We start from the raw sequence: 72,089 nt of genomic DNA, 5'->3' as shown, positions 1-72,089 counted from the left end.
GAGATTTTGGAGGTTCTAGAGCAAATTTACCGGACTATTAGTATTGTTTAATATTTAAATTTGTCTAATAATTATGTCTTCATGTATCTTTTTGAAAAGTTTTTTATTAAGTTTATTTTGTAATAATTATGTTGTCTAATTCTAGTTTTAAAATATCATAATCTTATTTTAAAATTTTTATTTAGTCTTATGTGTAAAATTTGAATTCTTAAAAACAAATTTAAAATATTTATGATATATAAAAGGTTTAAGGATCGAAACGATAAGTGAAAAATACTTAAGAATCATAAATGTGATGTGTTATTAATTATAAAAACATAATTACAAATAAAAATAAAGATGAAACTTCGAATATGAAGTTTTGAAGTTTTTTTAGAGCAAAAAACTATATATTTAAAATTACAGAATTTCTTTTTGAGATGTTTTAAGAGAGGATTTGTTGTTTTAAACACCACTTGTGCTATGTCACATAACTAACTAGTAAGTATTTATGAAAGATATAAATGGTGGTATTTAGAAACAGTAAACAAAATTAAAATGGGATGGTGACAACGACTGTTATCTGGAATTTAAAGAAAACAGAAGATTTCGAATCAAATGGCTCAAATTCATTAGAACATGAAAGTCATGAACTGACGAAGAGATTGGGGAGTGTAATATGTCTCCCTCTCTCTCTTTCTCGAGACAAATCTTTGCTCCTATAGATTCGTACGTGCCTGAAAGAGTCTAATTGAAGCCATGCATGTCTTTTGCTTTCACATTTTGTCATTCCCCGTGCCAACTTCTCACAAAATCTTACTACTATCCAAGTTTTTTTTTTTTCTTCCCAAATTGATATATACTGATTAAAGAGACATATATCTTAACAAGTTCAAAGATGACAAACCATTAAGATCACCAAAAAAAGAATTATCAGCCTCTAACAACTACCAAGAGCACTGAAGTCACTATATACCTCTAAACTCCAAAAGAACCACACAAAATATACTTGGCCAGAGATGTTTATTTCATTAACAAAGAACTTGTCCAGCCACCTAGCTAGGGTGACCTGAAGCAACATAAGATTGTGTTAACCCAAAGTTAACCACACTCTGTGCAATGAAAGAAGCACATCTTACTATCCAAGTATATACATATATTTCATTTTACACATTTTTATACTAAAAGTTCATAACGGATCAAAATGAATTTTAACTAATTGATAGTTGTACGATGGCATGTTAGCTACGACTCTGTAAACTTTAATCCTTATTTTAAAGTTGGGATGTTAAAATACTATTCATTTCTTTTGAAGATCTACTATAGTTTCAAAAATTCTTTTATATATTAAAATATAAAATATGTTCATATAATTAAGCAACTTTGACTTTAAATTTTGTATAACCAGTTAATTGTATATATATTACAGTTTTTATATAAGGGTAACTAATTAATTTTTTTAAACATATACAGTATATTAAGAAATACTTAAAAGATATTTATAAAAGTTTGTGTGTTTTAGTTATATTATATTTTGAAAAGAAGAAATATGTGTGATGATAAAAGTTAAATTCTTAATCTCGAGAGAAAAAATCTGTTTTACCGATTAAAAACGATAAAAATACTTGTAATAAACATTATATTAGCATATATTTATCATCAGTTTTTAGAACTTTTTAAATAATATCTGAAATTTAAGGCTTATATTTGTTATCATTGTTAATATGGAAAAAGTATAGATAGATCATAAAGTTTGTCACTTAATCGACTTTTATTAGCTTTTAAAAATATTTTTTTCAAATATAAAAATTTGAAATTTAATAATTTATGTACTTTTTAAGTATTTCAAAATCAATAGTATTATATATTTAATGTTATATCATTGTTTTCTATTCAGAATGTTGTGGCGATTTTTACCTAGGGTTTCGATGGCTCATGATTGGTGGGATCTGTGGAATCAAACGGAATCGGGGGGGTCGGGATCTGTTCGGGGTTGATCAGGAAGATGGTTTCGGGAGCGTTCAATTGGAAAAGGAAGTTTTAAAAAGGGATGTATCAAAGAATCTCCCAAGGAGATTTGGGTATCAAGGTGTTGTTGGAACGATTTGGCGATGGTTTGTGAGAAGATCTGTGATTCAGATTCTCATTCTTTGTTTAAATCGAATCTCTATCTCTCAAATGGGGTATAAAGGACACCAGGCTTACTGGAGTGGTTTGGGGAGGGTTAGATACTGGTTGGAGGTGGTTTTAATTCCTGGGGAGAAACTGTTTGTATGTTTGGTATCATCAAACCACGTACAAAGGAAGGTGCTGGTGCAGAGTCAATTATTAATATGGAGCTTCTTAACGCTGCTCTTATGTAGTATTCACATTACTCTTGTTTCAACTGGACTTCGTTTTACTGCAAATTTTGGGAGATGTTCGTTGAGGACACAATTCATAGATCAACAAATATGGAGAATACGGTTAATGGGTCTCTGTTTTTGGTTCTTATTTTGTTCGAGTGTTTCTTGGGTACTGATTTTTTTATCATTTAATTGGGCAAGCTAAGACTGGCAAGTTTATGTTAAGATTCCTTTGGAATGAAGCAGGAATGAATGTTCTCTCTTTAGTAAAGATATATATTTACCTTCCTGGGCCTATAGGATTAAAGTTATGACTGATATTTGGATCCTATTGGTTCAGGGATCTTGTGACTTACGGTAGCCAAAAAGCCCGGAAGTGTTATGGCGTTTTATTGAGAATTGGAATGGACATGGTTTTGCATCACAATCACGTCTCTATTTATCTCTGGTCACTGTGCCATGATCTGCAGCTGTTTTTAACAATTCAGACTGTTAAATGGATGTGGTCTTGGATTGGTTCGTCTGGGTTACTTACATGGAAGCAAGCTCCCTGTTTGGTCTCATCAAACCAGTCACAGAGAGTAGATTCAGACATGGCAAAGGTTTTAAGGAGTATTCTTAGGTTGGATCAGATTGATGCAAGGATGGTAACAAGGCCTGTTGATGAGCTTTACGCGGACCTGGCGAGTATTCATTCAACAGATATAGGATCTACGAATTCAATGCTAATGATTCATCTTGACAATGGGAATAATCCAGGAAACGGAGGGTATTTGTACATGTTGTTTGGATTGGGATGGACAGGGAGCTCACGCCTTTTGTCTATAGACTTGATAGCAAATGACCATTTTGGTGAAGAATTTTGCTTGCTTATTTTTATATTGGTTGGGTATTGGAGTCATACAGAAACTGTTCCTAATAACTGTGGTTGGAATAGTGATTGGTGGCAAACAGGGGAGAGTTATGGTGCACAATGGAATTCAGTGGAGCCAAATTTAGGACACAAAGATGGGTCTGACCTATTGAATCATCAGATGACTTTAAGTAGTAAAAGGTTTTCAATTTTTTTTTGTTTTGGCGTCATTTTGATGTGGAAGGTTGGAAAATTGTGGAATCATATGGGAATTAGAGTTGCAGACTTGGAAAGCAAACTTTATTTAAATGAGTTGCATGTAAAACTCATAAAACGAGCGTGTATGTCATTATCTTCATGCAATCTTTAATGTTGCTCTTATAAAGATTTGTGGGATATGAGTATTTTCAATGGTGTACTCGGGCTTATGGTTTCCTTTAGTTCAGTGGTTATAATATTGTTTTCGTGCAACGCCTTCCAAGATAGTTGGTCAAGTAATTCATATGATGAAGTTTTTCATTGTGCTCGTTATGCTTGTGGTTTTTGGATTTTTCAGGATGATGGTTTCAAATGGCGTAAGATTGTGTTTCAGATGGTTAATTCAAGGAATTTTTTGGGTCTCTTTAAATCCGAATTCTTATGCTAGAAGGAGCAATTTCCCCGCTTTAATATAAAAATATTAAGTTGGAATTGTAAAGGAATCGGGAGTCATTGGAACATAAGTTATCTTCAGGAGATATGGCATCAACATAGACCGGACTTCCTATTCTTATCAGAGACGAAACATGATTTTGATTTTGTACAAAAATATCAATCTCACTTTGGTTATGATAGTATGGTCATTGTGGATCCTTCTGGGAGGAGTGGGGGGGGGGGGGGGGGGGGGGGGTGGCGCTTTTTTATAATAATGAATATCAAGTTAAAATTCTATATTCTAGTAATAGAATGATAGATATTGAAGCGGTGGCCAATGGAAAACAAGTTTTTCTCACCTTTGTCTATGGAGAACCGGTTCAAAAATTAAGAGATCAGGTTTGGGAGAGATTGACCAGGTATGGTTTGTCGAGATCGGAACCTTGGTTTATTATAGGAGACTTAAATGAGATTACATGGAATCATCAAAATGATGGGGGTGCTGTGAGATGTGCGACATCTTTCATATCTTTCAACAATATGATACGAAATAGTGGATTATTAGAATTTCCTGCCCGTGGAAATACTATGTCATGGCAAGGACGAAGAGGTAAAGGAAAAGGAGTGGTGACGGTAAGATGTAGACTGGATCGAGCTCTGGCAAATGAGGAGTGGCATATGCTATTCCCATGTTCTTATACGGAATATTTGAGGTTGGTGGGATCAGACCATCGACCCGTAGTGGCCTTTCTGGATGATAAAATACAAAGAAGAAAAAGGGGACAATTTAGGTTCGATAAACGGTGGATTGGTCAAGAGGGTCTTAGGGATTCAATTATGTCAGGATGGACAGGAAACCAGGGAGGACAAGCTGAGGATTTTGTTACAAAAATTAGTAATTGCAGGCATGAGATATCTTCATGGCGGAAAGATAATCCACCTTATGGGAAGGACAAAATTAAAGATCTTCAACATGTGTTAGAAGAAGTACAAACGGATAATAAAAGATCACAAGAAGATATTCTTGAGGTTTATAGGAAACTTCAGGGGGCTTATAAGGATGAGGAGGAATATTGGCATCAGAAAAGTAGGAATATGTGGTATTCATCAGGAGATCTTAATACTAAGTTCTATCATGCACTAACGAAGCAACGCCGGGTTCGTATTAAAATAGTGGGACTTCATGATGACGTGGGCAACTGGATTACAGACGAGACTGGGGTTGAAAAAGTGGCGGTCGATTATTTGATGGACTGTTTAGGACTACTACTCTGACGGAGTTTGATGGTTTTCTGGAGGAGGTTGTACCTTCCATTTTACCTCAAATGAATCAATTGCTACTGAGAATAGCAACTGAGGAAGAGGTTCGACAAGCTCTATTTATGATGCATCCTGAGAAAGCACCAGGTCCGGATGGTATGACAGCTCTTTTCTTCCAGCACTCCTGGCATATTATTAAGAATGATGTGGTCGAAATGGTGAATAATTTTCTGGTCTCAGGTGATCTGGATCCACGGTTAAATATAACCAACATTTGTATGATTCCGAAGACGGAAAGACCCACTAGGATGATGGATTTAAGGCCGATAAGTCTGTGTAATGTTGGCTACAAGATTATTTCAAAAGTCTTGTGTCAAAGACTGAAAATTTACCTCCCACGACTAATATCGGAAACACAATCGGCTTTTGTGGCAGGAAGGTTAATTTCGGATAATATTCTTATTGTGTAGGAAATGTTCCATGGCCTGAGAGATAACAAATCTTGTCAAAATAAGTTTATGGCGATTAAAACAGATATGAGTAAAGCATATGACCGGATAAAATGAAATTTTACTCAGGCTCTTCTCCACAAAATGGGTTTTGACCCTCGTTGGATCAGACTGATGCGGGAGTGTATATCTTCGGTTCAATATAGAGTACTTCTTAATGGTCAGCCAAGAGGCTTGATAATTCCTCAGCGTGGGTTACGTCAAGGGGATCCTTTATCTCCTTATCTATTTATTATGTGTACTGATGCCTTAATAGTGAATATAAAGAAGGCAGAGAGGCTGAAAAAATTAACGGGTATGAAGGTAGCAAGAGCTTGTCCGGCAATATCTCATCTGTTGTTTGCGGATGATAGTCTCTTCTTTTGCCGGGCAAAGAAAGAAGAGTGTCAAACCATTCTCAGGATTCTAAAAGAATATGAAATTGTCTCAGGACAACAAATTAATTTTCAGAAATCCTCAATTCAATTTAGCCACAAAATTGAAGAATCTAGTCGTCAAGAATTGAGGGATGCTTTGGGAATTCAGAACTTAGGAGGAATGAGATCTTATTTGGGGTTGTCGGAAAGTCTTGGAGGATCTAAGGTACAAGTGTTTGGTTTTGTGCAAGAGAGGCTAAATAACAGAGTTAATAGATGGAATTTTAGATTTTTTTTTACTAAAGGGGGAAAAGAGGTGATTATAAAATTGGTGGTTACAGCTTTACCAAACCATGTGATGTCTGTTTATCGGTTACCAAAAGCTATGGTTAAGAAGCTGACGAGCGCAGTAGCTCAGTTTTGGTGGAGTCCAGGTGGAAGTACAAGAGACATGCATTGGAAATCATGGGACAAATTATGTGTTCCTAAAGATAATGGCGGATTAGGGTTTAAAGACCTTACTGACTTTAATACGACAATGCTTGGAAAACAATTGTGGCGGCTGATCGAGAAGCCGAATACTCTTTTTTCTTGAGTTTTCAAAGGACGGTACTTCAGGAATGCTTCACCCATGGAACTGATCCGATCATACTCCCCGTCATATGGCTGGAGGAGTATTATCTCTGCTAGATCTCTGGTTTGTAAAGGACTAATTAAAAGGGTGGGAACATGGTCAACTATTTCTGTGTGGAATGACCCCTGGATCCCATCCACCCGCCCGAGACCAGCAAACAAAAACCCTCTTCACTGTTACCCGGATCTTACAGTGGATTCTCTCATTAATTGGGAATTCCGAACATGGAATTCATCGGTAATTAGGACTTTGGTGGACCCTGATGATGTCAAAATTATTGAAAGTATTTCTTTAAATAGGAATCAGATGGTAGATAGGAATGGTTGGCAGTTCACTAACAACGGGAAATATACTGTACAATCTGTGTATCAAGTGGAACGAGTCTATTCAGACAAAGAAAAACCACCGAAATTTTATGGACCAACAATGGATATACTTAAAGCCTATTGCTGGAAAATAAGGTGTCGTCCAAAGATAAAGCATTTCTTGTGGCAATTACTTTCAGGTAGGAATCAATTAACCATGTTTTCTTTGAATGTCCCCCAGCACGACAAGTGTGGGCGCTATCAAAGATACCATTGAATCCGAATCTCTTTCCTATAAGCTCTTTTTTTTGCTAATATGGACCATCTCTTTTGGAGAGTTAACCCTAAGATGGAGGATCATCAGTTTGCATGGATAATATGGTATATCTGGAAAAGTCGGAATAACAAAGTGTTTAGCAACATTGATACTGATCCTAGGGACACTCTCAAATTAGCGGAGCTGGAATCTACACTATGGGCTGAAGCGCATGTATTAAGGAATCAGAGTTTGATACAAGAAGCACAAACCAGACCCACTCGGGCAAATGTAGGAAGATGGTGTTTTACAGACGGTTCATAGAAGGATAAGGACCTATTTTCAGGGCAAGACTGGTGTAGTACTCTCCCGGGTTTTGATAGTTTGCTAGGGGCAAGGAATGTACGGGCATGTCTCTCCCCTCTCCATTCGGAGATGGAAACATTAATATGGGCAATGGAATGTATGAAGAATTTAAGACAGTTTCAGGTTACGTTTGCTACGGATTGTTCTCAATTGGTGAAGATGGTTTCGGAATCTGAAGAATGGCCAGCATTTGAAAGCTACCTGGAAGACATTAAGCTTCTCAGAAAAAGTTTCCTCAACTCAGATATCATTCATGTTCCTCGGACGGCGAACCTCAAAGCGGATAGCTTAGCACGCAGTGCTTGAAACCAACCGTCTTTTGTCGTACACATGGATTGTAAAGTTACCACTTTGGTTTACAGAGTCAACATGAATCTGTAAATGTTTGTTGTCAAACAAAAAATCATTGTTTTCTATTCAGTTATTTATTTAAGTTTTTAACTGGCTAGACAATTAGATTAATATTTAAATAAGTTTACAGAATCATTACATAATTATCAAAAACATTGATTTATGTTGTATTTATGAACATTGAATTTATAATAATACTGTTATAACTTATAACAATGTGTTATATAAATGTCTTCTAAGTATATATTTGTCAATATCATAATGTTATGACCCAGATATACATGAACAAGTATTAATACAAACAGCTAAACACATGCCTTGGTCTTATCACTTGCATATATCAATAATACTCCCTTTGAAAATAAAAAGACGGGTCCATATTTGAACTCCCCATGTCGTCTTGACTCTTGATCACCTTCTATACTAAGCAAAGTAAGATCGACATCACGACGCAAAACAACTAAGACCATAAGACCACTAGAGTTTTCTAGCTTTTCTGACGGTTTACTAAATGTGATTAAGATTTTGTTTCTTTGCTCGAACTTCCTGAAAACAAAAATTGGTTGTTAAAAAATCGAAGAGCCAAGCGACTGAACTTCAAATTGCCGTGTTATACTCCCTCCGGATACGAATGTAAGATGTTCTATATTTTTATCTCGTATACAAATGTATGATGTTTTGAAATATAATTAATGCATTTATTTTTAAAATTTAAACACTACAAGAAAACATATTTTTTACTATGGCAGTATTCGTTGTAAATTCGTCGTAAACGGGGTGTTACGACGAATTAACGTCGAAAGACGTTTCGTTGTTAAACGTCCGTCGTAACGGAGGTTTCGTCGTAAACGACTCTTTACGTTTACGACGAAATATATTCCTCGTAAAGCGCAGGGAAAGGATTCGTCGTAAACGACACGTAAGCTTTCGTCGTAAAGCCCACGTAATTATTTCGATGTAAAGCACACGTAAATACTTTCGTTGTAAATCACTCGTAAAAATTTCGATGTAAAACCCTCGTAAACATTCGATGTAAACTCCATGTAATGTTTACGAGGAGTTTACATCGTTTCTTATTATATTATTATTAATTAGTATATAATAAATTTTAATTTATATTTAATATTCAGAATTTAAAATAATTTCAATTTTAAAACGAAATATGAAATTGAAAAACATATTTTAAAAAGTCATACAATTATATTTAAATTCATAATACAAACAAAAAAATAAAATAAAACTACATATTCTCGAAGTAGTTGGTGGGGTTGCTCGACTGCTGACGGGTTGGATCAGACTCTTGGGGATCTCGTGGTGGCATTCCAAGAGCGGCTCGTCTCTCACTCAACATTCTCTGCATAACCGGGTTTCCCACGGCCATCACGTCTAGCAAATCCTCAAGAGAGTCTAAACGAACCTGCTGACTATCCATTTGAGCCTTCATCTGAGCAGTCTCTTCATCCCGTCTCGAAGTGTATGACGAAGTTGCCCTTGCAACTTCGTTAAAAGAACCTATACCGACTATCCGTCCCTTCTTTTTAGGAGCCACCTATAAAATCAAAACATATATTAATATAGTTAATTATGTTAAAATATTTAAAATAATGTAAACAAAAATTTTAAGTTGTACCTCTTCGAAGATTCTGTCGACCTCTTCGGTGGACAATGTGACTGGTAATCCATCGGGAGACTCCTGGGTTAGTTGCGTCTCCCGTTCTTCAATCTGACCAGCCACTGTTTGGAAGAGTTTCTCAGATGCAAGATCCACAAAAACTCCGTCGGATGTGGCGTGAGTCATCTTGAATAGGTCAGACAGAGAAGGTAAGACTCCCGTCTTCTCGAACTACAAAAAAAAAATTAAATTAAATATTATAAATTATATTAATTGAATATTTTAAAATATATATTTAAAACAAAACTTACAGCTTCTAGACGGACTCCTGCATGAGGTTTTTGTCCGGTTTTGTGTCGCATGGGCAAATGACCATCTTTATCCTTCGTCCTTCGAGAAGCCGAGCACGAATTGGCCTTTTTGATCGAAGAGGGGTACTCCCAATGGGCGATGTGGCCATCCCACACATCCGTCGTGAGCTCAGTGGGCTTTCCCTCATACCCGTAGATCTCCCACTTGTCCTTCCAATCAGAGACTGTGTTGCAGAGGCGTATCTTTGCCTTTGCAACGAATTCCGCCTTCACCCTCTCGGTGATTCCCAAAGACCAATGCCACTTTTGCTGAAACATAAAAATTTTGAAAAAATTACAATTAATAATAAATATTAAAAATATATATATATTTAAAAGAGAAAATTTAATTAAATTTAAAAATCTTACCGCAAAACATTTAAACCACGTGATCTTAACGTGATTTGGTGTCTTGCTCCAGTTCGGGTATGCCCCGTCGTAGTAACCCTTAATCGTCGCCGAAACGCTCCGGCTAACACGGTTGTTAGCCCCAAACCTGAAAAAAAAAAATTTAACCGTTAGAAAATAAAAATTAATTAAATTTTAATGTAATAAAAATTAATAACTTACCAATAAGTTCCTCGGGGTCTATCGGGGTCTAGAACATCCAAACCCTCCCGTCCAGGCTGGGCAAGCAAATCATCCACCGTATATCTCGCGAAGGGAGCATATGAAGGCACACGCAAATCCGGATAAACTGCACCTTCTGGGACAGGCTGAGGTGCAGCCGCTGGAGTAGGAGGTGGAGGCATCTGCGGTGGAAGAGGAGGACTCGAAAAAACTCTCTGAGAAGTCTGAGAGTCTGGAACTGCATCAGAAGACGATGGACCGGAAGAAGATGTACCGGAACCATCGCCAAACAACTGGGCATAAGTAGGTGCTGCTGGTTTCCTTCTAGGAGCCATCTAAAAAAAATTTAAATAAATTTAATCAATTATGACGACATAATTAAAAAATTATTTTGTTACCTAACTAATCACCTAAACTATAGTATTTCGTCATCTAACTAATCACCTAAACTAATTATCTAACTAATCACCAAAAACTAATAACCTAACTAATTAATAACCTAAACTAACTTAAAAAATAAAAATAAAAAGGAGGAAAGAGAGTGTACCTTAGAGGGAGAGGAGAGGAGTTTGAGAGGAATGAACGAGGAAGCCTCGTCTCGGCGTCTCAATATATAGAAAAGGATTCGTCGTAAACGCGACGTAATATTATGACGAAGTTACCAGGCCCGCGTTTTTTCATGTACGACGAAGTTACCAGGCCCGCGTTTTTCGATTTACGACGAAATTACGTCGAAACGTCGGTTTACGACGAATTTACTAGGCCCGCGTTTACGACGAAGTTACCAGGCCCGCGTTTTTCCATTTACGACGAAATTACGTGGAATAGATAACCATTTACGATGATTTTACAACGCTTAACCCTAAACACCGAGAATGAAATCCCTAAACCCCAAAGTCACATATCATCTAACATCATATCTCTTCTCTACTACTTCGTGCTCTTTCTCCAACTTAAACTCTAAAACCCTAAAACTCCAAATAATTTTTTTAAAACTAAAGAAATACATATTATATAAAACAACATTTGTTACACATACATTAAGATGGTAAAAAAACAATATTTCTTTAAACATACGTTACAATAGAGAAATACAACATTTGTTACATATATTACATCACTCTAAATCGTTTTCGTTCTCATCAATATTACATCACTCTAAATCGTTTTCGTTCTCATCACTATCATTACAATCATCATCGTTCGCTTCTCTCGAACTCGTCTTCACGTGCTTCATCTGTCGCATCTTCGGGAATATCTTCATATTGAAAGTTTTGCGGGTCGATCAAAAGGATTTCATCAGTTGGTTGTTTTGGTACCTCAACTTCATTGATAGCGTCTTCTTCTTGCAAGGGCGGTTCTTCTCCAGCGACAATGCGTCCACGAGGTGTAATTTTGATAGCAGCTAACCAGTTTATCCCGAAAGTTCGAAGCCGAGGATAAGGAAGGAAGCTAACTTGCTCGGCTTGTGAAGCTAAAATGAAAGGCTCAAATTTGTTGTATCTTCTCCCAAAATTGACATCCACAACACCAAATTTGTTATACCGAATCCCTCGGTTCACAACAGGATCGAACCATTCACATTTGAAGAGGACGCATTTTAGCTTCAATAACCCCGGAAATTCCACTTCAATAATCTCCTGCAAGATCCCGTAAAAGTCTGTTTCACCTTTCACACATATTCCGTAGTTACTCGTTGCCCGATGTCTCCCATACTCGTATGTGTGAAAGGTAAATCCTCGTGTGAAATACATAGGTGATGTGGTGACCTTTGCAACTGGACCTTGAACCAATTCGTGAAACCATACGGGATAATAAGGATCGTCATAATCAACCTGCAAAAAGCAGTTATTCTTAATTAATATTGAAGTATCAAAACACTTACTTAATTAATCAATGTATGAGATATATTACGTACCTGTGATTTTAACCACTTGACAAAGTGCTTATCTTTACGTGTGTCCACATCAGTTGCAGATATTCCTGGTATTGCTTCTTCAACTTGAGATACAAACATGCTGCAAATTAAACAAATAATCAAGTCATACATAATTAACTTCAATTCATATAATTAACATTCACAAAAATATTTACCTTTCAAAGTAACGGGTCACTGCATCCTCGCAGTTGAGCAGAATATAAGTGTGGGCACTATGTTTATCCTCTTCACATGACCACCATACTTCTTTCGTTTTACCACCAAACCGTGCAATTTCGCAGAAAATGTCAGGAACACCATCAATTGGATATGATGTCGGTACTCCACCATCATCATATCTTCTAGGAACTCTTTTTCTCGTACGAACAGTTGGAGCAAAGTAGTATGATGTGAAGTTAGATGTTTCGGCTGTCAAACTCCCCGCAACTATTGAACCTTCCACCTTTGCAAGATTTCTTGCTTTCCCCTTCAAATGTTTCATCTGTCGCTCATACGGATACATCCATCCGTTGTGAACAGGTCCACGAAGCAATGCTTCATACGGTAGGTGGACAACTAGATGCTCCATGACGTCAAAAAATGAAGGAGGAAATATCTTCTCCAGGTTGCACAATATGATCGGAATGTTATGATGAAGTTGTTCGATGACTTCTTCCTTGAACGTACGTGTGCTAAGATCTCTGAAAAAAGCGCCGATGGCTGTATATTGCAAAAGTAATCAAATTAATAACATTTCATAACATATGTATATATATTATAAAATTATAATTACCTGCAAGTGCTTCATGGACATTTGCTGGAAGGAGCTCGGCAAAAGCAAATGGAAGTAGTCGTTGCATAAACACATGACAATCATGATTCTTCATTCCGGAGAACTTTTGACCTCGTTCAACACATCTTGACAGATTTGAAACATAACCATCAGGAAACTTAACTTCTGATGCAACCCAGTCAAACAAGGTTGTTTTGGCTTCTGATGACAATCGGAAGATGGGAACATAAACGTTTCCATTGCTCTTGATATGTAACTCACTTCTTGAGCAAATATCAGGTAAATCCATCATTGACTTTTTGTTATTTTTTGTCTTCCCAGGGACGTTAAGTAATGTATTCATGATGTTCTCAAAAAAGTTCTTCTCAATATGCATGACATCCAGATTGTGGCGTAAGAGAAGATCCTTCCAATAGGGTAGCTCCCAAAATATACTCTTCTTATGCCAATTGTGAGACACACCATACCCATCAGACATATTTCCAGGAACATGCCAATTTCCTCCAACTTTAACTGTTTCCTGAGCTCCGTAATAATCAATGTCTGCTTCGATCTGCTGGCCGGTGAGATATGGAGGAGGACCGTCTCTGACAATTTTTTTGTGCCGAAACAATGTCTTATTTCTTCTGTACGGATGGGCAAGTGGAAGAAAGCGACGATGACAATCAAACCAACAACTCTTCCTACCATTCTTCAGTTGAAAAGCATCCGTCGATCCAAGACAATATGGACAAGATAATCTTCCATGTGTTGTCCAGCCAGACAACATCCCATAAGCAGGGAAATCACTTATCGTCCACAGCAGAACTGCTCGCATCGTAAAATTGTTTTTCAAGGAACAATCGTACGTCCTCACCCCTTCTGACCACAATTGCTTTAGCTCTTCTATCAACGGTTGAAGAAAAACATCAAGAGACCGTTTTGGATGCTTCGGCCCAGGGATTAATATGGTCAAAAATAGAAATTCTTGTTCCATGCACATATCCGGCGGTAAATTGTACGGCGTAAGAATGACTGGCCACAAAGAATATTGTCTACCAGACATTCCAAATGGACTAAATCCATCGGTGCATAACCCAAGATAGACATTCCGAATATTTGTAGCAAAATCTGCGTGTACCTTGTTGAAATGTTTCCACGCTCTTGCGTCTGATGGATGTGCAACCTCACCATCTCTCTGGACATGTTCCGCATGCCACCTCATCGACGCAGCAGTCCTCTCAGATTGATATAATCTTTTCAATCTGTCTGTAATTGGTAGGTACCACATCCTTTGGTACGGTACCCTATTCCTCCCACGGCCTTGCGGTTTGAATCGTGGTTTTTTGCAGAATCGACACTCTTCTAACTTGTCATCTTCTTTCCAGTAGATCATGCAGTTGTCGATGCAAACATCAATCATCTCCGAAGGCAACCCAAGACTATAAACCAATTTCTGAATCTCATAATAAGATTCAGCAGACACGTTGTCTTCTGGCAAATACTCTTTAAACAACTCCGCCCATGCATCCATGCAATTCTCAGGTAAATTATGATCCGTTTTAATATTCATCATCCTAGCTGCTAGAGACAATTTAGAGAGACCTTCTCTACAACCAGTGTAGATTGGTTGATTTGCAGCATCTAGCATTTCATAAAACCTTTTTGCATCCAAATTAGGTTCTTCTACATTTCCAGTTCCATCAGCTATTGTTGTAGTTGTTTCTAAAAATGCATCACTAATCATATCTTGAACCCTATCATGATCTACCATCTGCTCATGATCTTGATGATAATTATATTCATTATGCAAATGATTTGGTTCTTCACTATGATGACCATCCTCAAAATTATTATTACTACTACTAGCTTCATTTCCCCCATAACCCTCTCCATGTTGATACCAAATGTAGTACTGTGGTGTAAATCCTCTGTTTACTAAATGCTTCCATACAGTTTCACTACGTGCAAATTTTGAATTCTTGCATTTCCGAAAGGGGCAGAACATCTTACCGCTTTCCTGTGTGATCGGTGTACAGCCCGCCTGGTGCATGAATGTCTCTAGCCCGCTCAGAAATGCGTTCGTCACCCTCCCGTCGGAATCTTTGTGCAAATACATCCAACTCCGTAACTCGTAAATACTACCGCCACCGGCCATTTTTTTCTTAGATTTTTTTTTGAAATCTTTTTTTTTCTGATTTTTTCGGATTTTTTTTTTCCGTTTGTGTGTTGTGAGGAAGAGAGTTGTGGGAAATGACATATATATAGAGAAATTTTCGAGTTGGGTAGTTGAAATATAACAACGATTTTACAAGGAATATTTTACATGGATTTTACATGGTTTTAACATAATATTTACAACGACTTTACGAGGAAATTAGGTAAGTTAAAGCACATTGAATACACGTTTTCACCTAAATATAACGGTAACATGTTTCGTTGTAATGTCGATGTAATGATTACGACGTATTTCTCATTCCACGTACATTCGTCGTAAACTTACATGGATTTTATGATGAACACTATTCGTCGTAAATTTACATGGCGTTTAAGACGAAAGTTGGATTCCTCGTAACTGAGTTGTAAACACCATGTAAATTAACGAAGAAATATTTTCGTCGTAAATTTTCGTTGTTATGGGCACGTTTTCTTGTAGTGAAACATAAATTGAAAATTAAAATTACGAGTGTTGAAATTTTATTGATATAACAAAAAAATAACAATTAAAATAGTATATTTATTGTTTCTTAATATGTGTGTATAACCTTAAACATCTTATATTTAAATTCAGAGAGAGTATTTACCAAAAAAAAAGAGTTGTCGTGTTATAAATATAAATAATACTTGATTTAAATTATGATATAAAACAAGATATGTCAATTTCCGAAGGAAACTAGATGCATATAGCTAGGGATGTTGTATTGGGTTGCCCAACCCAACCCAACTCTATTTAGTTTAAGCTCAACCCAAAGTGAGCCCTAACCCTTTTAGAACCCATCATATTATTTGTATTAGGGTTGAACCCTTCCTAACCCTTTTTGAGCCCTTTAATTTTTTTTTTTTATGTAAACACATTTTACTGTAATCTCTTACAAAATTATATATTTTATATACTAATACATATCAAATAAACTAGTTTCTGATTATAGTAATTATCATATAAAAGTTAGATCAAATAAAGTTAAATCAAAGCTTTGAGCCATATAAATAGTAAGAAATTTCATATTATTGATTGTCATTTGTCACAAAACATGTTTTAAAGTTTGAAACAAACCAAAACACTAAACAAGTTTCAAGTCATTATTTATTTTAGTGATTCCTAAATAAACAAGGTCTTTCACGTATTCTTTGCTCGTTGAAGACTGCAGCAACCAGCTTTACTCTCTAGTCTCTACATTCTTGACTTTATTGATCTGTATTGGCCAAAGAAGAATCTATATCAAACAAAGCATATGACAAGTTACAAACCCAAACTAGATTCCACCATAGCTGAATTGAATTGATCAACAAAACTAGAACCAGGCAAACAAGAGACATCTCTCTGGTAACAGATGCAAAGTCTTGTATATGCTTAACCGGACCGAGACTATGGAACTAATACAGACACGTCTGGAACTAATACTCTCCGGATCCATCAAAATACAGCATTAAGAAGCTAAGAATCTATACATTTTCTCAGGTGAGAAGAAGCAAGCACACACATTTTCAAGCAGGTATAAAGACACTAGATCACAAAACCAGAAGCAAGCACACACTAGATCACTCAAGAACAGGACACATTAACAAATAGCAAACATAACATAATCAACAATGGGTTTTGCTGGAAAGCTTTACCTTCATGTGCTAGAGTTTCTAACTTCTGAACTACTTTTTGCAGATTCATCATCTTCACCATTGAAGTAATCTTCAATATCTCCTGCAGTTAATGAATATAAGTTAGATAAAGAACATAAAAAAATCTGTAAGTTAATAATGAAATTTTTACCTTCAAACTCTTCAAATCCTCTTAACCAATTTCGAGTGGCAATTAGTGCTTGCACATTTTTGGGAAGAATTCGATTTCTGAAAGGACTCAAGACTCTTCCTCCAACACTGAAAGCTGACTCAGCTGCAACAGTGGTGATGGGTATGCTCAGTAAATCAGATGCCATTGAAGCAAGATCGCCATATCGATGCTTTAGAATATTTAGCATACTATCATTAGCTTTAGCATTATCCAGTGTGATAGTAAATACTTTCTTCTCCAGTCCCCACCCCTTTAAGCAATCATAAACTGCCTTAGCTATCTCTTCACCACTATGAGGAGGTTTCAGATTACAAAATGCTAGAATTTTATTATTCAACCTCCAATTCTCATCAATGAAATGCGCAGTAATACATATATATCCCATCACAACACTTCGGGCTGTCCACAAATTTGCTGTAAAACACACTCGACCCTTGTGTTTCACCAAAACCTCTATCAACTTAGCTTTTTCTATCTCATATCTCTTGTAGACATCTGCTGCTGCAGTTTGTCTACAGATATGCTGAACATCAGGGTTAAGAAATCTATCTCTTTCCCTTACTTTTTCGTATTCAACGTACTTAAAAGGTAAGTCATGATATATAATTATCTCAGACATCTTCTCTCTATCCGCTTTGTGATCATATTTAGGAGCATCAGGCCTAGGCTTAGCAGGGCATTTGGTTGAATGGCGGTTTAGTGTAGATGTTCCATGGTTTTTCTCTACTACGAACTTAAAACCACAATGATTACATCTAGCTCTTACTTTTCCATCATCCTCTAGTCCTAGATGAGTAAAATCTACCCAACACTTAGCCCTACGTCTTTTACGTACCGGTTTAAATGGCTGAGTGACACTTAGTGTTTGCTCATGAGATTCTTCTTCACCTTTCGACTGCACCTCTATGTACTCGTTTTCAGCATCCATAGCAGCAAGTGTTTCAAGTGATGGGAGATCCATAGTATCAGTAGCTGAAACTCAGTACAAAAACAAGACAAGATTAGTTCACAAGCTGAAAGTATTACTGAAGACAAAGACAAGAACCAAGAAACCGCATAACAAAAACCTTGGCTATCTGGGAATAATAAAAAAATTCTTTCCCACAATCACAAGTCAGATTCTAGAGTCAAGCTGAAACAGAGAAAAGGCTTAAACACTATGAAACATTCTCACACGATATATATACCAGTGACTCAAACACTATAAGAAGCAATCTAAGATAAATCTATGAATTTCAAACACAAGCAAGTAATTCTTCAAAAACCCAGAACATAACTTTCCTCTTGTTCGAAATCTAAACCAAACCCAGATTGATTGTAAGGGCTAACCTGGGTTTGCTCTAGTTCGAGAGATAGAGGCGGAGAGGCTGGCGGAGAGAGAGGCGGAAAGAGACAGGCGGAGAGAGAGAGAGAGAAGCGGAGATAGAGACAAGCGAGAGAGAGAGACTGGCAGAGAGAGACGTCTAAGTTTGAGGAAGAAGAGATCGTCGACGATTTCGAGGAAGAAGAGATCGTCGTATCTGCTGAATTGGAGAAGAAGATATCACAAAACAACGTCGTTTCAACATAAAACATGGATTTATTTTTTATTAATGTAATAGGGCCTAACCCGATTTAAACCCATACTTATTTCAGCCCGACCCTAAATTGGCCCGAAATGCTTTAGAACAATTAATTAGGGTTAGGGTTTTTAGTTTTTATCTATGGGCTGGGCCAACCCTTAATACCTCAGCCCTACACAACATCCCTACATATAGCCTACTCATGACCTACAAAGAACACAACACAACCCAACCAGCTATCTTTTGCCGCCCTATTATATTTACGTTCGTATTTATCCTTACTGTTTCTTTCATTTCCAAGACTCAATAGGGCTATCCCTAATTAAAACACTTTCGAAAAAAACATCCGTAATCCCCAGAAAGAGTAAAGAAAAAGGGCTAATAATAAAATCACATAATCCAACAAGTATATCCACCTTATATCAAATTTCACGTGGGGAAAAGAGTTAAGTTATAGTTATGTCAATTTGACAATGGCAAGTACTGAGCTATCTCTTTCTATTAGCCCGTACTCACAGTAAAATACAGTAATTGGCAATATTTTCAATCTTTAAGCTAATGATTGATTTTACATAAAAAACTGAATAGATCCAAATTGTTTTTTTTTTCTCTGTTTGTCTTCTCGTTAAAAGTAAGCCTCTTTTTTAGCATTCGAGCCGCTCAACGCCATGTTTTCAGAGTCTCCAGCACACACACTCACTCTATCTCTCTTCATTTAATTTGACTATGTTCCACTCCCTCACAGCCTCACTAAATTCCTATATAAATATGAGAGCCTCCCCCATGACTTTCATGCATCAAGTACATGCAGAAACTCCCCTTAAAACCCCTAATTTTGTCTCAAATAAATAGTCAAAATATAAATGGAAAACGAAGGGAGCGCAGGAACGGGAAGCAGTCCTCGTTGGAACCCAACGAAAGAACAGATAACGTTGCTTGAGAATCTTTACAAGCAGGGGATACGAACACCGAGCGCCGATCAGATACAGCAGATCACCGGTAGGCTTCGAGCACACGGCCATATCGAGGGTAAAAACGTCTTTTACTGGTTCCAAAACCATAAGGCTAGACAACGCCAAAAGCAGAAACAGGATCGCATCTCTTCCTTTAATAGTCTCCTCCACAAAACCTCCCGTTTCTTCCACCCTATTCCTTGCTCAAACGGCACGTAGTTTCTTGTCCCTACTCTTATTTGCATACCCGCATCATTTTATTTTATTTATTTATTTAATTTACATCATTTTATTTTTATTCATATCTTTTTTTATCACACCACAATTTTTAAAAAAAAGTTAGAACCTAAACCTATATAATTGGGTTCTTGAATATTACGTGTATTTGTTTTTTTTGTCTAAAGGCTTATTATATTTATTTAATGTGTTCAGCACAAAATCACACCTTCATTTTCAAAATATATAATGTTTTAGAGAATGTTTGTATTTTAAAATTATTTTAGCTATAATAAATACTGTCTAATCAATTTCTTAGTGATATTTTTTTTCATAAAATTGGTGACTTTTTAACGTTATATTTTCAATGATACTTTTTAAAAAAGTATATAGTATATCTTAAGTCTTGTTAATTTAACCAAACTATTATACATTTTGAAATATAGAAGTGTTTCTTCCATTTTTGGTACTTTTTCGTTTTTAAAGTTACTAATTGTAATATTTTTTGTTGTTGTTATGAAGTGGGCTGCGTTAATCCGTACTATTTACATCAAGTAAGAGATCATCATGATCAACATGGAAGTGTATACAGACAAGATCTTCACAGTAGCAAAGTAATGCTTCCAAGTGGTGGCTACGAGAAACGCACTACCACAGATCATAAGAAACATGTTTCAGACATAACAACAACAACAGCTAGAATGTCAATGTCTTCGAGTTCACTCAGATTTGACCGATTTGCCCTTGATAATCACGGTTATTTTAGCGAGGGCATCAACGTCAATACCAATGGACTGAAGACGCTTCCGCTTTTTCCACTTCAGCCTCTGGATGCGGCTAATGACTCTGGTGTTGGAAATTCCAGTTTTTCGCTTCGTCATGATTCTCCGGTGACTTATTGTGGCGATGATGGCGGACGAGGGCAGCCGTTTATTGACTTCTTCTCTAGTGGTTCTAGTAGGTTCGATAATAGTGGAAACGGGTTGTAAGATGGTAGGAGATGGATTGCATCCCTCCACAAGGCCCATCAAATAACAGGCCATAGCCCGACAATTTCGGTTGAGTTTAGTCGGCTTAGCGGCTAAAGACGTTGGCTCGACCCTAGAGTACTTTAAGCCAATCGGCTAAGATGATCAGTCGTACTCGGCTTAGACGAAATAATACCAAGGCCCGCATACTCGGCCTTTAGTGACAGGGCCCATAGGATAAGTGCGATTAGGGCATCACGAACAGAGGCGCTATAAGAGTGGAGGAAGAGGCAACGAGCAGAGGACTTTTGGACAACCTACACACTAAGCGGCTAGATCTAGGGTTTCTAAACGATCATTCTGATCTTGTTGCTTAGACCTCACATCTTGTCTCCTTATTTCCCATCAATCTTGTAACCCTTTGTCGGATTCTAATAAAAACGTCTTTAGTCACCCATCCTGAAGTTCATCATTCCGATCAACTGAATCTCGTACAAACAATTGGCGCCCACCGTGGGGCGACTAAAGTAACGTTCTAGATCTACATGGCTCAAGACGACGCCGCCTTCGGCGCTCCGGGCGAGGAACCGACCCCTACTCCTGCAGCCGCGCCACCCATTACCTCAGATTTCATGAGCTCCGTCATGGCTCGACTCGCTCGCCAAGACGAAGTCCAAAAGACAACCAACGACCAAATCGCTGCGTTGGTCGCGGCGCTCACAGCTCCTGACGGACAGACGAGCCGTTCCCAGCAGATACGACGCCGCCTCTTCAACACAAACCCTACGGCCACCGGAGCCGACCATGTCTCCGACGACTCGGAGCCCAACGAAGCCCTTCTCGCAGATGCTCTCCCAGCAGGTCCAGATCTCACTACAATACGCGAGCTCGCTGAGCTCAAACTCAGCCTTCAACAAATGGGCGAAAAGATCCACCAAGTAACCAGCGCAGCTCCCCAAATAGAGAGTGTACTCGCCGCAACCTCACGTACTCCTTTTACTCGCGCGCTGACTAGCGTGCAACTCGGGAAGATAGAGAAGCTGCGCCTACCCGAGTATAAGCCCGGCGGAGACCCAGTGGAGCATATGACAGCTTTTAACATCGCGATGGCGCGAGCTCGACTCCCTAACGACGAAAGGGACGCAGGTTACTGCCAGATGTTCGTTGAGACTCTTCACGAGCAAGCCCTGACTTGGTTCTCCCAGTTGGAGGAGAACTCGATCGGATGTTTCCGCGACTTATCAGCAGCTTTTCTCAAGACTTACATTATGTTCACCAAGCGCAGCGCCACTGCCTCTAGCTTGTGGAACCTCAACCAAACTAAAGACCAGAGTCTTCGCGACTACATGGAGAAGTTCAAAGCCGTAGTCTCCAGGATTGACATTCCAGACGGTATTGCCATTGACGCCTTGCGAAACACTTTGTGGGTTCGTTCTAAATTCCGGGAGGATTTATACCAAAATCCAACTACGTCGCTTCAGGACGCTATCGCGCGATCCGACAACTTCATCCGAATGGAAGAAGATACCAACGCCATTCTCAGCAAGATGAACGCACCCAAAGCGCCAGCGGCTAAAAACGCCAACACGCGACAAGAGCCGCGCCAGCACGCTCCAAACGACAAAAACGGCCGCAAAGACGGATACATGTATGTCGTCAACGAGAATAACGAACCGATCTCTACTCTCGTGGTTCGCGGAGAGGGGTGGAACAAGTGGGTAAGAGAACTCGAAACATCCGACAAACAAGTCGACACTGTTTGCACCACCCAACCTACGGCGGGAGCCGGATCAGCAGCGGGGCCTTCCAGGACCATCGATCTCACCAAGCACTGCAAATATCACGACGTCAAGGGACACGATACAACGGAATGCAAATCTCTCTACGCACATTATCTCTCTTCTCTCGCGAGCGGCGGGTTTAAGTTCGAGCCCTTGAAAACTAAACCAAAGAACGGTAAAAGCTGGAGCAAGAATAAGGAAAGAAGAGCCCAACGCAAAGCCACAGGAAAAGGACAGCAAAACGATGCTTCGCGACGAGATGACGAGGAACAAGCCCCGAAGGATAACGGCGAGGGAGATTCCTCAGCCGACGAAGAGCACCCGGCTAACCGCAGACGCATCGAGGTGATACTCTCTCAGCAATCCTTGTCGTCCGATGAAGAGAACGACGATGCTCTTGTATTCGGAGATCTGAGAGACGTCCTTAAACGGAAGTTCGAATCAGAAAACGAAAGCACTTCCAAGCACAGAGATCTCCGAACAATGCTGGATGCACGGAAGTCTCGACGCATCTCGGCAAGCGACGCTAACGACAACGAAAGACCAGTTAGCGATCTCCGAGATAAACTCAATTCCGGCGCATGCGATCTTCGCGTAAAGCTCAACCGTTCAAAACCAACAGACTTACGACGACAGTTGGAGCGAGTTAAAGGTCAGTCTCAATCTTCACCACCCGAGACCAGCATATCCAAAGACCTCCGCGCCCTACTGGACTCTAAGCGAGTACAAGCGGGGCAGTCTTTGAACGTTATCATGGGAGGCTCCCCCCCTAACGGGGACTCAGTCCGTTCCGTGAAAGATTATCGTCGACAAGTCGCGACGTCCCAGAAATGGCCGACTAAACCGACAAGTCATCCTCCGATAACCTTCTCACCAGATGACGCTGTGGGTGTCCACACGCCCCATAATGATCCACTCCTCGTCGTCCTTGGAATTGGAGAGTACGATGTCACCAAAATCCTTATCGACACCGGAAGTTCCGTCGATCTCATCTTCCGAGAAACCCTGCAGAAGATGGGAGTCGACCTCGATGACATAAAAGCGTCCTCCAGAACGTTAACCGGATTCAACGGGTCTTCAGAAACTATCTTGGGAACGATCCGCCTCCCGGTGCGTGCATGCGGCGTTACTCGAACAGTCAAGTTTGCCGTCGTAAGCACGAAAGCTCCGTATCACGCTATACTCGGTACCCCTTGGTTACACTCAATGCAAGCCATTCCTTCCACTTACCACCAGTGCGTCAAGTTCCCTGGCACGGACGGGAAGATTAAAACGTTGCGCGGGGACCAGAGAGCCGCCAGAGATCTCCTAGTCGCCACAGTCAAACTTCAGCGGTCGTCATTATCCGTAAACTCAGTATCTACTCCAACCTCAAAAGTCTGCTCTCAAGAAAGCGAAGTCCTAGAGTTACCTATTGACGACGTCGACCAGAGTCGAATTGTGAGGGTTGGCGCGTACCTTTCTGAGGAAATGCAGCAGTCAATTCTGGATTTTCTCAGAAAGAACATTTCCACGTTCGCATGGTCTATGGCAGACATGAAAGGCATTGATCCGACTATAACGACTCATGAACTAAATGTCGATCCAACTTTCAAGCCCATCCGCCAGAAGAGACGCAAACTCGGTCCCGATAGGTCTAAGGCTGTAAATGAAGAAGTCGACCGGTTACTCGGTGCAGGTTCGATTGCCGAAGTCCGCTACCCCGAATGGTTGGCGAACCCAGTAGTCGTCAAAAAGAAAAATGGCAAGTGGCGCGTCTGCGTCGACTTTACCGACTTAAATAAAGCCTGCCCAAAGGACAGCTACCCTCTTCCCAACATCGACCGTTTAGTCGAGTCTACGGCTGGAAACGAGATGCTAACCTTTATGGACGCTTTCTCTGGATACAACCAAATAATGATGCACCCGGACGATCGCGAGAAGACAGCCTTCATCACAGATAGGGGAACCTACTGCTATAAGGTCATGCCGTTCGGCTTAAAGAACGCTGGAGCAACCTACCAACGGCTCGTAAACAAGATGTTCGCAGATAAATTGGGTATCACCATGGAAGTATACATCGACGACATGCTGGTTAAGTCTCTCCACGCCACTGATCACCTCAGTCACCTGCAAGAATGCTTCGAAACTCTCAACAAGTACGGCATGAAGCTGAACCCGGCAAAGTGCACGTTCGGAGTCTCCTCTGGCGAGTTCCTCGGCTACATTGTCACGCAGCGAGGAATTGAGGCGAACCCGAAACAGATATCCGCGGTCCTGAACCTCCCGAGTCCAAAAAACAGTAGAGAAGTACAACGACTCACGGGGAGAATAGCCGCTCTAAACCGGTTCATTGCCAGATCCACTGACAAGTGCTTGCCTTTCTACGATCTCCTGAGAGGAAACAAGAAGTTCATTTGGGACGAGAAGTGCGAGGAGGCATTTACTCAACTCAAGCAATACCTGACAACACCTCCTGTACTCGCTAAGCCGGACGTCGGTGACGTCCTGTCTCTCTATGTCGCAGTATCACAAGCTGCCGTCAGCAGCGTCCTGATAAAGGAAGACCGCGGCGAGCAAAAGCCCATCTTCTATACGAGCCGGCGCATGACCGGGCCAGAAACGCGATACCCGACTCTGGAGAAGATGGCCTTAGCAGTCGTCGAAGCAGCGAGAAAGCTTCGACCCTATTTCCAATCGCATTCGGTAGAAGTGTTGACTGATCAGCCTCTCCGAACGATACTCCAAAACACCAACAGGTCTGGAAGACTCACAAAGTGGGCCATTGAACTTGGCGAGCTCGATATCATCTACAAGAACCGCACTGCAGCAAAGTCACAGGTTCTTGCGGACTTCTTGGTCGAACTGGCCCCAGAGTTGGAACAAGATCTCGCACTCCCAAGTTTGAACTGGACGCTGCACGTCGATGGATCGTCGACCAACAAAGGAGCAGGCGCCGGAGTCCAATTACAGTCTCCGACCGGAGAGCTAATCAGACAGTCTTTTAGCTTTGGCTTTCCCGCTTCAAACAACGAGGCAGAATACGAATCTTTGATCGCCGGACTCCGCTTAGCAAAAGCCGTAAAAGCTAAACGACTAAGCGCCTATTGCGACTCCCAGTTAGTCGCCAATCAGTTCAGTGGCGACTACGATGCCCGCAACGATCGAATGGACGCCTATCTCAAAATAGTGCAAAGCCTAGCAGCAGAGTTTGAGTCCTTCGAACTCATCAAAGTTCCCAGAGGCGAAAACATCTGCGCCGACGCCCTCGCAGCCCTTGGTAGCAAGCTTCATGACCAAGTTAAACGAACAATCCCGATACATCGTATTGAGAAACCAAGCATCGATATTCTGACCGACAAAACCCTCATCGCCCAGGTTGTCGAGCCCATTGCTCCAGACGACGACGGATTTGGCCCAGATTGGAGAACTGAGTTCATCGACTACCTCTCGAAGGGGGAACTCCCAGCAGAAAAATGGGCAGCCCGCCGGCTAAAAACCCGCAGCGCCCATTACGTCGTTCTCGACGATGAACTGCACAGATGGACGGCGAGTAAAGTCCTCCTCAAATGCATCCATGGCGATGAGACAGCAAGGGTTATGGCAGAGACGCATGAAGGCGCTGGCGGAAATCATTCGGGCGGACGCGCGCTAGCAATCAAAGTAAGGAGCTTAGGGTTCTTTTGGCCGACAATGAACGCTGATTGCGAGTCATACGCGAGAAGCTGCGACAAGTGCCAACGACACGCCCCCAGCATCCATTGCCCAACCGAGATGTTGCGCACAACCACCGCCCCTTACCCGTTCATGCGATGGGCGATGGATATCATAGGACCGCTTCCTTGTTCCCGCCAAAGACGCTTCATCCTGGTCCTCACCGACTACTTCACTAAATGGATCGAAGCTGAAGCATACGCTCAAGTCACAGACAAAGAAGTCCGCGGTTTCGTCTGGAAAAACATTATTTGCCGCCATGGTCTACCTTATGAAATTGTCACCGACAACGGATCGCAGTTCATGTCAGGTAATTTCAAGGAGTTCTGTAGCAAGTGGAACATTCGATTAAGCCCCTCCACCCCTCGCTACCCGCAAGGTAACGGACAGGCAGAATCCTCAAACAAACTCATCATCGATGGCATTAAGAAGCGTCTGGACCTGAAAAAGGGTCACTGGGCCGACGAACTCGACGGAGTCCTATGGAGCCACCGCACAACCCCGCGAGGATCGACTAAAGCGACACCTTTCTCCCTCGCCTACGGAGTCGAAGCAATGGCTCCTGCTGAAGTTAACGTTTCAAGCCTTCGACGTTCCAAGATGCCTCAATACGTCGAGCTCAACAAGGAGATGCTACTCGATGCCCTCGATGAGATAGAGGAACGACGAGACCAGGCTCTGCTGCGCATCCAGAATTACCAACACCAGATCGAAAGCTACTATAACAAAAAGGTTCGAGCCCGACCTCTGGAACTCGGCGACCTCGTCATGCGCAAAGTGTTCGAAAACACTAAGGAGTTAAACGCCGGCAAACTCGGCGCCAGGTGGGAAGGACCTTACAAAATCATTAAAGTCGTCAAACCTGGCGTATACAGACTCCAAACGTCGCGCGGCGAAGAAGTCCCACGTTCATGGAACTCAATGCACCTACGACGCTTCTACCCGTAGGAGTATGTCTTCAAAAAAAAAAAAAAAAAAAATTATCAACAATGTCGTCTTGTTTCTTCACCAACACACGGGTTTGGTTCTACGGAGCGGGAGAGACTAACGATTACGGGTCAAAGGTCGGAGCTTTCTTCAACCAACGAGAAGGCTAGCTTGTCGTCTCGATCCTCACAGACGGCGCCAGTGAAGCACCCGTCTCGATCCGCCGGTGAAGCTTCCGTCTCGATCCGCCAACACACGGGTTTGGGTTTGGTTCTACGGAGCGGGAGAAACTAACGATTACGGGTCAAAGGTCGAAGCTTTCTTCAACCAACGAGAAAGCGAGCTTGTCATCTCGATCCTCACAGACGGCGCCGGTGAAGCTCCCGTCTCGATCCGCCGGTGAAGCTTCCGTCTCGATCCGCCGGTGAAGTTGACAGAATCTCGTCCGCTTCTGCGCAAAAGTGTCGATCCAGAGCTCCTCATCCATGCCAGAACTTCAAAGGTACAAGCTTTCTATCCGAAAGGAGACCTCTCTGTGGGACTTGAATCGAACTCTTGGTGGGTTAGTAACAAGATGAAGCAACAATGGCCGTTCCTCTCTTTGCCGACTTCAACCTCGACCTTTCCGACAAAGATCACGAACTCGTCAACTTCGAAGACTTCTGGTGGTGACCGTGAGGAACAATCAATCATCTTATCACGGTTTTATCTCTTCACGAGGGCTCGGCCAGTGAAGTTCATGATCTCCTCTTGACACGACAGCAACCAGCCTAGAAGCTTCACGACCCATTCGAGGGAGAGTAGATCTTTGGAACAAGAAGCGTCGAGACCGACGGACCTCTCGTTGAGGGCCCTTGCTTCCACGCCATTTTCGTTGTCATTGTTGTCATGGGTATGATGAAGAAGCGCAGGACATGTCCATTGTCGATGTGATGCTTGAGATGGCTAGTCCCAGCCACTTTGGTGCCACTGCTGTAAGCAAAGCTCTGTTACAGCCCTTGCAAAAAGCCCTTCCGCAACCAGGCTCCGTAACGCCGATGGTGAAGGGTTCCCACACCTTTTGACTTCTTCATGCGTTGCTCATCTTGGCTTCGAGCTCGAGGAAGAAAACGCTATGTTGTTTGGGCTTGAGAAACCTGAGAGACTTTGGTCTGGAGGAAAGCATAAGGCGTGGGTATGATGACAAGCTGAAACGAGTCGTTCATGCCAAACACCATGAAAAGGGAACCTCAGTTGGTTCTCTCTCGACGTCTCGTTCTCGGCTCTGTCAACACTCCGATAAGCAGAGCGTCTTCAACTTCTACACCAAGACGCAAAGATGGCTCCGCGTCTTCAAGTCCCATCACGAGAGGTGTATCAGACATGGCTTTACCTGCATCTCTGTGTGCTTCAAGCTCTGCTCAAGCCCCAAAAAAGACAAAGAAGAGAGAAGATAACAGAGGCACCTATCCACGAGCCTGAGAAGGCTTTTCCTGTGTCGATCATAGTGAGCTTGTCTCTTAGCTCCTAGTTCACCTGACTTTCTCGAGCACACCAGCCTGCCGACGACGTAAAGATTGTTATCCCCACGGAGCTTTCTGCGAACGGGACGTCTTCACTACAAGCTTTAAGATGGAAATAATCAGCGCTGCCCACAAGTCAGGCTTTGCCGAAAAGGAGTTGTTATGATCTAACGAGGTCTTGAAACGACATCTGCGGTAACTCCTTTGCCAAGATACAAACAAAGCTCTCGGCGACCTTGGACTTTTAATTCTTCTTCACGACAAAGATAAGCCTCTCTTATTAAATCATCACATGGTTTATTCATTTTTAAATTACGTGTGTCAAGATAGACATTATAGCTCTGACTTAAATTATTAAACAATTCTAAGCTGCTCACTCTTATAACTTTTATGAGATGACTCTTGTAATTATTTTGCTGTTGGTGGACAATTATTATATCATCATATGCATTTGAGAGCACTAAGCAAAAACAATTTCGATAGCTTGCATATTAATTATGCAACAGTTGGTTGTTTCTTTTGGCTTATATTAATCATGGTCATGCTTTTTGCTGTGAACCAGAGTTGATTAGATCGTTGAGCCAAAGAGAATCAACAAGTGACTGCTACTATCATGTCCTCATGCTTCGAAGGACGGCCCTGAGCTACGAGCTTGTCGGAAGCGGTACAAGTGTCACAAGCCACAACGTTTCTCAACGTCATCATAGCCTGACGAACACACAAGCCAACAACTTGCTCGGCACACATGATCTCAACACGAGACTTCGGGTCGGCAATAGTTCGGTAAACGTGTATTTTAGGCACGAGTTTAAATTGAACTTGCTTTTTATTAGGCACAAATTTGCATTCGACTCGCTTATTGTTAGACACGAGTTTACAAAAACTCATCTTTGGCTAGGCATGAGTTTACAGAAGCTCTCCTTCCACTAGGCACGAGCTCTCAGTAAACTTGCCTCTGTCTTAGCATGAGTCAAGTAAACTCGTCTTTCGCTAAGCACTAGTTTAAAGCAAACTCGCTTCTTACTAGGCACAAGTTCGAAATAAACTCGCCTAAACCGTCATAGGCATGAATCTGTCTAGTTCATTGTCTAATAAACCCTATTCGTAAACTTCGCAGAGATCGATTTCATCTCTCTCAACGAACTTGGGGGGACTTACTGTTGGGGGTGGATTTACATCCTTCCTCAAGGCCCATTAGACAATGTACTAGGCCCATTTGGCTAGAAAACCCTAGACATATCTTTTTATAAATAAGGAGCTCCTCCTTATGAGAAAAAGGGATTCTCTTCCCCATTTTAGAGCTAGAACACATTCTACAAAGAGTTTATGGATTGTTAGATTTATTTACACTTGTAATTCTACATGTAATACAATCTTAAATCAATAAACTCTTTTGATGTTCATTTTCTATTTGATTCTTTAAGATTTCTCCTAAACCTCAAGAATCCTAAACCTCGGCCTCTTCACGAAATTGCCTATGAGCATCAGCGACTAGAAGGCGTTGAGAGAGGCTCATATTCTCCGTGTCTCTCAGGGCATCGCGATGAATTACGTCAAACTCATCCGGCGGATCGCCGTCCGCGTCCCTAGCGGGGCTTGATGGGGCAGCAGTGCTTTTCCCCTTCTCTTCACGCGACAATCGACCCTTCGAAGCCATCTTTCTACTCGGGGGGAACGACTAAACCGATAAAGTTCTAAGCGTATTCTACGGGAGACTTATCTAGAGAGAGAAAACAAAAGTAGAGAGAAGGGAGAGAAAGTAGGATACCTGAGTCTGCAGAGAAGAATGACGAAAGTGAAGAGGAGAAGCCTATTTATAGCAAAAACGAGGTGCATTCTTCGAAGCATCATCATTAGGTCTACAAAGGCCTAAATGGGCTTCGAAGGCCGCCTAAATGCCCAAAAACTTACTCGCGACGGTTCGGCTTCTCGCTCAAACCGGTTTTCAATCAGGAATTCGAGCTGAAATTAATCTCCAGTTCTGGTCTAAACCGACTCAACAGAACTAACCATCCAAAGACCGCCCGGGCTCTAAAACCGGAGAATTTTACCCCCCGAGTAAAACACAATGCATCATGAAAAGACGCAGCTCGGCGCGACTAGATCCAACAGGCGACTAAAATCATACACAGGCAAAGCGAGTTGTTTACCCCCCGAGTAAAACACAACGCATCATCAAAAGACGCAGCTCTGAGCGACTAGATGCAACAGGCGACTAAAATCATACACTGGCAAAGCGAGTTGTCGCTGGCATTACGTCCTGTTATATGAACGAACCTGACCCACAAATTCACTGAGACCGACAAGCCGCTCACAAGTGAACTGGGGGGGTGACTTATTGTAGGAGATGGATTGCATCCCTCCACAAGGCCCATCAAATAACAGGCCGTAGCCCGACAATTTCGGTTGAGTTTAGTCGGCTTAGCGGCTAAAGACGTTGGCTCGACCCTAGAGTACTTTAAGCCAATCGGCTAAGATGATCAGTCGTACTCGGCTTAGACGAAATAATACCAAGGCCCGCATACTCGGCCTTTAGTGACAGGGCCCATAGGATAAGTGCGATTAGGGCATCACGAACAGAGGCGCTATAAGAATGGAGGAGGAGGCAACGAGCAGAGGACTTTTGGACAACCTACACACTAAGCGGCTAGATCTAGGGTTTCTAAACGATCATTCTGATCTTGTTGCTTAGACCTCACATCTTGTCTCCTTATTTTCCATCAATCTTGTAACCCTTTGTCGGATTCTAATAAAAACGTCTTTAGTCACCCATCCTGAAGTTCATCATTCCGATCAACTGAATCTCGTACAAACAAAGATGCAATGAAGGGTTTTAAATGAAAATAAACGATTTCTTTTATCTTTTTGTTAACAAAAAGTACATCAGAAAATGATGTAAAATGATGGACATCTGAAACGAGATGAAAAATTAAATGATTGAATCTAAGTACTTCTAACTGAATCTAATAACTTCTGTTAACTTTTAAATTGAAAATAAAGTACTTGACAAGGTTAGATTTAGAACTTTTTATAATACTTGATCTCCAATCTATTAGTCTGTGCTCAGTACTATGCATGGAGTATCCAAAATTTTTGTTGGCCATTTGACATATATTGTAGTCTTTTTTAATTAATTTGACAATATTCTTATTGCTAATTGGCTAAGCAGTCAAAATATCACAAGATTTCGTAGTAGTTAACACATTTACTTTTTCGGTCATACGTTTACAAGATTTCAGTCATACGTTTACAAGACGTACGTTTACTCATCATGCGGGTCTCGGTCTCATTTGTGTGATAGGTTGTGTGTTAATTTTCCGAAGTTTGGAAATCTTGTTTACTGAAATCATCCCATGACATTTTCCCTACTTATCGCGAATCATTTTTCGATATGTTATCCATCTTTCCACTACTCCAACTCAAACACAATTAATTATGAAATTTTGTATGGATATATGACCGAAAAAGTAAGTGTATTTTGGTGAAATAGGTAGCAAAATCCATTATATTAAGTCTTTTAACATATACCACAAACAAAAATGTTAGAATTCACCCATCTCAAATAACACAATGTCCTTGTTGCGTCCCAAGATCGTCATCTATATTAGAGTGAGTCAACACAAGACTACACACTCGTTTGAGTTTAGCTTGATACCACTTATAACGCTCTGACCGTTTACGGTTAATGGATTTTTCCACATATCCACTCGGTCTGTGGGTCCCATTCCGTGCAACATGCGTTGTGTTAATTTTTTGAAGGCTCGAAAATCTTGTTTACTGACCCTAAAATCACCACATAACTTTTTTCCATGTTTTGGCCTTACTCAAACGATATCATGAATCACTTCTCGATAGGTGATCCATTATTCCACTATTCCAATTCAAACCCGTTTAATTCTAGTTTTTATTGAATGTGTGACCGATAGGTAAACTAGTTTAGATTTGGTTATTCAGATCAATTATATTAATTTTTCAACATATATCCAAAGCCGGGATATTACATAAGTTTTGAGTAGATCTGTAAAAAAAGTAAAAAAAAAAAACAGAAAGAATTAGTAAACGGGTTCTCAAACAAGATTCCACTAGATAAATCACTAGGAACATTTTTTTACACACTTTTTTACACACCTAGTGCATTGTCCGCTTATTCTCTAGAACCCCACCAAAAAATGGCCACTGCATTTATAATATTTTTACAGGTGGTTTTAAGAAATCTGAAGCACCTGATCGTATAGACTAGCATTGCCATTGTAATAGCCTTTAAAACACCTATTTTCCGCCTTAAGATAATGTCCTAGCGTACAGTACGTCATCGTAAAATAATTGAATCTCAGTAAAACGAGTAAGGTCTTTTCTACACAACATTAACAGAAAACGAGAAAGTGGATCCCCCAATCTCAACCTTATTTACAATTAAGCCATGCGGCCCATGCCTATACCCATTAATCAAAACCGTATAAAATTGATAAAATACAGAATTCACCTTTTTGGTCAATCCCCACAACTTTGAACAATGCTGGTATAGCTTCATTGGACCCTGTTATATTGATATCTTGTATATTTCCATTATCTTATCCATTCATCCATGTGCATTTTGATCATATAGACTAGGATTTAGCCATGTTTAGGTTGCATTTTGCATACATAAGTCTTTATCAGGTATTGGAGTACCACATGGAGTTCTCGGAGACATTTGGGTGTGTTTGGAGCTCGAAAGAGGTGTAAAGATGATCATTGGACGAGCAGAGCGTTGGGAGCGACTTCCCGGAGCGACACCAGCAAGTCGCTCTGACCTGCCTTTTCAGAGCGACCTTACCAGAGCGATGCGGAGAAGTCGCTCGCCATTTCATCCCGGTGGAAGCCGAAAACTGACCCGGAGCGACCTATCAGAGCGACCACTCCAGGTCGCTCCCGAAGCCCAGAGCGACTTGGCCAGAGTGACACCCCGAGGTCGCTCGCATTTCTATCGCATGACGACAACACAATGGAGCCAGAGCGACCTCTCGCAGCGACACAGCGAGGTCGCTCCCGAAGCATGGAGCGACTACTCGGAGCGACGAGCGGAGGTCGCTCGCATTTTCATCACTCGGGAACGCGAGAACGAGTCCGGAGCGACCTCTCGCAGCGACACAGCGAGGTCGCTCCCGAAGTGTGGAGCGACTACTCGGAGCGACGAGCGGAGGTCGCTCCGCGTCTTATTTCTGCTCGAACTTATGATTTCTCAAGGGCCTTTTGGTCATTTCATGATGCACGTTTTTATTTTCTAAACCTATGTTTTAATACTCTGTAAGCCACCAGGAGGCAGATCTATCTTTGTTCTGAAGAAAACCACCAAAAACCTTGAAAAAGGGGATCTCTTTGATTCATTGATCACATGTTCTACTGTTGATTTCTATTCTGTTATCTGTATTTTCTCTGAATGATTAATCTGAAATCCAATATGGGTTTAAGAGGAATCATGGAGATTAGTGAGTAATCACCTTTTGAATTCATGGGTTAGGGAGATTAAGGGTGATTAGGTTAGTTCTAGGATGTTTTAGTGTAGATCATTCTTGTTCCTTGCTAGTAGAGTATTCCTAATGCATCTTCTGAGTTGGCCACTCAAAAGTTGATCAATAGGCATTTCCCACCCGAAAGGTGTTTGATGAAATGCCTGAGACAACTCTCCTAGGCTTTTAGTATACTTTGCCAAAGACATTTGTTGTTAAAGGTGCTAAGATAGCTAATAGACTTGTTAGTAATGATTGCTTTCATATTATTCAACCAAAGACATTTGATGTTTGAGATATGTTAGCAAATGAGCATTTATCTAGACATAGAGCTTGCTTAGAATTGTGTCTAGGCTTAAGGTTGATAGTTTGATTGATCATTTGCCATCATTAGTTCGATACTTGATCACCCAAGGTCTAATCCCTATGCCCATGAGTTCTCTTTTCCCTTAGTCAAGAAAGTATCATTTTGTTATTGCTTTCTAGTATTAGTAGTAGTTTAAAACTCATCTAAATCATTGGTTGCACTTAGATTAAGTGAGTACTTGCATTCTCAGTGCTTTGATATCCCTCAGAACTGGTTCGACAATCACTATACTACAACATTTGTCTTAGGAGCCTTGAAAACTCCTAACATCAAATTGGCGCCGTTGCCAAATTCTGAGTAGATTTAAACATTGAGATTTAGTCACTTGCTTGAGACTAAGTCATTTTAATTTTGTTTTGTTACTGATTCTTCTTCTTCACCTACCTTTCACTTTCAGGTGTATGAACTTGAGGAGCAGGGGTCCATCAAACCTAGTTCCAATAGTAGCAGACATCAGAGCTTTTGAGAGGGAGTGTGCTAGAGCTAGAAGAGAAGAAGAACACCAGGCCCACTTGGATATTGATATGGCAGATCCACCGCAAGGGGCAGAACACCAACCGCGGGCAGCTCGACCCATTGGCACTTACGACCGCCCCAACATACATGGTCACAGATTCGGAATCCGAGCACCAGCTGTGGCAGCCAACAACTTTGAGGTCAAGTCAGGACTCCTCAACGTGATCGAGAACAACAAGTATCATGGCTTGGCTCTGGAGGACCCATTTGATCACTTGGATAGGTTCGACAGCTACTGTGGGTTGTCAAAAACCAATGGTGTGTCCGAAGATGCCTTAAAGCTCAAGCTATTCCCTTTCTCTTTGGGGGATAAGGCACGTCAGTGGGAGAAGTCTCTACCCAGCCACTCTATCACCACTTGGGATGAGTGCAAGAGAGCATTCTTGGAGAAATTCTTCTCATCCTCAAGAACTGCTAAGCTGAGAAATGAGATCTCCAGTTTCCAACAGAAGAACTTGGAAGGATTCAGTGAAGCCTGGGAGAGATTCAAGGGCTACCAAGCTCAATGCCCACACCATGGTTTCTCTAAGGAGAGCTTGCTGAGCACATTCTACCGTGGTGCTCTTCCTAAGTACAGGGCCAGACTGGATACAGCTAGCAATGGGTTCTTCTTGGGGAGAACTGAGGAAGATGCAGAGGAGCTGGTTGACAACATGGTAAAGAGTGATGCAGTCTACAGTGGAGACCACGACAGAAGCAGTCGAACAGATGATAAGCAGACGAGGAAGGAGTTGAAAGCTCTACAGGATAAGATAGACATCCTCCTTGCTGATAAAGCCACACAAGAGCAGCTGCACTTTGTTGGTAACCCAAGCCAAGATACACCACCTGTTGTCCATGAGGTTGAGGGTTTGGAAGGTCAGGAAGAGCTGTGTTTCATCAACAACAATGGTAGCTGGTACAAAAAAGAGCCCAACTTTCAGTACAACAACTACCAACAGAAATCCTATCCCAACAACCAACAGAGTGGTTATCCGCCTCGAAACAACCAGCAAGGCAGCTATCAACCTCATCAAAACCCCTCATCTGGTTCCTCTGCTCCTCAAGAGAGCAGCACTGACACCCTGCTGAAACAAATCTTGGAGTCTCAGACTAGAAGTGAGAAGCATGTTGGTTATGAGTTGAAGAACCTTCATTCCAAGATTGATGGGAGCTACAATGAGCTCAACAACAAGTTCTCACATCTTGCTTCTACAGTCAAGAATTTAGAGAATCAGTTTGCTTCCATGAACACTCACCAGACTCGCCAGCAAGGATCTCTACCTGGAAAATCTGACCAAAACCCCAAGGAGGCCAAAGCTATCACCCTTAGGAGTGGTAAGCAGTTACCTCCTACAACCCTCACAGGGATGCTGAGAAACTAGGTGAAGAGGTGGCCATCAACTTAGATGATGAAGTGGTGATTGTTGATGAGAAAATCAATGATGAAATCTTGGAGAAGATTGTGGAAGCCAAGGGTAAAGGAAAGGTTGGGGAAGCGAAGAAAACAGTGAAAGATGGTGAAGTTCTTGCTCCAGCAAGTGAGAATTCTTTTGTTCCTCCTCCCTATGAACCCAAACTACCATTCCCTGGTAGATTCAAGAGGCAGCTGCTAGAGAAGTACAAGGCTTTGTTTGACAAGCAAATGAGTGAAGCTCAGGTTGCAATGCCCATCATCGATGCTTTCATGTTGATTCCTCAATACAACAAGTTCCTGAAAGATGTTGTAGCTGCAAAGAAGAAGGAAATGGAAAGCATGATGATTCTTACCCATGAGTGCAGTGCCATCATCCAAAGGCTTGATGTTCCAGAGAAGTTAGAGGATCCAGGATGCTTCACACTACCTTGTGCTCTTGGACCTATGGTATTTGAGAAATGTCTCTGCGATTTGGGAGCTAGTGTCAGCGTGATGCCTTTGTCTGTTGCAAAGAAGCTTGGATTCACTCAGTACAAGAAGTGTAAACTCTCTCTGGTGTTAGCTGATCGTTCAGTGAAGTACCCTGTGGGCATCTTAGAGGACCTACCTGTGAAGATTGGAAAATATGAGATACCTACAGATTTTGTGGTGCTTGAGATGGGTGAGGAGGCTCAAGACCCATTGATTCTTGGAAGGCCATTCTTAGCTACAGCAGGAGCAATTGTTAAGGTGAAAGCGGGCACGATTGATCTCCATTTGGGTAAAGGGCATGTTCTCCACTTTGACATCAAGGAGAAAATGAAGAAACCAACTGTGTTCGGGCAAGCCTTCTACATTGAAGAGATGGGCACTCTTGCTGATGAGCACCTTGAAGAGTTACCACCTGAGGACGACGAGGAGGGAGCATCTCCCTCTACTCATTCTCCATAGAAGGTAACCCACTACTTTCCCTTGTATATACCATTTCGTTTTTTGCATATTAGTTTTCTCTTTTTGGGTATCTCTCTCTCCTTGACAACACAGAGACTGTGTCATTTAAGTTTGGGGGAGGTACCAAGTATTTGATCACGTTTGCTTTGATGATTTTGAGTCTCATGCATTGCATTATACATATATATTTGCATAAAAAAAAAATTCATTAAGTTTGCATCATTGGCATTTCTAGGAGAGTCTAGAGCATATAGGTTGCATTTACTTGCATTAGGAGCAATGATTTGAAATGCCTTGTAAAGGACATTACTTTGCACCTGAATAGCTTATGCACCTCTCAAAAACACTTGTATGCTTCGAGCCTTGAAGACTCTTCCTGAAACTTGTTGATTGCTGAAACTCAGTCTTTGAAGCCAACTACAACCTTATTTGAACTGAACGAACTTAATGCTTCTTGCTCATGGTCCCTTGTGTACTGAGTCATGGGTATACACACCTGAGTTGTCACATCCTTTATGCCAATCTTATTCTGACAAACTCTAGTGGTAGACCACTCCCAAAACCTTTCCCTCCTTTTAAGCTTTCATTGTTTGATGAGTGAGGCCTTCTTCGGAAAGTCTTACATGTGCATAATGTTGAGAGTATCGGGAACGACAATGCTTGATCTTCATTCTTGCTAGATTGGGCACTCTATTGTCTAGCTATAGGTGGGGGGGGGGGGGGTGAGTTGTGATTATGATTTGGGAGCAATGAAAAAGGAAAAGAAATAACTCTTTGTGTTTAAGTGAATTGTCTTACTGGGATAAGTAAAAAAAAAAAAAACCTCTAGCTCAAGTTATGAAAAGTCTTGGCCCCCATTTAAAAAAAAAAAAAAAAAAAAAAGAAAAGAAAAAGAAAGAAAAAGGGGGCTAGCAAAGTTGTTAGGAGCTAAGTAATGTTTTGAGGTTGTGAAAAATCCCTTGTAGATTTCAAAGAGAAGGAGTTAATGTTCTTAGGATCTTTTGGTGAGAGATGTGAGTTGGGTTTGGCATTTGAGAATGATTGTGTAATTGTATGTTTGGGAAAAGGGTAGAACAATGGAGATTGAGCATTGTATGCATGAGTTGATCCCTTTCTTAGATATATTATGTGCAATGTCAAGGCTACTTGTTTCGAGAGTAAACCACCTTAAAGATTTTATGTTTCGAACCTCTTGAATCACTTGAATAAAAGTCTTCCCTCACCCAACCAAATGACTTGGACCAACTTACCATTTGCAAGAATTCACCTGATGTTTTGTGCTTAATGAATGTGAGAGTTGTTGATTTGAATGTGTGGATGCATGATGATGAGTGTAGGGATGAAAAGAGTTCAGATAGACCTAGAGAAGCTAGAGTGTAATAAGAGAGTGTGCTCGTGCTGGATTAGATGTTGAATCGAGTACTAGTTGTGTTTCTTTTGGCTATGAGCTCCCACCTTCAAACCTCTCTCCCTATGAGTTCTAGAAAGTTCACTTGTGGACAAGTAAAAGAACAAGTTTGGGGGAGTTGATATCTTGTATATTTCCATTATCTTATCCATTCATCCATGTGCATTTTGATCATATAGACTAGGATTTAGCCATGTTTAGGTTGCATTTTGCATACATAAGTCTTTATCAGGTATTGGAGTACCACATGGAGTTCTCGGAGACATTTGGGTGTGTTTGGAGCTCGAAAGAGGTGTAAAGATGATCATTGGACGAGCAGAGCGTTGGGAGCGACTTCCCGGAGCGACACCAGCAAGTCGCTCTGACCTGCCTTTTCAGAGCGACCTTACCAGAGCGATGCGGAGAAGTCGCTCGCCATTTCATCCCGGTGGAAGCCGAAAACTGACCCGGAGCGACCTATCAGAGCGACCACTCCAGGTCGCTCCCGAAGCCCAGAGCGACTTGGCCAGAGTGACACCCCGAGGTCGCTCGCATTTCTATCGCATGACGACAACACAATGGAGCCAGAGCGACCTCTCGCAGCGACACAGCGAGGTCGCTCCCGAAGCATGGAGCGACTACTCGGAGCGACGAGCGGAGGTCGCTCGCATTTTCATCACTCGGGAATGCGAGAACGAGTCCGGAGCGACCTCTCGCAGCGACACAGCGAGGTCGCTCCCGAAGTGTGGAGCGACTACTCGGAGCGACGAGCGGAGGTCGCTCCGCGTCTTATTTCTGCTCGAACTTATGATTTCTCAAGGGCCTTTTGGTCATTTCATGATGCACGTTTTTATTTTCTAAACCTATGTTTTAATACTCTGTAAGCCACCAGGAGGCAGATCTATCTTTGTTCTGAAGAAAACCACCAAAAACCTTGAAAAAGGGGATCTCTTTGATTCATTGATCACATGTTCTACTGTTGATTTCTATTCTATTATCTGTATTTTCTCTGAATGATTAATCTGAAATCCAATATGGGTTTAAGAGGAATCATGGAGATTAGTGAGTAATCACCTTTTGAATTCATGGGTTAGGGAGATTAAGGGTGATTAGGTTAGTTCTAGGATGTTTTAGTGTAGATCATTCTTGTTCCTTGCTAGTAGAGTATTCCTAATGCATCTTCTGAGTTGGCCACTCAAAAGTTGATCAATAGGCATTTCCCACCCGAAAGGTGTTTGATGAAATGCCTGAGACAACTCTCCTAGGCTTTTAGTATACTTTGCCAAAGACATTTGTTGTTAAAGGTGCTAAGATAGCTAATAGACTTGTTAGTAATGATTGTTTTCATATTATTCAACCAAAGACATTTGATGTTTGAGATATGTTAGCAAATGAGCATTTATCTAGACATAGAGCTTGCTTAGAATTGTGTCTAGGCTTAAGGTTGATAGTTTGATTGATCATTTGCCATCATTAGTTCGATACTTGATCACCCAAGGTCTAATCCCTATGCCCATGAGTTCTCTTTTCCCTTAGTCAAGAAAGTATCATTTTGTTATTGCTTTCTAGTATTAGTAGTAGTTTAAAACTCATCTAAATCATTGGTTGCACTTAGATTAAGTGAGTACTTGCATTCTCAGTGATTTGATATCTCTCAGAACTGGTTCGACAATCACTATACTACAACATTTGTCTTAGGAGCCTTGAAAACTCCTAACATCATATATACACTTTGAATATGAATGTCTTAACTACTACGAAATCTTGTGATATGTTTATATGAGTTCTTATAAAATATCACCAAAATACACTTACTTTTTTGGTCATATATCCATACAAAATTTCATAATTAATTGTGTTTGAGTTGGAGACTTGGAGTAGTGGAAAGATGGATAACCTATCGGAAAATGATTCGCGATAAGTACGGGAAAATGTCATGGGATAATTTCAAGTAACAAGATTTCCAAACTTCCGAAAATTAACACACAACCTATCACACAAATGAGACCCACATGATGAGTAAACGTACATGGAAGGATTATTGGCTGTCTGTGATCGGGGTATTATAAATTTATCATGGACATGCTTTTATACCTTCAAACAAGTTTTTCGCCAAGAAAATAAATATTATAATTTTAATTTAGTTTTGTGACAAAAAAAAAAATTAATTTAGTTATATCATTAACTTGTAAATGAAAAATAAAATCAAACCATTTAATGAATAATAAATATCTACTAATTAAGTTTCTAATGTAATTCTTATAAATTTCTTCATTAACAATTCTATATTCTAATGTAATTCTTACAAATGGCGTCTTTGTCTTCAATGCAGATGGTTCACACTTCTGAGGTTCGTAACTCAACTCCTAACATTTGAATTCTTGATGGCTTTTAAGTTCTTTATTGTCATCGAATTAAGCTGTCTTCTTGTGTTTAGTTTTTCTTTGTAGATTGGTGTTAAGTCGCAGTTAGTTTCTGCAAACCGAACATCTCAATCAGTTTGTGTCGGAGCTCGTTCCTCTGGTTCTGCATTGTCTTCGAGACTACACTATGCAGCAAGTTTCCCTCTCAAGAAGCAATTCTCAGGAGCTTATGCGACCATCAAGAACCAGAGAACAGCTTGTGTTAAATCAATGGCAGCTGTAAGATTATTCCCACTAAAAGCATATAATCATTAGATAATGTCATATTAGCTAATGAACTTTTGTTGATTAGGAGGAAGAAGAAGTGATGGAACCTCAGGCTAAAGTGACAAACAAGGTTTACTTTGATGTGGAGATTGGTGGTGAAGTCGCTGGAAGGATTGTGATGGGTCTGTTTGGTGAAGTCATGCCTAAAACCGTTGAGAACTACCGTGTCTTGTGTACTGGTAAGAATCGATAATGAAAGTTTGAAACTTTCTAAAAATCATAGACTAAAGATGAATAAATGTTTCTGTTTAATCATAGACAATGTTAACATTTTTTTTTTAAAGAAACCTTAAATAAGAGATTTCCATTGGAGCATAAAAATTATGGTGTCTCTTAAGTAGGTCTCTTAAATAACTTTTAACACTTAAAAATATTTAAAAAAAATTAAGAGACCCTAAATGGATCTTTCTGATAATGATGCTCTAACACTGACTCTCTCTCTCTTGCATATATAAAACATACATCCTCTACTCTTAACTCAGATCACTAATCACTAAAACATAATACAAAAAGAAGAAGCACACATTAAAAAAATGGCAGCTAAACTAGAAGACGATTACATAGACATGGAAGTCACATCTTTTACTAACCTCGTACGCAAAGCTCTTCAAAAACAAAAACAACAACAACCCTAGAGAGTTTGAGTTCCAAATCTCTCATCTTTGTCCTCTTGAGATAGACAAAACCACTTTTCCAGCAGATGAACTCTTCTACAAAGGCAAGCTTCTTCCTCTTCACTTAACTCCACGTCTCCTAATGGTTCAAAAGCTTCTAGAAGATTACACCTTTGACCAAGAATTCTACAGCACACCTTTATAGCCACCGGAACGTTTACTACTCAAGTGACGAGTAACTCCCCTTTCGAGTCTTGCACCGTCTCTCCAGCAGATTCTTGTCAAGTGAGTAAAGAGCCTAACCCTAAAGACTATTTTCTTGAATATTCAAGTTCAGTGGAGGAGGATGAGAAGAAGAAATCTTGGAGCAAGAAACTGAGATTGAACACACGATTGAGTTTTGGAAAGAAGATTAAATCTTCGAGAGCTTATCTAAGATCAATTTTTGGGAAGTCAAGCTGTTCTGATGAGTCAAGAGTTGCTGATGAAGGATCTATTTGAGGTATTCTCGAGCAGAGAGACCTAAAAAGAAGAGTAATGGTTCTGTTCCTGGGAGCCGAGCCATAGGAGATCTTTTTCGATTTCTATGAGGAGACAACCTGCGAAGAGTTCGAACAAAAAGTCATCGACTAGTTTAGGGTATCCCCATTGCAGTTTTTGAAGAGAAGTACGAGTTCTAACTCAGAGATAGAGAATTCTATTCAAGGAGCTATCTTGCATTGCAAGCAATCTCAGCAACAGAAGCAGAAGCAGTATAGGGTTAATGAGGTCGGATTCTGTTCGTTGTCAGCATCAAGAATTGCAGTGGCAGATGATCGAGAACGGGCTCAGATGTTTAGAGGTTAACTAAGCAATTAAATTGGACACGAAGATGATGAGCAGATTTAAGTTTTTTTTTGCTTCTTCTTTGATTTTCTATGAAATTTCATAAAATTCCGAAGGCCATTTCCATGTAAAAAATAAACAAAAATGATTACAAATCTTTGTTTTAGATTTGAATTACTTGTGATTTGAAATTTTTATATTCGATTCCAGTTTTGAAATATAAATTAATGCAAATGTTTACCATAATCTGAGAGTATTTAAGGATGTTATTATTAAGTTGTAGGAGACTATATCATAGATTTATACAATGCTTGCTTGCTCATGTCATGTCATTAGTAATAGTACACCTTAAATGTACAAATCTAGTTGCCCAAAAAAAAAAAAAGTACAAATCTATGAAAATAATATAAACCCTCGAAAGTACTAAACCACCAGGTAGTGAACAAACGTATGATTCCCGTACCTACATAATAATTAAGCAAAACCAAACATCACAATTTCGCATAAGAAAAATATAAATTTTTTTAAATTTTATGGAAAATGTAAAAGTGACGTACAATTGTTGGCGGCGTATGGTTCGGCGTTGAAGATCGGGGCTTTGCGCGAAAGTGTAATTAAACGTCAGGCCTCCGTGAACTACTGTACCGCTTATGACCCGGTTGCCATTTGGAAATATAACCCATGCGTGATCGTAGGCGAATGGAATCATCTGTACTCGGTATAGGCCCGGTGCATCTACTGTATAAGTTGATCGAGGGAGTAGCGGCCTTGGGTAGAAGCCATGGAAGCATATGCTTCCGGCCTTGTAAAAGTTAAATAAATTTCCGGCCAATAATTTCAAGTATTTTCAGCAGCTCAGTCGGTTATTACCCCCATTATTAAACTTTTTTATTTTTTTACAGGTCCACAAATTTTTTTTGCTTCCGGCCCAAATTGTTTTCGATATTCTCAGGGCCGGGCCTGAGTCCACGATTCTGAAACAGAACATGCAGCTCTGCAGCGTCGAGCCACCTCTCGTGGGAGACGTTTAGGACGTGTTGAACATCTGCAAAAGACAACAGAGTATGAGATAAAACAAACAATCGATTCTAATGAACTGAAGATTTCTTGATAATCAAGAAATCTAGAAACCTATAACTAGAAACAACAACAGTTCCCAATCTACACAAACTAACAAATAACAATCATTCCCATCAAAGAAAGAACAGAGATGATTTCTTGATGTTCTATAACTCTTCTCAAGATGATAACAATTACGAAATACGCTTTCAAAAACTAACAATTACTTACCCTGGTTAACAACCGCTATTAGTTGAAGATTCACGGATGCCATTAGCGAACGAGCGAGAGAGAGGAGGGTACGAGCGAGAGAGAGGAGGGTACGAGCGAGAGAGAAGAGCCAGTGAGCAAGAGAGTTTTGTGCGTGAAAGAAACAGATCTCTTATTAAATAAAGTAGGGTTCATGAAGCCATGTAACCAAATAGTTCAACAAAAGGCTGACACGTGGCCATTTTTAAACGAGGTTTGCTTATTTCGTTTTGATTTTGTTTTGTTTTATTATGGGCTTACTGGACTGTAAAATGTTAATACACTATCATAAATATTCTCTCATATATTTTACGTATATTTATTTAAATAATATAATAATTTTTTTTCTAATCATAAAAGTTTACAATTAATTTGTGATTGTTATATTTATATGTGTGTGTGTGTGTGTGATAGTATAAATTTTAATCACAATACATATTTTAAATAAACCCCTTAATTATTATTAAATAATTATTAGATAATATAAAAATTAAAACAAATGCTATGAGTTAACTAACTTTAAGTAAACTTTAATTTATTGTGATAATTAGAGCTGGGTTAAAAACCCAAAATCCGAAGAACTGAACGAACCGATCAAAAAGGTAATAACGAACCCGAACGGAAATTGATTAAATATTCGTACGGGTTCAGAATTTTGGTATCTAAAGAACCGAAACAGACCAAAACTGAAGTATTTTGGGTACCCGAATGTATCCGAAATAGATTTATATACCTAAATATATTACTGATTGTTAGATTTAGTGTATATTAAAAACATCCAAAATATATAAGATATTTTTAAGTTGTCCAAAATATTTAAAAATATATACAAATAATCAAAAGTAAATGTCTAAAATAGCTAAAATATACTCAAAATACCGAAAATACTTGAAATATTTATTGATTCTCTATCCAAATATTCAAACCAAACCAATTTATATGTTAATTATAGATATTTTGACATATTTTATTTAAATTTATACGTAATATACTATTTTTTGTATATAGATTTTGAGAAATTTTAAGCATATACTGAATTTTAAAAATTTTAAAATAATTTAAATGAGTTATTTAAACCCGAACCGATCGAACCCGCAAAAATCCGAACCAAACCCAAACCGAAATTTAGAAATACCCAAATGGGGCTGAAATCTTTGAATCGGAAAATCTGAAATTCGAATAGATCCATACCAAACCCGAATGGGTACCCAAACACCCACCCCTAATGATAATAATGCAGAGAATCTAGATGATCTGATTTATTTTTTAATTGGCTTTATTATTTAGGAAAAATTGCCAAATATGACTAACAACTTGATTTCAAACACAAAAGTAAACCCAAACTTGAATCAAATGCAAAAGTAACCTAAAAGGCTATTGAAATTACAACCAACCCCTTATGAACAAACAAAAAAACCCAAATTTTTTTTATGTTTCTAACCCCCATAAGTCGTCTGGACTAGTTTTACTTAGAAATAATTTAAAAATTTTGTAAAAAATATTTTGATAAGTGAAAAATTGAAATCATGTAATTAACATATGTTTTAAGAGATATAAATTAAGATATAACAAAAGTTAATTGTTTTCAACACAGATGAGTGAAAGTAGTGAGTCATGATATTCTTTGGTTTAGGTTTTGCCAACATATGTTGTAGTATTGTATGTGTTCTTAGGGCTAGACTTTGGAATGCATAAATGTTTTTTTGAAAACTTTAAAATTTACCTAAGTGTTTTTATTTCTGTGTATAGTAAACACTATTTAAGTATAACTACGAGTTTATAACGTGGTTAGTTAGTTAATTTAGTCAATTTAGTTTAGGGGTTAAATTTAGGGTCTGGGACGACTTACTAGCAAGTCGTCTGATGTACAGTATTCAAAAGACGACTTACTAGTAAGTCGTCCAAACTGGACCAAACCTTTAATTTTACAATGTACTTTTAAACCTAACCGGATTATTTACCGGCCATATATAAGGTATTTTTTCACAGTTTATCGAAAATCAGAAAACCCTAAAGTCGTTTCTCTCAAAGGCGATTTCGAAGGCGATTTCCGTCGATTCTCTCTAATCCATTGTTCTCATCGTTCTCACCGCCGGTTATCTCTCCGCCGTTATCACCGTCGTTCTCACCACCGGTCTCACAGCTGCTTCCTCTATTTAAGATCCGAGAGGAAACCCTAGCGCGCATTCCCTCAGAGGCGTCTCGTTGAACTCCGCCGCCGGTAAGTTATATCTCTTACTGTCGAGTGATTGATTGAGGAAAAGATGAACATAAAACTGGAAGTCTCCAGACTTTCCAGACGACTTAATTATAAGTCTTTGATTGTTTGAGATGGTTGTCTTTGATTGTTTTGCAGGAAAAAAAAATGGAGATGCCAGAACTCCCCCGTAGGATATATACATTAGGGGAAGCGCCCCCCGCAGTGCATAGCATTTCGTATCATACTTGCTGGACGTTGCATGCTGCTTTAAAGAAAGCTCTTCATGATGACGAATATGTAGAGCTGAAGGAGTCGAAGTTGGGAGTTTTCATCAAGTTCCAAGAGCTGGGATTTGATTGGGCATCAAGGCTGGTTCACTACATGCTTGGTTTCCAGCTGGACATAAAGAAGAAGTATGAGCTGTGGAGTCTCGTTGGTCCAGAACCTGTGAGGTTTTCACTGTTAGAGTTTGAAAACCTCACTGGTCTAAACTGCGAGTACATCGAGGACCTTGAGAGACCTCACTCTGTTGTTACAAAGGAGTTGACTTCTTTTTGGGAGATGCTGGGAGTTCATGTCGAAGCTGGGACATCTACTCAGGAGATAATAGCAGCACTTGAGAGATGCGAAGGGTGGTCTCTGGATGATCGCAAGCGGCTCGCGTACCTTGCCATCTTCACTGGATACATTGAAGGGAGAAAGTATTCAACCCCTACACGGGTTAGTCTGGCACGGCTAGTGATGGAGCTAGAACGGTTTGAGAATTATCCACGGGGGAGAGTCGCGTTTAAGGTGCTGATGGACTCTGTGAAGGGCAGAGATATTTTGGGTTGTTACACTATTAATGGGTTTGCGCAAGCTCTCCAGGTCTGGGTGTACACAGCTCTTCCGGAATTGGGTGCTACTTTTGGTAATCCTCTCCCAAACAATCCGTCTCCACCGATACTGGCTTACAAGGGTCACAAAGGACGCAGACAGTTTAAAGAGGCTATCCTCAGTCAGGTATTTACTTCAATCTGGACGACTTCGCAGAAGACTTATATTTAAGTCGTCTGATAAGTCTTCCAACTGGACGACTTAGTAGACGACTTATAATTAAGTCGTCTGGAAAGTCTTCTAGCTGGAAGACTTAATAGAAGACTTATAATTAAGTCGTCTGGGAAGACTATCCAGACTACTTAATTATAAGTCTTCTACTAAGTCTTCCAGCTGGAAGACTTTCCAGACGACTTAATTATAAGTCGTCTACTAAGTCGTCCAACTGGAAGACTTTCCAGACGACTTAATTATAAGTCGTCTGCGAAGTCTTTTCTTTCCATCTTTCTTAATCCGTCAAATATCTAAGTTCATATCTTCTATTTACTGCAGACTAGGGTGATCAACTTTTTTCTGAAGGACATTGGTCAAATGTTTCCAAAATGGGAGTTTGATGTTGAGGACACGCCCGCGGAGAACATAATTAAACTCATGTTTGTGAAGAAACCGTGGAAGTGGACCATGGATTGTTGGGAAGTCACCGGTACTTGGGTCAATACAAAGCCGGCGGTTGTGAGTCCAGCGAAGAAAAAGGTAGTGAAGGAAGACAGTCCAAGACCTCGGAAGAAAGCTCGTAAAGAGGCAGCTGCAGAAGCTAGTGAAGAGGCAGCTGCAGAGGATAGTGAAGAGGCAGCTGCAGAAGCTAGTGAAGAGGTGACTACGACTGTTGGTGGGTTGCCCAAAGAGGATATTAAAACCATGTTCAAGGACATAGCTGATGCCATGAGGGAAGGGGTTGGGACGTGCCTTAAGGAGATCAAGTATCTGTCGGAAAGGGTGGAAGCTGTGGAGAAGAAGGTTGGTATCACCACAAAACGGAAAGGGACATCATCTCAAAACACTACCTCTCCACCTAAACCGACGTTCGAACCCGGGGTTAGTAACGAATACTCTCCCAACAAGAGATTGACTAGACAAAGTCTTAATAATAAGAATTGAAAAGTTGCATTTGCTTTGTTTCTTGTATGTCAGAACATGTGTGCTTTGTTTATAGTGTATGGATTTTATATATGTATTTTGTTTCATGTTTGAAGACACTCATTGGTTATTATTGTTTGAAATGTATCTTTGGTTATTATTGTATAAACCCATCTTGTATATTGCAGAGTGAAAGTGTTAATGGGACGATCGCGGGAAGGAAGAGCTTGGCGGAGGATAAAGGTCCAGATGTGCCCGCAGCTGTGCCCGCAGATGCTAGTTCCTCGAAAGATAAAGCTCCAGAACCGAGCCTTGTTCTATTGGACAAAAATCAATCCACTGTTTCAGATTTACAGAAGGAGGATGCTAGATATCTAGAAAAGAGGGATGCTGCTTTGGCACTTTGCCGTGCAAAGAGTGATCGAACATGGAAACTTGCTGCCTCACAGAAATCTCCTTATACGGCAAACAGCACGGCCAGAGTGATCATTTCAAACAGAAAGCTTTATCCAGGCTATAATCCTTTTGCACCAATTGACAAGAAGAAGTTGAAGGAGCTCGCTGATTGGTTAAAAACTTGTCCATAAGTATTTGCTTTTCCCATAATAGCTTGCTTTTCCCATAAAACCTGATTGTTTTTCAACATTTTGTGTTTGCAGTCATTATAGAACAGCTCTCGATAAAAAACCACCTAAAAGTAGAACTTGGTGGTATCAAATCCTCCGAACCTCCCTAGAGTGGCTGGAAGACTGTGTAAGTCTTCTGCTATGACGTAGATGACTTACTCGTCTGGTAAGTCATCTACGTAGATGACTTATCAGACGACTTAATTCGTCTACGAATTACTTGTAAGTCGTCTGGTAAGTCGTCTACGTAGAAGACTTACCAGTAAGTCGTATGATATCTTCTCACTTGTACTCTATTTTATATGCAGCATATTGATGCTTGGATTAATGTGCTGAGGAAGAGGTACGACGCTAACCCACAACATTTCAGGAGTGAGAGAATGTGCCTCCTTGATCATCTCTTTGCTCAGCAATGGAGATTCAACTTCAAGGATTTTAAGGACTCGAAGCCCGATCAGAACGGTTTAGGAAGAAGACTCCCTGGTGGGGCGTGGAATTATTATGCAGGCACTATACCATCATTTTGCCAATCGAACAAGGTTTGGGGGATGAATATTAATGATATCTATGCGCCAGTAAACTTCGCCGATAGTCATTGGATTGCTATGTGGATATCGATCTCTAAGAGGCACATAGTCGTCTTTGACAGCATTTGTTCCAGTATCTCCCCAGAAGAACTCGATGTGGTAATGGAGCCTTTTCTCTACATGGTCCCTTATCTGCTTGTTGAGTGCGCTTCCTCAGACGAACAACGTGCCCAATACAGCCTGGAGCCATTCACATATGAGAGACCGACCAATATACCTCCGGCCCGAGCTGGTGATTGTGGCGTGTACACTCTAAAGTACATTGAATGTCATGCTCTTGGGATAGAGTTTAGTAAAAAAGACTTTGCTAAGGCCAACGAAAAGAGTATGAGGGATAAGATGGCGGTGGATATATTTCAAGAGCTTCCTGGCGCGCATGAGTTCGAAAACAAGGACATGGATGACAACCTGGGTGCGTATGACGGGTGATAAACAGGCCACGTTAGATTATTTTGTATGATAGATTAGGCTGATGTGTGTATTTGAACATGATCCCTATTTCGAACTATATTCGGCGCAGAAGACTTACAGTTAAGTCGTCTGGAATGTTGGACGACTTAACTATAAGTAATCTGGAAAGTCTTCTGGGCAGTGACTTTTGTAACTATATTTCAGATAATATAAAGGGCAAGACCATCTCAAATTTGTTTGGTAGTGCAATTTGACAAAGAAGTTGACACAGATAAGTTCATAACACAAATTTTTAGTACATAGACTGAACACTGGACGACTAACTGGACGACTTAATTGAAGGTCTTCTGGACGACTTAATTGAAGGTCTTCTGGAAGACTAAACACTGGACGACTAACTTGAAGGTCTTCTGGAAGAAAAAACTCTGGACGACTAACTGGACGACCTTCTGGATGACTTAATTGAAGGTTTTCTGGAAGACTAAACACTGGACGACTAACTTGAAGGTCTTCTGGAAGAAAAAACCCTGGACGATTAACTGGACGACCTTCTGGACGACTTAATTGAAGGTCTTCTGGAAGACTAATCACTGGACGACTAACTTGAAGGTCTTCTGGAAGAAAAAATCCTGGACGACTAACTGGACGACCTTTTGGACGACTTAATTGAAAGTCTTCTGGAAGACTAATCACTGGACGACTTACATTGTGGTTTCGTATGGCCAGTTTCCTTGCATTTTGAGCATCTATAAATCCTGTGTTGCTTCCGAGGTTTGCGTCCTCTCATCCTGGATAGCTCCAACCAAGATTACCATCTTGATTTCTTCTGTCTTTCCAGACCACGCTTTACATCTGGAGGAAAGCATGTGCGTTCCTCAACTTGTTGTCCAACACAAGGATATATATATTCTCTGAGTATCCTGCAAATAGAAAATCCTTTGAGTACACTGGACATACAAGTGTGGAGATATGCAAACCAGCAGATGTTCCAGTAGCTATAGCATGAGAGCAAGGTATTTTCTCCACTGCATAGACACCACAATCACACTTTCTATGTTCCAAATCAACCACACAGTCCATTTTCCCACCTTTCACAAAGAATCGCCATTCATCAATTGGTTGTACCGTCATCGTATCCGCTATCTCCGATCGAACAGCAAGCAAGTATTCAACACCTCGACTATGTTGAGTTGGGAGACTCAAAGCATCTTCTCTCCTTTTCCAAAACCACTTTCCTAGCTTCTCCCTTATGAACTCCAACAGGAACTGAACCGGAAATCCTCTAGCTCGCTTCAGAGCGGAATTAATAGATTCAGCGATGTTGCTTGTCTTTATGTTGTACCTGTCCCCCTGATAATCAACCCTTGACCATAGGCTGACGTCGACATTCTCCAAATACGTTGCAAGGTCGGGGTTTGCACTCCATATCTCAGCCATGTACCGGTCAAAATCTGAAACCGTATGAGCATAAGCAACATCTTTCACCAAGTACAAGAGATGTTTCCCTTTATACTTTTTGACAATGTTATCTTGAAGGTGATAATAACATATTCTTCGGGTTGCCCAAGGAAACACCTTATCACACGCACTTTTAATGGCCGTGTGCCGGTCAGAGACTATCACCAGAGGCTGCTCATCAGATACACAACTAGCCAATTTTGTGAAAAACCATTCCCAAGAAGGTTCATCTTCAGCATCTACGATCCCAAAAGCCAATGGAAATATCTGAAAATTCCCATCTTGTGCGGCTTCAACTAACATAACACCTCCATACTTCCCACTTAGGTGAGTCTCATCCACCACAATGACCCTTCTCTGATACTTAAAACCTTTGATAGAAGCTCCAAAAGAGAGAAATAGATACTTAAATCTATTGATAGAATCAAGTTCTATAGCCGTGATAGAATCGGGATTTGCTAAGGAGATTTGCTCGAGATATGATGGCAGACGCGAATACCCATCTTCTGCTGATCCTCTCACCAATGTTTGTGCATATAAAAGTGCTCTGTATGAAGTGGTGTAATCAAGCGTCATGCCAAACATGTTCTTCATTGCATCAGTGATATGCTGCGGATTCAACCCATCAATGATTCCAACACGATCAATGAAAAGCCTACCAACATACTTCGGAGTACAGTGTCTCCGCTGAGCGAGTCGGTCTCCCACTGAGCATGTATGTTTTTCCACATACTTTGTTACCCAAAACGTGTTTGTCCCATGTTTCACACTCGCTCTGACCTTCCATTGACAACCACTAACCGGACATGTTGTCACAAGGAGAGTTTTCGTTGACTTGTATATTCTGAAGGAGAACTTAAACCTCACTGTTGTTAACCGCAGCTCTGAAAGCAGTGCATCCTTGCTAACAAAACTGTGTTTGACATAGATACTGTTACCATTCGATCTTCCTCCTTCAATCTTTTTGATATCTTCAAAACACATATCTTCATCTTCCTCATCCTCATCTTCAACCTTTCCATAAATACTGTAATCCTCACCATTCTCGTCCGCTTCAGCAACAATAGAGATACCAGCATCTTCCTCCCCATCGTCCTCCTCCCCATCATGATTTTCATCTTCAACCAAATCATCATCATCATCTTCAAAATATTCATCAGCTTCATCAGGTTCATCATCTTCTTCCCTAAACTTTGAAACCGTTTCTACCTTGCTACGGCTTGATACACAAAGCCGTACTCCATGCGTTTTGGTTATCTCGAGCAAGTTTCGAACTTGTCTATCACTTGTAACATGAATAGGAGGGGTGTCTGGAGCCTGCATCATTTCTGCTGGTAATGAGTAGGTTATCTCCACAGATTCTGTGCTCATGTCCAGGTTATAATCTTCTTGAGTCATTGCAAGAAGTTCAGCATGTGTCGAACCTTCCCCCCAAAAAATGATTCTCGCTCCTTTGACATTATCAACCACAAAATCCCAACGGCAATCATTCAACAACCATTCTCCATACACTGCATGTAACTGACGCATCATCTACAAAAATTCAAAATAAAACACATTAGTAAACATAGAGAAAATGAAAGTTTATTAAAGTCATTTTTGCAATTGAATTTTAAATAGGAGCTTGTAAGTCGTCCAGCTTTGTTTGTTAAAAAAAAAAAACCTAGACGACTTACCAGAAAGTCGTCTAGGATAAACGAGTTAGTTTTGCATTTGACCGAATTGTGTCAGATTTGACTTTTCTGGACGACTTACCAGTAAGTCGTCTCCGGGAAAACAAAAATTTCAATATTTTATTAAAGCTAGACGACTTATTTGTAAGTCTTCTCAGGTTAGTTTGCAATTCGAAAAAGAAACTTATATATTTAACTTTACCCAGACGACTTACTTGAAAGTCGTCCAGGCAGACGACGTACAAGAAAATCGTCCGAGATAAGCAAGGTTTGACCATAATCTAGGAAATAAATCTGGACGACTTTGCTTATCCTGGAAGACTTTCAAGTAAGTCGTCTTACTTGACGACTTCCGCGTAAGTCGTCTGGGAAAAGTTAAATATTTAAGTTTTATTTTCCAACTGCAAAAGTAACCTGAGACGACTTACAGATAAGTCGTCCAGATTTAATAAAATATTGAAATTTTTGTTTTCCCGGAGACGACTTACTGGTAAGTCGTTCAGGAAAAGTCAAATATCTGACACAATTCGGCCAAATGCAAAACTAACCTATTTATCCTAGACGACTTATTCTCTAGATTTTTTTTTAACAAACAAAGATGACGACTTAAAAGTAAGTCGTCCGTTTGACCAGAAGACTTACCCGTAAGTCTTCTACAGCCAGACTACTTACGGGTAAGTCTTCTACACGAACAGATCTGGAAAAAAATCCAATTTCATACCTTAAACTAGTGAGATGACTTCCTTAGCACACAGAGTCTTCTCCAACCACCCAGAATCTCAAACGAAAGTAACCCACCAAGAATAGTATGCTTGAATGACTCTATCAACTATAAAAAAATTTGAATCAAAAGCTTGTGTTTTTTGGATGAATATGGAGGCAAAGTGAAATAGATGTTGTTTTTAGTTCATAACAAGTGAGAAAGAGAGAGTGTAAATCGATTTTAGGTGCATTAAGAGCTTCAAATTGGTTGTTCATGGTGGTTGGGGTATTGATGACAATGGCAATCTTGTAATTACATGAAGATGATGAAGGTGAGAGAGTAAAAATGTCATTTTCGGAAAAAAATAAAAAATTTGATGGCATTTTCGTGAATATTATGAACTTGTGGGGTGAATAGGACAAAAGAAAAATCCAAGAAAAGCATGGGTTAGTTTTAGGTTTGACTTTGAGTTTTGAGTCAATCTTGCGAAAAGCCCTATTATTTATTTTAAATGTAGTAAAGCTTGTATGATTCTATTATACTATATATTATGCATTGGAATAGATTTTAGTTTATTATTTTAGTATAATAAATGATATTTTTTTTGTTTTGGTGATTATATAAAGATGTGAGAATTTCAAGTTTACCAATGGAAATAGAATAGGAAACGCTCGGAACTGGAAATAAGAGCATGATTATCGAGGGGTTCTTAAAGTGGGGTTCTTAACGGAATATAAGAACCCGTCTCTTAACTTTTAACTAAAAAAGTTAAGAACCGGTTCTTAAATAAGAGTTTTAAGAACCGGTTCTTAATTTTTTTAGTTAAAAGTTAAGAGACGGGTTCTTATATTCCGATAAGAACTCTATTCTAAAAACCTTCAATAATCATGCTCTAACTCGTCCAATGAGACTCGGTCTAAACTTTCGAATGATTACTTGTCGCACAAGCCACACCTAATTACAAGATTTCATCATGCACAAGATACAATTAGGGTTATATGCTGCAGATATTGCTTGGACCGAAAGTAACAAGGAAGATAACACGTAGCTACACGGCTTGGATCACGGTGGCTGGTACAATCTCCGTTGATCACTGCACGACTCTCCGGTTACACGTACCGCTCCTCCAGTGACCCACGTTAACGATGGGGGTGGTTGTGTGGTGAGACGGTGGATCCAATTCCATTTGTCTTCTCTCCCTCTCGACTTTGATCACATTCGTCGTGTTACGGACCTGGTACGAGATGACTACACGTGAAAGGTGATAGATCCCTGACGGTAAGGCTGCGACAATGGGCGATGGTGATGGCACGCAACGGATTGACATCAACTCCTGAATCAAAAGGGCGGTGGTTTTATATGAACGCTGGCTCAGACATTGTTATTTTTAGACACTTACTAAACACACAATAAGTAAAATAGTTATCAGATATCATATGTATAAGATACTTTTGTCGCTCTCCTCAATTTTGTATCGCTATTCGTTCTTACATTATTTAAATTTTAATCACCATTAATGAAGATGATTAAGCTGATATGGAATAAAACTCTCTGTCTAAGCTTTACATGACGGAATCTCGACTTCTCCTCCAACAATTTACAGGCTCATTGATCGCAACATCAGAGATACAATCTTGGAGAAACAAAACAACAAGAAGAGTTTCAAAAACCTTATGCTACGCTGGCTAAGAAATGACTACTTCTTCTTTTATGGGTTACACTTTGTTTCTATTCTTTTTGCCAAAGTGATCCCCATGTAGCTTTAATTCCTTTTGTAAAGTTTTACAAACTATTCTCATATTTATATGAAATTCAAATCCTTGGCAAAAAAAAAAAAAAGAAGATGATTAAGCCGTTAATTTTCAAAGCCAATCAAATAATTCTTGAAAGAAAATGGAATATTAAAATAAGTGTTCATTAAAAGAATATTAAGTTCAAGATTTAGGTGGTGGTCCTCCGAAGAAATCATTATCTTTATATATAAAGTAGACTTTTTCCCTTCTTCCGACAAGTGGCAGGGGGTTTGCTGCCACGTGTCATCTTTTTGTCTTTTTACATTTTAGATCCTTCTTCTTTTAGATTATTGCAATTTGGTTCACTATTTTCTAATTATACATTATATAATCCTTCTCACACTAACCATCATCATTTGAATTTTGCTAATATATTTTAATCTATTTTATTGTTCAAAAAATTGCAAAACGAATAAAGAAATAAGTAAAAAATATAAATGTACTTTAAATATTTAATTTATTCGCAGCTAAAAATAACATAAACTTTCGTTATTTTATTATTTTTTACTATTTTCTATTATTTCATTTACAACTATATATTTATCTTAATATTAACCAAACTAAAGCAGAACACATAATTTAAACATAAAACCACCATAATCCCAGAGAAAAAAAATGCCAAAGAAACACTAACTCAATAAAGGTCCAGAGCTCAAAGGCGATCAAGAATGAAAACTAACTTACCCCACTTTATCATAGAGTATCTTGGCCAGAACAATCAAAAGTCAGTAAAATGTAGAAATATAATCTTCAGATAAAGCAATCCCTCGAACACAAATGAGCGTGATCAAGGACCAATGCAAAGAACCAAGAAAGCGAGTTAGAGTAAGAATAATCAACAGAAGGCCAAAATCACCACGAAGCAGGAAGAGACATACATAACAAACGATAAGCACAACCACCAGCTAAGAGGTAAGAAGCATCTCACAAACTAAACAAGCACAAACAAGACGCCTATGCCGGGGAAGAACCACAAAATTCTGGATAGAAGGGACCAAAGCTCCAAGAGTCTAATATCACACATTTATACTAAGGGAAGAAGAGAACAACATGAGTGAGGGAGAAATGAAGCCAACCCCCGAGAAACATGAGTTCAGACTTGAGACCAGAAACAATCTTCCAAATCTACAGAGCATACTCGGAGGAAAACACTATCCAAACCTAGAGTGGCAAACATGGCGAAAGAGAGAGAGAGTCACAGAGACGCAAGCAGGGTTGAAAGCTGCAACGAGATGAAAGAACATAGCTGGAAGGGTAGACAAAACGAAATCATCAAATCGTGGAGCCGTCCTCGAGCTATAGAAGTCAGATCACCAAAAACCATATCTTGAAAACCAAGACGAGAGGGGAGTAACAATGGTAAGCCAACGACGAGGAAAACAACTTCAAAGACGACTAAACTCAGACTCAACCCAAAGAGATGCAGTTCCTAACATCAGCTAAAATCTAAGGAAGAAGAGGAGCATCCAATATTGCATGGAGTAACCTAAAATGATGCGAGAAACAACCGCACAATTGGGAACTCCTAAACCCGATCTACAATAAATACCAGAAATCTCAAGGTGAAGAAGGCGATAAAGAACAAGAGCATGAGGTGAGTCTTTTTTGGTGATGATGAGAAACACCGCATACCAGAAACGTAAAGAAAATACATAGATGTTGAAGGCTCAATGTAAAAACATGGGAAAAAAACGAAAACATCTTGAAAGTTATAATGTTCAAAAATATAAAAAAAATTAAAAGAAAATTTTGACGCTGAAACCGTAAATCTTAGAATCAACAAATGCATAAATGCAAAGTTATTGAAATTCAATATATTTTTATATTAGAGGCTCACTTCACTGCTAACAAATACTATACAGACAAAACACATTATTAAAAAAACAAAGACAAAATATATTAACATATCACTATTACTACTACATAACACAATAAAAACACCAAATAACATTCTTAACAAATAAAAGTGATCACATAATTACATTATCCAAAAAATCATACTTTTAACAACAATAAAACAATATTCCGCGCGAAGCGCGGACACCCCCTAGTTTATAATATAAACAAATATACCTTATTTACATTGTTAATTAATTCCTTGTTTTCAACATAGATGTATGTAAGTAAAATGAAAACACGACTTGGTCCACACTCCACAGTTGTCCATATTTACCAAATCAAAAACCTAACACTGACTCTCTCTCTTTCATATATAAAACATACATCCTCTACTCTTAACTCAGATCACTAATCACTAAAACATAATACAAAAAGAAGAAACACACATTAAAAAAATGGCAGCTAAACTAGAAGACGATTACATAGACATGGAAGTCACATCTTTTACTAACCTCGTACGCAAAGCTCTTCAAAAACAAAAACAACAACAACCCTAGAGAGTTTGAGTTCCAAATCTCTCATCTTTGTCCTCTTGAGATAGACAAAACCACTTTTCCAGCAGATGAACTCTTCTACAAAGGCAAGCTTCTTCCTCTTCACTTAACTCCACGTCTCCTAATGGTTCAAAAGCTTCTAGAAGATTACACCTTTGACCAAGAATTCTACAGCACACCTTTATAGCCACCGGAACGTTTACTACTCAAGTGACGAGTAACTCCCCTTTCGAGTCTTGCACCGTCTCTCCAGCAGATTCTTGTCAAGTGAGTAAAGAGCCTAACCCTAAAGACTATTTTCTTGAATATTCAAGTTCAGTGGAGGAGGATGAGAAGAAGAAATCTTGGAGCAAGAAACTGAGATTGAACACACGATTGAGTTTTGGAAAGAAGATTAAATCTTCGAGAGCTTATCTAAGATCAATTTTTGGGAAGTCAAGCTGTTCTGATGAGTCAAGAGTTGCTGATGAAGGATCTATTTGAGGTATTCTCGAGCAGAGAGACCTAAAAAGAAGAGTAATGGTTCTGTTCCTGGGAGCCGAGCCATAGGAGATCTTTTTCGATTTCTATGAGGAGACAACCTGCGAAGAGTTCGAACAAAAAGTCATCGACTAGTTTAGGGTATCCCCATTGCAGTTTTTGAAGAGAAGTACGAGTTCTAACTCAGAGATAGAGAATTCTATTCAAGGAGCTATCTTGCATTGCAAGCAATCTCAGCAACAGAAGCAGAAGCAGTATAGGGTTAATGAGGTCGGATTCTGTTCGTTGTCAGCATCAAGAATTGCAGTGGCAGATGATCGAGAACGGGCTCAGATGTTTAGAGGTTAACTAAGCAATTAAATTGGACACGAAGATGATGAGCAGATTTAAGTTTTTTTTTGCTTCTTCTTTGATTTTCTATGAAATTTCATAAAATTCCGAAGGCCATTTCCATGTAAAAAATAAACAAAAATGATTACAAATCTTTGTTATAGATTTGAATTACTTGTGATTTGAAATTTTTATATTCGATTCCAGTTTTGAAATATAAATTAATGCAAATCAAGGCTTTCATTTCATACCTGCAATCAAGGCTTCCTTCAGGGTTTGGAATTGATCGAATGCAAGCATACGATGCAGAAGAGCTTCTGTCCAGACTTCTTTTGCAAAATTGCAGTGGAGAATAAGGTGCTCAGCGGTTTCTTGCTCCCCACATCTCGGACAGGGTACAGCACTCACAGCCTCGTTTTTCCAAATTAGAACCCAGGGCCAGAGCTCCTTCAACCAACTTCTACATAAAGAGCTTGACTTTCGGGAGTCCCCCAAACCTTCTTCGTCCATTCCAACTCGAGTAATGAATCCGCCTCATTGTCGAGAGTTGCTCTGTTCTTCATTGCAATGAAATATCCTGACTTGGTGGTATAGACTCCGTCCTTAGTAGGTGTCTAAACGAAATCGTCAATGGCCCCTAATGTGCTCGGAGAGATGCAGAGAATTTCCTTTGAGATGATCAGTGGGAATAAGGATTTAACTTTGGGAACGTTCTACTCGTTGGATCCTCTAGTTAGTAGGTCAGCAACCGTAAGATGTTGATCCTTTTCATTCGGTGGACCAACCGGTCGTCCAATATTATCTTTTAAGATCCAGCGCCACACTCTTGTTGAATTCCCATCTCCGATCGCTTTTTGTTCCACTCGTTCGAACTTTTTTTAATTATAGGCATTATTTTGTTTTGATTTGGTAACTGGTACTGTGGGGAGAAGGGACGGATTAGCTCATAACTATTTCTCTTTCCATCAAATATTGGCTGGAGAATTAAAGGATAGGGTACCAGTGCGAGTTTCTTCAATACGAGTAATAAATAAAAGTAATTGACTAAGTCTTGTTCAATGAAGATGACAAAAGGCAAAAGAAAACAAAGAGGAGATGATATGCGGAAACAAACACGACACTTATAAAAATGTAACTTATCGTTCTTTCCTCTTTCCCGATAGTACTAAGCCTTGGTTGATTTGCACTAAACTTGGCACGTAAGAGCATACGAGTGGGAAACAGTAGGGATAGTCGTCGTCATCAGGAATCACAACAGCTTCTCCGAGATCCACTTGTTTAAAATACTCATCCTCTCCAATGATGTAAGCCCTTTTGTAGCGACCAAGTGTGTCTAAAGTGAAAGCCAGTGCGAGTTTCTTTTCCTCGTCAATGAAGAAACTTCCACTTAAGAGAGGGACCATCTTATCAACTGCTAAGAAGTACAGCTTGCTCCACGACACCGCGTGGGGCTCAATCTTAGTCGTAACCCATATCTCCATCATATTTATATCCATGCATTGATATAACGCTGCAAGCTTCTCTTCTCCGACACTCGATAGAACCACGGTGTCTCCGTGGAGACGAGAGTGAAACGGCACGTGCAGATGTGGTCCAAATCTCTCTTTGGTAAAATCAAAAGAGACCAAGAAATCATCTACATCTTCGTCTGCTTCACCTTCGTCTAATATTATTTTTTGTTTAGCAAAAAAGTAAGTGTTTCCCTTTACTGTCAAGCCGGGTCGAAAAAACTCGTTATCCCAGTCGGGAGTGACATCAAGAGCCCTCCACAAGTTAGAGTTCATATCGTAGATTTCAAACTCAAAAAGGGGTGTGGGCCAGTAGGCATCATCTACAAACCTCAATATTTTGTAGGATTTCTTGTTTGTATCATACCCCAGAGCATACCTGTCCAATCTGTGGTAAGCTGTTTTGGGCTCGATCCACTTCATTTGCCCTAGATACGGGTTCCAAACCAATAGCCTCGTGTTGTCTCTGGTCGTGCATAACAACAAGCCGTCGCAGTGAAATACTTTAGATATCTCGATTTTATTGAGCTTATCAATCGGTTTTGTAGATACTGGACCAGAGCCTTCCTCGTCCTTTACTATTCCGTTGAGATCGATTCTAACTGAACAAACCTTAAAATCCATCATCATGAACCCCATAAACTGCCTAGCTACTGCTTTACCAAATATCCTATGTCTCGATGAAGCATTCCATTGTTTGCATGTGCATCTTACTTTTCCAACACATGTAATCGGAACTTTGGAGAGTATATCCCCGATCAAATCTCTGGAAAGATCAGAGATCGTCGTCATTGTTTGAAACAGGTGGCGAAATTAGTTAGGGTTCTCACTTTTTCACGCTTGCTTATAGATGACATATACCACACATTAGGTTATGCTTGTTATATATATACGGGTTACCCAAAAACGGTGGGTTTAATCACCGACACAACAATATATATCAAATTATGTGGATATTGAAAACTATATTTTTAGTATATTTTATAGAGAATATTACTTTTATCGACTCTTATTTTTTCGCTAATTACAACACGTTAAAATGGGTATGAATAACCCTTTTAGTTGATAACTAGGTGTTTCCCTGCACCATATGCAGTAAGGAATTTTTTAAATCTAACTTATATTTAAAAATAAATTTTATTAAATATTATAGATTTTACTATTTTCTTACTAATATTTAATATATATTTGATATATATTAAATCAATTTGTATAAAACTAAGAAAAATTATATAAAATTGTATAATTATCAAAAATTAAGCCTAAACAATATTTATAAAATGTGTAGATATATAAGAAATTAATGATCTTACGATTAGATATTTAAATTTTTAAAAAATTGTAGAAATTTTTGAAAGTTTTAGTAATACAAATTGTATAATTACACAAAATAATAATATTTCAAATTTTGAAATGTTATATATAAATATATTTATTTTATAGATGATGTATGAGCTATTACCATATTTAAAAAAAGTTATCAAAAAGAAATATCAATATTGAATGTAATATATGAATTATTACCATATTCTAATAAGTTTACCAAAAATATAAATCAACTATAAATGAAATTAGCCATGTCATATTTTTCTAGAAGTCAGGTCATCAATTTTAGTAGTCATGTCATATTTGTTTTGTTAAATTGATTATAGAGATCAATTTTAGTAGTCATGTCATATTTGTTTTGTTAAATTGATTATAGAGAGGACATGTGGCAAAATCACTTCGCAAATATAGTCTAGGGTATTATTACAATAATGCCATTATCATTAATTTTAGAAACTTAAACATGATTAAAAATAAAACTAATTTTGCTAGTCATGAGCATAATATCCGTAACCCGAAATCCGAACCGAATCCGAACCGAATCCGAACCGAAAAACCCAATCCGTACCCGGTCCGAAATGTAAAAAGTATCCGAATGGGTCTTGTAAGGTGGTACAAAACATATTCGAACCCGAATGGGTAATCCGAAAAACCGAAAAATCCGAAAAGATATCCGAAGAAACCAATCCGAATGTCCAAAATAATATACAATATAATTATATGAAACATGAATATATACTTCAAATATTCAATTTCATATTTATTTTGATATGTTATCTAACAATAAGTATTTAAAAATTAAATAACTACCTTAAATACTTAAAACTATATAAATAAATATATATTTCTTATGTTTTACGTTTAAATTTTAGATTTTATTTCGGTTATATCCGAACCGAACCGATATAACCCGAATCCGAATGATATATGATTACTTTATGGGTTCTATGATGTGATATAAAACCAACCCGACCCCGATGTGTTATATCCGAACCCGACCCGTACTTGCAAATTTACTAGAATGGGACCTATGAAGTGTTATAAAAGAGAACCGAAATCCGAAAAACCCGATACAAACGCCAACGGGTACCCGAACGCCCAGGTCTAAATTCGGCTATACATCTCAAATGAAAACAGTTTTCTTGTTAACAAACAAAGATTTTTTTTTTAGGGTTCACACGATTCATCACCAACACCTCCGATTGTTGTCGATTTGTGTGAATCTCGGTTTTCACTAACAATTTCCGGCGGCCACTATCCATTGCTGAATAGAAACCCTAAATTCGACTCCGCCTTGGCTATATCACTAACTACAAGAGTATATCGAGTTGAGAAACGAGGTTTGTGCTTTGGTCTTCTATTCTTCTTCCCCTGAGTCAGGAACCATATCCAATCCTGCGCTTGTTGACATGTACTCAAAGCTCAGAAAACTGGTTGATTCTGTTACGGTGTTCTAGAGCGCTGAGGATAAAGATGTCGTATCATGGAACGCTGTGCTTTAGAAGCTCTGTCTAGAGAAAAAGTAGACATTAGTGAGTTCACTTTGTCTTATGTGCATCTCTAAAGATTTTGCAGCAAGGGAAGCAATTTGATGCCATGGTCGTGGTCACCGGACGCGATCTTGGGGTTATAGCAACTTCATTTATTAGTTTTTACTCTAGTGTAGGGTTGATGGGTGAAGCCATCAAGGTTCATATCAGTAGAGACTGTGTGATTCTTCTGGAGATTAGATTTCTTAGATTTCTATAGTGTGTTATTGTTCATTCTAAACTCTGTACTTACATTGTCAAGAAGATTTCAGTAGTTTAAGATGTTCTTCTTATTTCTTAGGTAAGAGAGGCAACTGCCTTATATACAAGTGTGCCCTAAGCCCATTTACATTGACATATACAAGATATAATAGTCCAATACAGCCCCAATATCCCCCCTCAAGATGGAGTGTGCAGATTACAAACACCCAGCTTGAGAAGAAATGCTTCAAATTCACGATGTCCAAGTGCTTTTGTCATGATATCGGCGAGTTGAGACTTTGTTGAAACATGTTTCGTTGCAATCCTTCCTCGTATGATCTCATCGCGTATAAAATGACAGTCATTACCCACATGCTTAGTCCGAGCATGATACACCGGATTAGCAGCCAAGTTAATAGCCGACAAGCTATCTGAGTACAGAAGTGTAGGTTCTGTACATGGGATCCCCATTGCTGGCAGAAGCTCCCGAAACCAAAGAAGTTCACTCACCTTATCAGTCATTGCCCTGTATTCAGCCTCCGCCGACGATCGAGAAACCACATCATGTTTCTTTGTCTTCCAAGACACCGGCGAACCTCCTAACTGAATAAACCACCCGGTCAGTGACCTGTGAGTGATTGGACAGCCTCCCCAGTCCGAATCACACCACCCTATCAACTTCAATTCGGTATCTGCTCGTAAAAGAATACCTTGGCCAGGACTGTTCTTGAGATACCGCACAACTCGCAATGCCGCAGCCCAATGTTCTTCCTGCGGATCATTCATGAATTGAGACAAGATATGTATGGCATATGATAACTCTGGTCTTGTTACCTCAAGATAAATAAGTCGGCCTATTAGTCGACGATACTTAGAAGGATCCGAGATTGCATTGTCTTTAACTCGAGCGAGTTTATGATTTTGCTCAAGAGGGAAAGCGACTGGTTTGACCCCAAGTAACCCAGTCTCAGCAATGATATCCACCGCATACTTCCGTTGGCACAGGTAGATACCCATAGGACTGCGAGCGACCTCGATGCCCAGAAAATACCTTAAGATACCCAAGTCTTTCATGTGAAACTGCTTGCTCAAATACTGTTTAAACTCCGAGATAACAGTGACGTTGTTTCCCGCAACAATAAGGTCGTCAACATACACTAAGACATGTAACCGAACGTCAGCAGCAGTGTACACAAAGAGAGAATAGTCAGACCGATTCTGTTCAAACCCATAATCCTTCAACGCTGTTCCAAGTTTAGCGAGCCAGCATCTAGGAGCTTGTTTTAAACCATACAATGACTTGCGTAAGCGACATACTTTTGTTTTGTCATTCGTACGGAAACCCGGTGGAAACTGCATATAAACTTCTTCTTCAAGATCTCCATGAAGAAAAGCGTTATGAACATCCATTTGGTGAACTTCCCAATTTAAGGAGGCTGCCTGCTGGAGGAAAGTTCGTACTGTAACCATCTTCGCAACTGGAGCAAAGGTCTCATTATAATCAATACCTTCTGTTTGATTATTTCCAAGAACCACCAACCGAGCCTTGTATCTCTCAATCGTACCATCAGCTCGAAATTTTATTTTAAATACCCATTTGTAGCCAAGTGCTTTCTTTCCAGGAGGAAGTGCTTCAACTGTCCAAATACCCTGATCCTCAAGTGAGTCAATCTCGTGTGTAACCGCAAAACGCCACTTTTCATCCAATATTGCTTCTGTGTAGCTCCGAGGTTCAACCGCAGATAGAAAAATACCCAAAAACGCTTGATAGTTCTCTGAAAATTGCTCACTGGAGAGATAATTATCCAAAGGATATGGTGTAGTCGAGGGTTGTGGATCGTGTATCAGATTCGCAACATAATCGGCAAGTCGAGTAGGCTGTTTCTTTGGTCTCATACCACGAACAAGAAGCTCTGGTTCAGGTAGAGAAATGACTTCAGCTGGAGAAGAAACTGAAGGTTCTGGTGCATGATCAGTGATGACTGCTGTGTCTTGCCTTGTATCTGTCGAGACTGATATTGTTTCTGCATCAACAACAGGCAACGGTATTGGCTGAGAAGAGGCATCAGGAGTAACAGCCGAATCAGATTCATTAACACCAGACGACGTAGAAGCGTCGAGATTAATCGGTGCAGGCGATGTGATTTCAGTAAGCATATGCTCTGGCTCAAACAAGTCAACAGGATGTATTTGCTTGAGCAGCTCCGTAGGTGTAACAAAGATAGGCAAAGATTAAAATTCAAATTCCGTCTCAAGAAAAACAACATCTCGCGAGACTGTTACACGTCCAGTTTCGATGTTGTAGAGACGCCAGCCCTTCTTAGCAAAAGGATACCCAATAAATATCGACTTGTTGCCGCGATTTTCAAATTTATCTCCACCATGCTTTTGGTTATGTACGTAACAGACGCAGCCAAACACTCGAAGATGATCCAAAGGTGGCGGTCTATTGTATAGCACCTCGAAAGGTGTTTTCCCTTGCAGCAATGGTGTTGGTGTACGATTGATGAGATAACCAGCTGTGAGTGCACAAAAACCCCAGAATTCCGTTGGGAGATTGGCCTGGAAACAAAGAGCACGTGCAGTGTTCAGAATGTGTTTATGTTTCCATTCAACCCGACCGTTTTGCTGAGGAGTTCCCACACAGCTCGTCTCGTGTATGATGCCATTCTCAGCGAAGAAACGTGAGATACAAATAAATTCTGATCCATTATCAGACCTGACCGTTTTCACTTGACTAGAAAATTGTCGTTCAACAAGAGCAATGAAGTTTTTGAGATGTTTTGGTGCTTCAGTTTTTGATGATAAAAGATATATCCACACTGCTCGTGAGTAGTCATCGAGAATGGTGAGAAAATATCGAGATCTGCAGATAGCAGTAGTTCTGTATGGACCCCAAAGATCGCAGTGGATCAATTCAAATGCAAAAATCGTCTTATTGATACTCAAAGGAAAAATATCTCTTGTTTGTTTTGCACGAATACAAATCTCGCACTTCTTTGAGTCAAAAGTACTAAAATCAGAAAACTGAAACAACTTCAAAGCTTTAGAAGAGGGATGTCCAAGGCGAGTATGCCACACATCAGGCGAGAGTGAACTCGATCTCTGCATTGCTGCCGCCATTTCCATTCCTCTGAAAAAATACAAACCATTCTCCTGTTCACCCACACCAATCAGCATCCTCGAAATTCGGTCCTGGAGAATACAAAGTCGATCAGTAACCTGAGCAACACAACCTCTGTTCCGAGTCAACTGAGAAACAGAAATCAAATGACACTGCAATCCATCTACAAAGAATACTTGTTCCAGACTTAGCGCAGGGCCCGATCGGACACGCCCTTGCTTAGTCAAAGTAGTGAATCGGCCATCCGGAAGTTTTATAAGAATCGGAGCCATATCCCCAATATCAGCCAAGAAATCACAAGTTCCAGTCATATGATTAGTTGCACCTGAGTCAATAATCCAAGATTCAACAGAAGTTTTACCTGATCGAGACTCTGTAGATGGTGCTTTTCTTTCGTTTAGCATATGAACCAATGTTTTCCACTGGTCATCACTGAGCCCAGTAAGCCCCACTCGATCAGCAGAGGTGAGAGCCGAGGATGAGACACTGGTGGCTACTGCTACATGATTCTCTGCTGCAGACCCACGACCGGCTACAGTGGACCCACGACCAGCCGCTTGCGAAGTCGAGCCACAACCAGCACCATTGTTTCCACGAGAAGCTCCAGTTCTGTTCTTTTGTTTCTCGACTTCATACCATTCCGGGTATCCTATCAATCTGAAACAATTCTCCGATGTATGCCCCTTTTTACCGCAGTTGGAGCATGTTCTGTTTTCGTATGGTCCTCTGGTGTCAACAGAAGAACGAGAAGGCCGAGGGTTTGTCTGAACCGCGAAGCTCGCCACATCTGTTCGCTCCTCATTCAGACGACCCACAAGCTTTGATTCCTCATCTTGAATCAGCGTGTTATACGCTTCTTCAAGCGTAGGTAGAGGTACTCGTGACAACAAAGACGATTTAACTCCTCCGTACAAGGTTTCATCAAGACCCATGAGGAACTGATGCAGTTTGTCTTCCTCACGCTCTTTTCTAACTTCTTCCATGGTTTTGGTAGTCAGCCAAGCTCCTCCACAGTTGAGAAAGCTTTCTGTAGTACGCTTCGATAGCGACTCCTTTTTGGCGACAATTTGCCAACTCTGTTTTGAGTCGTTGAACTCTTTGCCCATTCTTAACCGCAAAGCGCTTCTGAATGTGTGTCCAGAGTTCATGAGAGTTGTCGATGTGAGCCATAGAAGCTGCGATGTTCTCATCAATCGTCAACTTCATCCAAGAGACTACAAGAGCATTGTTGGCAATCCAATCCTCATAGTCTTCTGATTCTTCAACCGGTTGCGGGATGGTTCCATCCGCAAAACCAAACTTCTTTCTCGCCTTTAAAGCCAGTCGCAAGTTGGTGGACCACTCGTCCTAGTTAGGTCCTCGCAACGACGGCTTGGAGATGAGAGTTCATGGATTATCACCCGCAGTTGGGTCATAGAGTGAAATCGTTCGTCCACGAGTCGACACTGTGGAAGTAGTGAGAACCGAGCTTGTATCCATTTTCTCAAACCAGAAACGTCAAACAACACAACTCGCAGCGGATCGAGTAGTGCCAGAATCGATGAGCCAAATCTTGTAGGTTAGATTTGAAGCTCTGATACCATGTCAAGAAGATTTCAGTAGTTTAAGATGTTCTTCTTATTTCTTACGTAAGAGATGCAACTGCCTTATATACAAGTGTGCCCTAAGCCCATTTACATTGACATATACAAGATATAATAGCCCAATACAGCCCTAATATACATACTTTCAACTTTCCAGCGAGTTTTGGGTAAAATTTTAAGCATCCTATGCATAACTCACAAGCGAGTATGGTATTATATAGTGAGAAAACATTATATTATACGATTTTATGGTGGGAAAATTTAACGTCTTAGATTGCTTTAATCATGCTAAGCACCCTTCTTATAAAAATCTACTATGAAAACAAATAGATAAAGTAAGCACACCAATATGATATCTCACGTTCACATCATTACATCCTTCTCGTTTCTTAATGATGTCTCGCTTTCATGCCATCATATTGATGATATACGTGTATGCCTATCTCATGTCTTATTGAGCTGTTTAGAGAGAGAGAGATGTGATCTAAAATATTAGATAAAGTATGACATTGCGGCAAACATGTTATAATGATTTTTTAAAGAAAAACATAAATCATTTGGAAAACTAAAGTATAATTGGCAATCAACACTAACATACAAAAATTAATCACCTACAAATTGATTAAACAGATAAAAAACATTAGTCGTCCAAAAAAAAAAACAGAGAAAAAACATTAAAATATTTAAGAAAAAAAAAGACAGGAAAGTGAAACAGAGAAACAGGAAGTTTCTTTGATTGCGTGATCATCAAGCCAAGCTTCGTCTCCCATGATCAACAACAAACCCTACCTGTGATAACTCTTTTAACCACTCAAACGTTCTCTTCCGCGCAACCGCCGTTTTCTCCTCATTCTTCGCCGTCTTCTTCTTCTCCGTCTCGCCGGAGACATTGATCTTCACAGGTACAATCGTCTCCGTCGCCGCCGCGGAGCACCTAAAATCCCCGAACAGAAAGCTTCTCCTCCGGTTACTCGATCTCGATTCTGTTTTCTTCGAATTCGAGCTCGTGCTTGTGCTACTGCAGCTACTGTTTCGACTCACTGATACTTTCGCCGTTCGAAGTTCGATCTCCGGCGTACGGACGAGACCTAACCGGAGAAAGTCCCAAATCGAAGATGATTTGTGGTTTCTGATTGAATTCACTCTCGCCGTCATGCTCGACGATCGTCTGATCTGTGGCTGTGGACTCGGTTGACTGTAGTCGATGAAGTTATTTTCAATTTTCCGGTTAGAACCGGCTCCGGTTCTCCGGAAGTCGACCGATTCGGATCTGGAAATTAACCGGTTCGAACCGGGAAGTCCCGCGTCTAAGCTGACGGAGTGACGAAACGGGAGGATTAGCCCTTCGGAGAATAGTTCGTCCGCGGTACTCATCTCAGGAGCTGGCTCACATGAATCCGACCCGAGACGAAACGATGACCCGGTTTTAAATTGGAACTCCTCTTCTTCCTTTGATTGTTTCGGAAGCTCAACTTTCTCGTTAGATAAATTCACCGGCAAATCACACAGAGATAACGCTTCTTCGTCTTCTTGATCTTGATTGTGATGAGAGATCAAAAGGACTTTCTCCTCTTCCGTACATGTCCTCATTTTCGAAGCTTCTGAGTTTTCCGACAAGAGAGAGAGAGAGAGGTAAGGTTTTGAATTAAAAACATAACGAAAAGAGTGGGCGACAAATTTGAATATAAGAACCGTCTCTTAACTTTTAACTAAAAAAAGTTAAGAACCGGCTCTAAAAACTCTTATTTAAGAACCGATTCTTAGGGTTTTTAGTTAAAAATTAAAAGACGGGTTCTTTTATTCCGTTAACAACCCCACCCTAAGAACCCCTCAATAATATGCTCTTAAAAAGACAAAAGGAAGGTTTACGTTGAAAAAGTCAAAATGAGTTGGATCTTTATTCTTTATTTTTTAACTATCTATATACGTGGAAGCCTCCTTGTTCCAATAGTTTGACTAAGAGTTCATTAATGCTTCTACATCAGTAGGGCCAGGTTTCAATTTCTGAAAAAATCGATTTATTAAACAATTATGCAGGCTACCGAAGAAATGCTTACAAGAGATCTTCAATACGGTACAAGTAAACTCAGTCAGACGTGATCTTCGTAAGACAGCTCAGGTGATGCAGTTAGACGTAGATCCTTATAAAACAGATAGTATTGTCGGTTGTCAGATCATCTATGTAATCTTTCTCATAATTGTAATATCATAATAAATTAGCGTTAAAAAAAAACTATCTATATAATATACACATAACATTTGGAACCAGACATAAGCCATAGAAAAGGTAAAAATATACACCGAAAGTTGTTTTTAACAATAACAAAGATCGTGAGAAGTTTGAGTCCTAGTTTACTAGACGTGGTGTTTCCTTTTCTTTTTCATTCAGTACCGTGACATTTATCTACATACTGCATTAGGTGAGCATGGTCACTATAGTTACTTATTTGCTTCAAAGAAATTTTTATTAATTTCTGAAGTTTATTCGCATGAATTTAAAATTTCTTATAAAATGCTTTAATGTGTCTACTTTTAAGTTTTAATGGTCAACCAAGCTTCCATTTCAAACTCGTCCGTTTTGTAAATTAAAATGTTTAGGTTTAACAAAATAAATAAAAACTTGTTTAATCTTTATATTGCTTTGGCAGGTAAACATCTCAATAATAAAAATGTTTTCGTGAACTTCCTTTTTTAGTAAGAACACACATGTTAAAAGCTGAGAGAGGTTGTAAGATATGGCAGGCTTTTGTTTTATTATCTCTACTTACTTTTGCTGGTGGATTGAAAGCATAGATATGTAAAAGAAAAACAAGAACCATGAAAATAAACAATAAGAATGGCTTAAAAGATTGGATCTGTGGAGAAGTGGACCTAGGCCACTACTCTTGGCACGCGATAGCTACGCTTTACCCAGCACCATCACAATCCATCTTCCACATGAATATACATTTATCATGATGACTTTTATCATTTCTTTTGCTGTTTTGTTGTTAATTAACGTTTTATATGCCTTTAGAGAATCTTATCTTATACAATAAAGTTGGCTTGTCTCTCTCCTCCTTGAGCCACCTCACCAATGTGCTTGGGGCATTTTGTGACACCTGTCCTCATTTATTTTCATTTTGTTTCGATTTCGATGTTGAAACGATTAATACTTTGATGGGCTATCACTCTCTTAGGCCCAGTTGTTATTAGGTTTGGTTAATCTTCATCACCAGCACCTTCACTCTCTGAAGCTCTAAACACCAAACAATGGCTCTGTAACGTATTCAGCTTTCGGCAAACATATACCATTTACTCAAGCATTAACGTCGATCCTGCCACTCCTCCCACTCTTTCGCATTAACTCGGCCTCATCATCCACCAACGTAACCGTTCGAAGCTCCGTAAATGTGTTCCGTCCCTGCGATGAACAGCCTCAATTCGACCAAATCCCAAAGGTCAATCACTATTAAACATCAACTCTACTAATGGCGAATTCTCTCTCTCTCTCTCTCTCTCTCTCTCTCTCATTACTTGACTATCTGTAAACCTAATTCTCTTTAACTCTATCAATGTCTGCTTAAAAACTTCGTCACCTAACATCTTATACAATAAAGTAAGCTTTTTCCTCTGATTATTTGATCAAAAGCATCGTGGGTTTTTTCCCTGTTATGAAAAATGGGTTTGATTGAAAATCAAAAAAATTGTGAAATTATCTCTGGTTTATCAGGTGAACGGAAGCTTGATCATGGAGTTTATTGCAAATGGTGGGTTAGTCCCGCTATAAGCAAGGCCATGGATGGTTAAATCCTCAACTCTGATTAATGGAGCTCTCTCAGTGCATTGTTCAGGAATTAAGATTTTTTCTGCAAATATACTTTTGCAGTTTTGCCCAAAACGTTTAAGGATTTTTCAGGTATATTAATGTTGTTCTTTGATTGTAGGATGTTTCTCTCAGTGCTCCTTTCTTACAACTTCCTTATTTAAATAAATTTAATGCTAAAAGGATAGGGTTGCAGGTTGGATTATT

The 72,089-nt window shown here is 39.8% G+C and overlaps 5 protein-coding genes, 1 non-coding gene and 3 pseudogenes across 6 annotated transcripts; 5 read left to right on the top strand and 4 right to left on the bottom strand.

Annotated features, from left to right (window-relative positions):
* Positions 1-15,851: 15,851 nt before the first annotated feature.
* On the bottom strand, positions 15,852-18,036 carry LOC125593042 (zinc finger BED domain-containing protein DAYSLEEPER-like). The gene is made up of 3 exons (XM_048768959.1): positions 17,055-18,036; positions 16,904-16,985; positions 15,852-16,482 (listed from the first exon to the last, which is right to left on the bottom strand). Exons 1-2 carry the CDS (start codon positions 18,034-18,036, stop codon positions 16,906-16,908), a joined length of 1,062 nt encoding a protein of 353 aa, XP_048624916.1. The 3' UTR covers positions 15,852-16,482; positions 16,904-16,905.
* A 1,464-nt stretch (positions 18,037-19,500) lies between these two features.
* Positions 19,501-21,229, top strand: LOC125593043 (WUSCHEL-related homeobox 2-like). The gene is made up of 2 exons (XM_048768960.1): positions 19,501-19,801; positions 20,329-21,229. The coding sequence occupies exons 1-2, from the start codon at positions 19,501-19,503 to the stop codon at positions 20,793-20,795; spliced, it is 768 nt and encodes a 255-aa protein (XP_048624917.1). The 3' UTR covers positions 20,796-21,229.
* A 14,236-nt stretch (positions 21,230-35,465) lies between these two features.
* On the bottom strand, positions 35,466-35,572 carry LOC125593551. The gene has a single exon (XR_007329454.1). It is a non-coding gene; the product is annotated as a small nucleolar RNA R71 (small nucleolar RNA).
* Positions 35,573-41,066: 5,494 nt separating this feature from the next.
* On the top strand, positions 41,067-41,660 carry LOC106422816 (peptidyl-prolyl cis-trans isomerase CYP20-3, chloroplastic-like). The gene is made up of 3 exons (XM_048768958.1): positions 41,067-41,112; positions 41,213-41,404; positions 41,478-41,660. The coding sequence occupies exons 1-3, from the start codon at positions 41,071-41,073 to the stop codon at positions 41,643-41,645; spliced, it is 402 nt and encodes a 133-aa protein (XP_048624915.1). The 5' UTR covers positions 41,067-41,070; the 3' UTR covers positions 41,646-41,660.
* A 13-nt stretch (positions 41,661-41,673) lies between these two features.
* On the top strand, positions 41,674-44,994 carry LOC125593041 (annotated as a pseudogene).
* A 1,570-nt stretch (positions 44,995-46,564) lies between these two features.
* Positions 46,565-50,194, top strand: LOC125593040 (annotated as a pseudogene).
* Positions 50,195-57,680: 7,486 nt separating this feature from the next.
* LOC106422886 (putative F-box protein At4g17200) lies at positions 57,681-61,422 on the bottom strand. The gene has a single exon (XM_013863672.3). The coding sequence runs from the start codon at positions 61,104-61,106 to the stop codon at positions 59,943-59,945; it is 1,164 nt and encodes a 387-aa protein (XP_013719126.2). The 5' UTR covers positions 61,107-61,422; the 3' UTR covers positions 57,681-59,942.
* Positions 57,898-58,824, top strand: LOC106422892 (annotated as a pseudogene).
* A 7,184-nt stretch (positions 61,423-68,606) lies between the features above and the next one.
* Positions 68,607-69,729, bottom strand: BNAC09G34590D. The gene has a single exon (XM_013863653.3). It carries the CDS (start codon positions 69,665-69,667, stop codon positions 68,825-68,827), a length of 843 nt encoding a protein of 280 aa, XP_013719107.1. The 5' UTR covers positions 69,668-69,729; the 3' UTR covers positions 68,607-68,824.
* Between the last annotated feature and the right edge of the window lie 2,360 nt (positions 69,730-72,089).

Source organism: Brassica napus, chromosome C9, assembly GCF_020379485.1.
Source record: "Brassica napus cultivar Da-Ae chromosome C9, Da-Ae, whole genome shotgun sequence".
NCBI classification, from domain to species: Eukaryota; Viridiplantae; Streptophyta; class Magnoliopsida; order Brassicales; family Brassicaceae; genus Brassica; species Brassica napus.
The sequence above is the reverse complement of the archived record's forward strand: the minus strand, read 5'-3'. Positions and strand labels throughout refer to the sequence as shown.

Excerpts from the sequence above, each read along its gene's own strand:
- LOC125593042 (XM_048768959.1), bottom strand. The coding sequence starts at position 18,036 with ATGGATCTCCCATCACTTGAAACACTTGCTGCTATGGATGCTGAAAAC. Across the intron at positions 16,986-17,054 it reads AGGATTTGAAGAGTTTGAAG|GAGATATTGAAGATTACTTC; the intron begins GTAAAAATTTCA and ends CATTAACTGCAG.
- LOC106422816 (XM_048768958.1), top strand. The coding sequence starts at position 41,071 with ATGGCGTCTTTGTCTTCAATGCAGATGGTTCACACTTCTGAG. Across the intron at positions 41,113-41,212 it reads AGATGGTTCACACTTCTGAG|ATTGGTGTTAAGTCGCAGTT; the intron begins GTTCGTAACTCA and ends TTTTCTTTGTAG. Across the intron at positions 41,405-41,477 it reads GTGTTAAATCAATGGCAGCT|GAGGAAGAAGAAGTGATGGA; the intron begins GTAAGATTATTC and ends TTTGTTGATTAG.
- BNAC09G34590D (XM_013863653.3), bottom strand. The coding sequence starts at position 69,667 with ATGAGGACATGTACGGAAGAGGAGAAAGTCCTTTTGATCTCTCATCAC.
- LOC106422886 (XM_013863672.3), bottom strand. The coding sequence starts at position 61,106 with ATGACGACGATCTCTGATCTTTCCAGAGATTTGATCGGGGATATACTC.
- LOC125593043 (XM_048768960.1), top strand. The coding sequence starts at position 19,501 with ATGGAAAACGAAGGGAGCGCAGGAACGGGAAGCAGTCCTCGTTGGAAC. Across the intron at positions 19,802-20,328 it reads CCCTATTCCTTGCTCAAACG|TGGGCTGCGTTAATCCGTAC; the intron begins GCACGTAGTTTC and ends GTTGTTATGAAG.